At 39.8% G+C, this 70,192-nt stretch overlaps 3 protein-coding genes across 3 annotated transcripts; all 3 read right to left on the reverse strand.

Moving 5' to 3' along the window:
* Positions 1-5,615: 5,615 nt before the first annotated feature.
* Positions 5,616-19,197, reverse strand: LOC114101904 (keratin-associated protein 9-1-like). Its single transcript, XM_071603852.1, has 3 exons — positions 18,747-19,197; positions 11,183-11,352; positions 5,616-6,029 (listed from the first exon to the last, which is right to left on the reverse strand). Exons 1-3 carry the CDS (start codon positions 19,195-19,197, stop codon positions 5,616-5,618), a joined length of 1,035 nt encoding a protein of 344 aa, XP_071459953.1.
* A 23,075-nt stretch (positions 19,198-42,272) lies between these two features.
* LOC139702512 (keratin-associated protein 9-2-like) lies at positions 42,273-42,893 on the reverse strand. The gene has a single exon (XM_071603854.1). It carries the CDS (start codon positions 42,891-42,893, stop codon positions 42,273-42,275), a length of 621 nt encoding a protein of 206 aa, XP_071459955.1.
* Positions 42,894-47,871: 4,978 nt separating this feature from the next.
* Positions 47,872-53,597, reverse strand: LOC114101903 (keratin-associated protein 9-1-like). The gene is made up of 2 exons (XM_027947053.2): positions 52,883-53,597; positions 47,872-48,362 (listed from the first exon to the last, which is right to left on the reverse strand). The coding sequence occupies exons 1-2, from the start codon at positions 53,595-53,597 to the stop codon at positions 47,872-47,874; spliced, it is 1,206 nt and encodes a 401-aa protein (XP_027802854.2).
* Between the last annotated feature and the right edge of the window lie 16,595 nt (positions 53,598-70,192).

The following is a 70,192-nucleotide window of genomic DNA, read 5'->3' on the forward strand; positions in this document are numbered from 1 at the left end:
CCTTTGTGTGTGTGTGTGTGTGTATGACATTATATATGACCACAAGAAAGACATTGTCCCAGAATGCTACTCCTGACAACAGAGCATAAGTGTGTGTATGTGAGCTTCAGGTTTAAGTGCATAAAACCCTTTTATTAAGAAATTAATAAAAATATGGCAGCCGCATACTGGACATTGGTGAAGCCTGGTAATGGGGCTTATGGCTGAAACTAGAGAACTGGCAGTTTTGTTGTCAGGAGTTGGACTATGCCAACTGATTGTATGGTGACAGGATCAGCAACAGGAAGGTTGCCAGCAGCTGGGCACGCAGCAGTGACTGTGGAGGCAGCTGGGATGGCATCTGGTGGTGCTATACCAGGTGGTCTGACGCAGGCAGGGTGGCAACAAGGCTGGCAGCAGCTGGACCCACAGCAGCTGGGTGGACAGCAGGCTGGTTTCCAGCAGGTGGTCCTGCAGCCGGCAAGCTAGCAGCAAGGTGAGCAGCAGGAGCGGGCCATAGTGTCAGGTGTGGAGGGTGGGTCCTGTTCACAGGTGAGTTTTTCAGATTATGATGACTCGTCCCAATCTAGATCTTATGTGCATTGTACTTCCAAAGTATGGACCAGTCAGTAGGATTTTTCCTTGTTGTTGTTTATATTATTTTCCGTATTCATTTTGGGGTCGACGAGGAGGAAGTCTTTTTCTAAATGTTATGAATCTTTTGAAAATAAGTGTTGGATCTGTTTTTTTAAATTGTCAATAACTCATGAATTTTTTTTCCAGATAAAGGACAGGAAGGTCACATCATTGACATTTTTTCCTGCTCTGATCATCATCTGTCATCTGATGATTCCTTTGGACTGGAGAAACTCAAGACAGATGTCCATCCACAGCTTGTTCTTTTGGAACGTATCTCTGGGATGGGGCATGAGGATGATACATCACTGTGACAAATTGAATCTGTGCATGGTTTCAAGGTTGTTCATGCACAAACCTGGTTCAAAATTAACAGGCATTTGTCCACCAAAGATGCTTGGCACGAGAATGTTTGGCGCAATGTGTTCCTAATGGCAGAGCAGAATCAGAGCAGGTGATAGAGGAGTATACAGAGATTCAGAAAGCATTCATACAACATGTCCGGGGTGACCATTTATCAGGTTTGCATAGCATCCAGGGGTTTCCCAGGATGCGGGACTTGCGGTGATTAACAGGGAGAGTTATGCACAAACTGAGATGAGGCAGTCATTTTAGTGTAGCCTCGTTTAGCACTACTCAGAGATTTCAAGTCATTAAATAAAATTATTTTCTTTCCTGTATTTTATCAACAGCATATTGACAAATTTGTGGAGGGGAAAATTTACATGCATAGTCATATATCCATCAAAATAACGGTTTTATTCATCTCATAATAATCTTTTTATATTTAAAATTTTGGTTGCCACAATACACTCCTACGTCCTCCACTACAATGTTGCATGTGACCGAGAACTGGGTGTCCTTATATTCTTCATATAGTATATTTCACAGTTAAATATGACACTTTCAGTCTTTTCTTTGTAGCAATTTTTTCTTCCTCATTTGTTAAGGTTGTCTATCTTTAAAAATGTGTTGACTTTTGTAAAAGACTTTTTCTTCACAGATTGAGGCAGTTTAAAGATTATTTAACCCTGTAAAGTATATTTGAATAAAAGCATTTACTTAATATTGCAATTTTAGACCAACTTTGCATTTCTGAAAATAAGCCCATTTGGGTTATTATGGCACTGGATTTGACTCATTTATATATTATTTAGGATATATACTGAATTTGCATCCCACAAATTTATTTCCCCGTTTTCACTGTTTTTCTTTCCATCTTCTCTAATCAAGTCAATTTTAAATGAGCCCAAATTCCCTACTCTCCTATGATCCAATTTGGTCTTGATGTGGCTGTCTGTACTAATGTTCCCGAAGGCATACCCGTGCCCTAACATACACTAGCAGTGTTATTGCAGAGGGTGGTATGGAATTGTCCCAGTGATCTATTTCTGGTACACACCCATCATGGCAGAAATTCCAGGAAAATGATTTTGCCAAATTGCTGAGCTTTGTTATATACTTAAAAAAAAAGATAACAAACTCCAGAGCAATTTTCTCAAATTAATGCTTTGTTATTTCTAAACAATATCATGTTGCTCTGGAGAACATAGGTGAAGAAGTGACTTTAAACTCAAATGATAAGAGGAACTTCCTTGCAGGATAAGGGAGCATGGGCTCAGCCCACTGAAAAGCTGAGAGAAAAGTGTCATTGGGAAGCACAGTCAAGAAGATGGTGGTATCAAGTTGTCCCCAGATCAACTGAGACATAAAATAAAAGAGCCCCTGTGATTCTTTGAAGAAAGACATACTACTCTGGGTATCACAAACAGACAAATAGACTGGAGAAAATAAAGACCCTCAGTTACAAGAAAAATGATTATGCTTATGTGATATGTGATAACATAATTAGCTCTTAAATGTCATGTAAGGCAGGAAAAAAATGAAAGTTTACACTAGCAATTAAGAAATATCACATTTTTGGCAGTAAACTCAGTAGCCACAAGATAAGAACATAGGAGAGATTAGATTACCCTGAGAAAGAGGAAATTAAAGTGGTCAGGATTAGAAGAAATCACATTATCCTGGTTAAGGATTTTGTGATATTAAATGTGCATTTCTCAAAGGCAGTGGGATGGTCCCTCACAGAAGTCAGTCTTTGGGGGCACAATGGAATAGATGTTAGTGCCCTGTTAGCAAATCACAGACAAGAGTATGGTTCCTTGATATTCCAGTTCCTTAGGCAAAACCAAGAATTTTTTTTCTCATTGCCAAGATGTCAAAAACAGAAGAATACTATTCCAACATGGCAATAAATGCAATAATAAAATATTGTATTTGGATACTATTAAAACAGACTAAAGTCATTGACAAGGATGTGGAGAAATAGGAGTCCCACTATGCTGGAGGAAATGTAAAATGGTGCAGGAGAATGAGAAAACAGTATGGAGGGACTTCATAAAAGCAGGCACAGAGACACCATAAGATCCAGCAGCCCCGTTTCAGGGAGTTTAGGTAAAAAAAATGAAATCAGAATCTTGAAGACATTACATTCCAGTGTTCATGGCAGAACAATTAAAGACAGCCAAGCCATGGAAGGAACCCAAATGTCCTCTGAGTGACAGTGGATCTAGAAAATGTGTCACAAACATACAATGGAATACTAGTCATATATAAAAGAGAAGGAAATCCTCCCCCTTGTACTAATATGCATGACAAGAATTCTAATGATACCGTTGCAGACAAATTGCTGAGTTTCATTATGGAACTGGACCCATGTGAATAAAGTCCAGAGCAATATACTAAAAATTGATACTGGTTGCTTTTACACCACATGGTATTATCCTGGAGAACATGAGTGAAGTAGGGCCTTTAGCCCTTAACTCAAATGATAAAAAGAGGAGCTTACCTGCAGGTTAAGTAAGCATTACCTCAACCCACTTTGATGCTGGGAGAAAAGTTTCATTGGGAAACATGATCAAGAAGCAGGTGGTATCAGATTGTCACCCAATCAAATGACACATAAAACAGGAGAGTTCCTGTGACTTCTGGAACACAGAACTTTCAGCAGGATTATAACTCTGCCTGGAAGATTTAGAGGCTCAAAAGTATTGAATCAGAAGCCCGATGTGTCAAAAATATATTTGGACTTGTATGACATGTTAATATCTTAATAGTCTGCAAACATTACATCAAAGAGGAACTCAAGGAAAGTTCGCATGAACAAATCAGAAGCATCCCATTTGAGCTGAACACTCAGGTGCCACAAGACAGGAAAATAAGAAAGATGGGAAAGTATAATTTCAAAGTGACACTAGTAGGAGCACATTTATTGCAAAGGCACCTCAAGCAGAAAAAAGTAGCTTCCAGATTAGAAGCATTTACTCTAGCCTGGTTGGGGATTTTGTGAGAATAAATATATATATTTTTTGGAAAGCATTGGAGTGGTCCACTAAGGAGGTTTGGAGGCTTGGGGGCATTGGATTGGAAGAAATGGAAAAGATGGCAGTGTCCAGCATCTCATGGGACAGGGGAAAGACATTGCACCCTAATCTTGTAGTTTCATAGGCAAGACGAAGAATTTTGTCCTGCATGAGATGTTGGTAAACAATGCATGTCATCCTAAAATTGCAATTGTTGTGCATCAGAATATTGTGTCTGTCTATGCTAGAAAGTACCCAATGGAGTCAGGGTTTTTACAAGGATGTGAAGAAATTGAAAGCCTGTTATATTGGAGGGAATGTCAAATGGTGCAGGGACCATTGAAATTAGTATGGCATTTTCTCATAAAATCAAACACAGAAATGCCGTATGACCCAGCAACCCTACCTCCAGGTGCTTGTTTGAAAGAATGAAATCAGAAACTTAGGGAGGCGTCAGTACTCTCACGTTCATGGCAGTACTATGAATAATAGCCACATTGTGGAAGCCAGCACACCTGTCAGCTGATGGATGAATGGCTCAAGAGCTTTTGCCAGACACCTACAATGGAATAGTGCTCAGCCTTAGAGAAGAAGAAAATCCTCCCCCTTGTACTAACGTGATTGAAACCTAAGATTCTCTCCTAAATGAACTAAGCTGGTCACAGAAGGCTATACACTAAAATATTCCACCTTTATGAGGCATGTAAAAGAGTGAAACTCACATAAAGAAAGAATGGAGTTGTGGTTTCAGAGGGTGAAGGTAAGTTGAGGCAGGGAGCAGAAAAGCAATAGGTGTGACATTCAGATTTATTTTTTGGTTCTGAGGATCAAATCCAGGGATATCTTACCACTGAGCCACATCCTCAGTCATTTTTATTTTCATTTTGAGACAGGATCTTGCTACGTAGCTTAAGATCTCATTAAGTTGTGGAGGTTGGGCATGGACTTCCTGTCTCAACCTCCCAAGTCGCTGGATCACGGACACGTGTCACTACTCAGCTGTTTGTAGGCTATGTCAGTTACTCAAGAAAAAGAACTTCTATGAAGCTTCAGTAGAGAGTGTGATGAAATAACAACATGTTTTGCACCTAAAACGTATGAAACATAGGATTCTCATGTCAGACATTCTCAGCATAGGAGAATAAAGACAGACAATATGAATGAATAAAGTTCCAAAATTTTATTAATAATTTATAAAGGTTGTCTGTACCCAGGCCATTGAAGTTGATGTTGACAGGAGAAAGCAGCATTCAGGAATATAGAGAACAAGACAAAAAGAAACCATAACTGTAACGATGAAGGAGCAGTTGCATATACCTATGAAATTCTTCTGGAAAAATGTGTTCTTGTTTTCTTTAGATGAGAGGTAAACATCTTGGTCTCAGATTTTTCAGCCATGACAACACCTTGCCATCAAAGATATATTAAGCAGGCACAAGATGCACATGGCCTAAGGAAGAAGAGGACAGGAGTGGAGTGGTCTGCACTCCCTTGAGGTGATTCACATGCTGTTACAGGGGTGACTGTGAATTTCTGGTGACAGCTTGATGATCTTCAGCCAGGTAAGAAGAGAGTTCTTGCAGGAAAGGAAAGGCAGCTAACAGGAGTCTGTGCAAACCTTGGTCCTTAGGGGGTTGATCACGGGCAGCAAGGCTGGCAGCAGGTGTCCACACAGCAGCAGGGCTGGCAGCAGATGCTGCAGCAGCTGGGGCCACAGGTTGGTTTGCAGCAGGTAGTCCTGCAGCAGATGGTTTCACAGCAAGTTGGGGGACAGCAGGGCTGGCAGCAGGGAATGATGCAGCAGCTGGGGCAGCAGCAAGGCTCACAGCAGGGTGTGCTGCAGCAGCTGACCACAAAGGCTGGTTTGCAGCAGGTGGTTTTACAGCAAGCTGGGGGACAGCAGCTGTCACAGGTGGTTTTAATACAGCAGCTGGGTGCACAGCAGCTGGGTGGACAGCAGGGTGTGCTGCAGCAGCTGGTGACACAGGCTGGTTTCCAGCAGGTGGTCTTGCAGCAGGTGGTCCTGCAGCAGGTAGGCTGGCAGCAAGGGGAAAAGCAGGAGCCGGCCATGGTGTGAGGTGTGGAGGGTGGGATCCTGTTCACAGGTGAGTGGGTTTGCACAATATGGTGACTCCTTGCCATTGGGCTCTTTTATCCTAGGGGCCTCCAAAGTTTGGGCCAATCAGCAGCCATTCACCTTGTTGTTGTTTATGTTATTTTCCATATTCAGTTTATGTTTGTTAAGGAAGTTATACTGTAAATGTAATGAGTGTTGTGAAAGTGTTTAATCTGTTTCTTAAGAGGGCCTAACTCACAGGAACTGTTTCCAGATGAAAGGAAGACAGTCACCTCATTAGCATCTTTGGTGCTCTGAGCATCATTTGGGTCATGTGGTGGCTCCTGCTGCCCTGGGAGGGTCAGGGAAGTTGTTCCTCTGGAGATTTGTGTTTTGGGGCTGTATTCAGATTAGGGAGTGTCTATGGGAGGAGCTTCTGTATTCACAGAGATGAACAGAACACGTGTTTATCCAGAGCATCCTGACCAAAGACTCCTAGAGGCATCTGTCTCTGTCCCAGCTCTCCCACCTGTGTGTCCCAGGTGTATCCAAGGTACACCTTAAGAGGATGTTGGACACGTGGTTTTCCATAGCAGAGCAGAACCGGAATGTGAGAGCAGATGCAGCAGCAGTACATGGTGAAGAGCCAGGTATGATGGGTGTGTGGATGACCATCTGTCCTGTTATCCAGTCCTGAGGGCTCACCAGGATGAGCCTCTGGGACACTCTGCCACACTAGCCTTGCAGACTATGCCAGTCAGGATGAGCAGGTCACTGTGGTCCCCACCAGCATGCCAGCAGAGTCGGTGATTCTTGGGTCAGGGATCTTTCTGTTTTTCCTGTCTCTGCCTCTCTGTTTCTTTCTCCTCCCTTCTCATCTATCTATTGTTTTCTTGCCTTCTTTCTATTCCATGAGGAAATTATCTCAGGTGAGATGGTACCTAATTTTATCTGTGAGGAATCTTGTATTTAAAACGTTTTTACTTCTACCATTCCATCCAAAATAATGCATGTTATTACTTTCCCACTTGATATAATATCCTAATGTGAATGCATGCATGTCACTATTAGTGGGTTAGGAAACGGACATGAACTTTGTTCCCTACAAATCATATCCTCTCACTCATCCCCTAAGAGGGCAGATTCCTCTCTTGACTTGTCACCTTTTGGAGCAGTTTTGGCTTTCTTCAACTCTTAGGTTCTTCAGGATGGTAGAAGTATTGGATCTCCTTATGAGTGTGAGATTCATCAGTATAGTTATCTACAGTCTGTTCATTCTCAGTGCCGTAAAATTTCCACTGAGTGAAATTGACACAATTTATTTGTTGGTTGTCCTCTAGATGAGCATGTGGCTTTCTTTTAAAAATTTTCTTTATTGGTGTGTGGCTCATATAAATGTTTTTGCACAGAGCCTGTGGTCATGCAAATGATATTTCTGGTGGATGCAATCCTGGGCATAGAATTGTTCATACAATTCTCATATTGAAAGATTTATTCTTTTCTTTGTGGCTGAATTATCCATGTTCTCTCAATTTTTTTTTCTTCACCATTTTATTTTGGGGAGATTCACGCTGGTGGATTAGAGCTAGGCTACCTTTCCAGTTGCTTGCTGGGTCAAGATTCAAGCAGAGAACGTACTTCTTATTAGCCAGTTGGGTGGATGAAGGAATTCTTTGTAATTCACCACTGAACAGTCAGACTCAGAAATTCAGATGCATTGAACAATGAACTAGGAAGTGTGTAGCTGGTTGTGGTAACAGCACTGGTTTACTGCAGATAAAGTATGTGTGTGTGTGTGTGGGAGAGAGAGAGAGAGAGAGAGAGAGAGAGAGAGAGAGAGAGAGGAGAGAGAGAGAGAGAAGAGAAGAGAAGAGAAGAGAAGAGAGAGAGAGCAAGAGCGAGCAACATAGCAGGCAAATTTGGCACAGAAAAACAACATGATGTTAGCTGATCCAGAGGCTGCACAGCCAACTGTGTTTGGAAGGTGCTCTGTGTTTCATAACTAGTAAATGGAGAGCTGAGGAAGGAGTCATCTTGAGGAGGCCACGCCGCAGCTTGCTTGTGCAGTAGCTCGGAAGACCATTGCAAACCTTGTGGTACAGTCCAGCCAAGCACCTACCACCTCTTTCCCTGGAGTCTGGTGGCTCATGTGAGCAGCTGAAGCTGAAAGGTAGGAGTGATCACTTTCAGGAATTCAGTCTGGGAAGGCTTGGGCAGCGGAATGCGTGAGAATTGGGGATGGTTGGCTCCCCTGCTCTGTGAATATTGTTATCAGGGGCTCCTGATATCCAGGTTCCCAGCATCGATCAGCATCTGCCCAGTTCTAGGGGTGTGTTGATCTAATCTCTCCAGAACAGATGTCTCCAAAAAATTCTCTAAAGCTTAATTAGAGCTAAGCCCCAGCCACGGGACCTCCCCACTTAGAGCTCTGTAGCAGCCTTGATCAGCAATGCTCTGATCAATGTGATGAAAAGTCTGGAGAACGTTCCAATGTTAGAACAACCTTGAGTTTATGAAAACAATTTAATGTGGTCATGATCACATGCATATGAGACACTGGATTTCACTCAGTTCTATTCTCAGCAGGATCTATTCTGATTGGCATTCTACAAATTTATTCTTCCGTTTTCACTGTGTTTCCTCCACCTTCTCTCATGAAGTGAGTTTCAAAGGAGCTGAGATTGCTACTCTCTTGACATAATTTGGCCTCAATGCAACTCCATGTCCCGCACTTCTGAAAGCTCTCTCCTGCCAGTAGATTGCACTATGTCAGTGCTCTGACAATGCCTGGGCAAAGAGATCTACAGTGTTGTTTTCATTTGGTGCACTAGGAAACTCCAAGCCTTCTTTTCCGAAGCACACACCATGGGGAGGAATTCTCAGGAGTCTCTTGAATACAAACTGGTAGTTTCATATCACCTGAACAAAGTTCAATCCATTTATTAAAAATGATAATTGCCATTTCTAGACCAAGATTGTGTCATTCTGCAGAATACGAATGAGGAAGTGTTGTAAGCCCTCAACTCAAATGATTGAAAGAGTAATTTACTTGCAGATTAAGCGAGTATTGGCTCAACCCACTGAAGAGAAGCAGGGGAGGTTGTCACTGGGAAACATAATCAGGAAGCTGGTGATACCAGTTTGTCTCATGTGAACACAGACTTTTCACTGGGCTTATATCTCAGTTGTGAATTTGGAGGCTCGAAGTATTGAAGCAGATAACACTAATGAATCTGAAAATGTAGCTGGACTTGTAAGGCATGTCATATCCTAAATGACTCTAAATGTTATGTCAAGGGAAAGTTTGCACAAAGAAATTGGGGACATCACATTTTGAGGTGACCACTCAGATGCCACAGGACATGCCACCAAGGGAGAGGAGATCATTCTTGGAATGTGGAACTTCAAAGTGACATTAGCAGGAGCAGAGTCCATTCATTGAGGGCAAAGAGAAAGATTGGCTTAAAGATTAGTAGCATTTCCCTAGCTTGGTTGAGGATTTTGTGAAAATAAATATTTCTTTTTAAAGACAGTGGGGTGGTCCACCATGGATGTTTGGAGGCATGACCATGACAGAAAGGAGAGATGGAAACATTGGCAGTGTCTAATTGAACATAGCACAGGGCAGGTACATTATTCTTTGATTTTGTAGTCCATTAGGCAAGACAAAGTGTTTTATCCCAATTGCATAAGATGTCAGTAAACAGAGGCATATCATCCTAACATTGCAATCATTGTAGTATTGGAATATTGTTTCTGGATATTCTACAAAGTACCGAATGCAGTAAGGGTTTTGACAAGGTTGGAGAGAAATTAGAAACCTGCAACAGGGGAGAGAATTTCTCATGATGCAGAAGCCATGGAAATTAGTGCAGAGTTTCTTGAAAGAATCAGCCATAGAAATACCATTCAATCTAGCAATCCTGCCTCCAGGTACTTAGGGGATGATAAATGGGATGATCAACTTGAAATGATATCAGCACTCTCATGTTCAAGGCAGTATTGTGAACAACTGTAAGGTGGGTGTGGAAGAAATCCTAACATCTTTTGGTGAAGGAATGGATAAAGAAAATATGGCAGAAACACACACTGGAATAATATTCAGGCTTAAAAAAGAAGGCAATCGTTCCTCATGTACTAATGTGGATGAACTTTAGCTCTCTCTCCCTTCAATGAACTAGACCAAATATAGAAGGACAAACAACATGACTCTACCTATATGAGGTATGTAAAATAGGTCAACTTAGATAAGAAAAAAATGGAGTGGTGGATTCCAGAGGCTGGAGTCTGTGGAAGTAGGGAGATGCCTGTCAATAGGTATGCCATTTCAATTATGCAAGATGAGCAACTTCCAGGGATTTGTGGTACAGATTGTATATAGTGACAACTTATCTTTCAGTTAAAAATCTATTAAGCATGTGATTCTCACATCAGGGGTTCTTAGTGTAGGAAAATAAAGACAGACATAATGGAATGAATATTTAGTATTTATTAAGAATTTCTGAAGGATGGTTGTACCCAGGGAGGAATCTAAAGGTGACAATGACAGGAGAACATAGAATACAGGAATCTGGAGAAGAATACCAAAGAAATGATAACTGTAAAGTAAAGGGACAGTGGCACACAGCTATGGAATTCTGAATATGTGTATTCCTGTGTTTCTTAGATGGAGAGCTAAAGTTCTTGTGTTTCTTAGATGGAGAGGTAAAGTTCTTGGTTTTATAATTTTAACCAAGATCACACTTCCCCATCAAGGATCGTGAAGCAGGGTCAAGATGCACAAGGCATAAGGAAGGAGAGGAAGAGGTTAAAGAGTCTGCATTCTCTCAAGGTCATTCACAGGGTCTTATGTTGGAGCCAGTGAATAGAATTTCTGGTGCCAGTATGATAGTTTTCAGTGAAGGTTAAAAGAAACTTCCTGCAGGTTAGGAAGAGTTTATGCAGGCAAACTTTGTGGAGTTGATCATGGGCAGCAAGGCTGACAGAAGCTGCACATACAGCAGAAGGGCTGGCAGCAGGGTGTGCTGCAGCAGCGGGTCACGTGGGATTTTTTGGAGCAGGTGGTCCTGCAACAAATGGTTTGAGAGCAAGTAGGAGGGCAGCAGGGCTGGCAGCAGGGAAAGATGCAGCAACTGGAGCAGCAGCAAGGCTCACAGCAGCTAGGTTTACAGCAGGGTGTGCTGCAGCAGCTGACCACACAGGTTGGTTTGCAGCAGGTGGTCTTGCAGCAGGTAGTTTCACAGCAAGTTGGGGGACAGCAAGGCTGGCAGCAGGTGGTCTTGCAGCAGGTGGTCCTGCAGCAGGTAGGCTTGCAGCAAGAGGAGCGGGCCATGGTTTGAGCTGTGGAGGGTGGGATCCTGTTCACAGGTGAGTGAGTTTGCACAATATGAGGACTACTTGAAAATCCGGCTCTTTTATCCCAGGAGCCTCCAAATTTTGAACCAATCATCAGCCCATTTCCTTCTAGTTGTTATTGTTATTTTCCGTATTTGGCTTGTGTTTGTCTACAAAAATTTGCTATGCAAATGTGATGAGTATTGTAAACGTGTTTAATCTGTTTCTTAAGAGCTTGTAACTCACAAGAACTGTTTCCAGATGAAAGGAAGGCAGTCACTTCATTAGCATCCTTGGTGCTTTGAGCATCATTTTGGTCATGTGGTGGCTCCTGGTGCCCTGGGGGGTCAGCTCTTGTTCTAGAATATTTTTGCTTTGTCTGTATTCAGATTAGGAAGTGTCTATGGGAGGAGCGTGATGCTGCTATATTCACAGTGAGGAAGCACACATGTGTTCATCCAGAGGATCCTGCCCCAAGGCTGGTTGAGGCCTCTGTCTCTGTACCAGGTCTTCCACATGTGGAAGAGGATGGTTGGCATGTGGTCTTCCATAGCAGAACAGGACCAGAAAGTGAGGGTAGAAACAGAAGCTTCACATGGGATGAGACAGGTATGGATGGATGTGTGGGTGGCCATCGGTCCTGTTTTATCCAGTACTGGAGGGCTCCCCGGGATGAGCCTGTGGGACTTTCTTCCACATGAGCTTTGCAGACCCAGGAAAACCAGGATGATCAGGTGAATCTGTTTCTCATCTGGGCACCAGTGGACTCTGTGATCCTAGGTCAGGACTTTCCTCTGTCTTTCCCTCTTTCCTTTTATCCATGTCTCTTGTCTCTTTCTCTCCCCTCTTTTCTCATTTCCTGTGCTGCTTTTTTGCCTTCTAATCAATTTCATGAGGGAATTAAGATTAGGTGATATGGTTCCTGATTTATCTATGAAGACTAATGCATTTGAAAATATATTTAGATCTCCCATTCTATTCCAGAGGAAACAATTTATGAGTTTCCAGGTTGGTAATGTATTCTAAAGTGAATGTATTCCCTGCCGCTATCACCAGGTTAGGAAATAGAAATAATCCCATTGCCTACAAACCACATCCTCTCACTCATCCCCAAAGGGTGCTAGTTAATCATTCTGTTGACTTGTAATCTCAGTCAGTTTTTGCTTTTCTCCATTTTAGGATCATCAAAAGAATAGAGTAGGTAGGTCTCTATATTAGGAGTGTGACACTCATTATATGATTCTCTTCAGATTGTTCATTCTCAGTGTGTAATATTTACAATGAAGAACTTGACACAATTTGCTTGTTTGTTGTCCTCTAGATGAACATGTAGCTTGTCTGTAGCTTGGGACTACTCAAATTTGTGCTGTTATTAAGTGATTTTGCAGAGTCTGGGCTCACATGTATAAACATTTCTGGTGGATACACAACTAAGTATAGGATTGTTTATAGAATTCCCAGGGGGGAAGATTTATTCCCCTCTTTGTGGAGGCCTTCTCCACATTTCACTGGATTTCTCCTTAGATATATAATTATGTACACACGTTGCATGTTCCAATTCAAAGCTTAAATTTTCACTGCATCATTAGTATTGACAATGTTCCAATTTCTTATGTGTTCCTTATATTCGAACACTCTGATGATTTCTAGTACCACATTGTAGATTTTTTAGGGGAGGAGCAAATGGTCAGGCAGTCATGTCATGAACGAGAACATTCGTTTGGCTCACTTTAGCATAGTCTTTCTATTTTTCATTTTTCTTGCCTTGGCCCAGCGGTAGATCCTCTAGTACAATTGTGTAGCAGATGGGTACTTTTGTACAATCTCAGCATAGAAAGGAGAGCTCTCAACATTTCCCCATTACATGTGGTCCTCCTTGTCCTTTAAAGTTCTGGTAGAACTCAGTTGAGAATTGATCTGTTCCTGGACTATTCTTTGTTGAAAGGCTTTGAATTGCTGCTTTAATCTTAATGCTCAACATTGGCCTTCTTAGGTTTTCTATAGCCTTAGTTAAATTTGGGTAGATCATATGTGCCTAAACATGTTAACATCTTACATATTTTCCAGCTTATTGAAGTATTATTTTCAAAATAGGTCCTAATGAACATCTGTATTACAGAAATATCTGTGGTAATAACTCCTTTTCATCTCTCATTTTATTGATTTAGGTCTTCTCTTTCTTTTGGTGAGTTTGGTTAAGATTGTATCAATTTTATTTACGTTTTAAAAGAATTAATTCTTTGGTGCAGTGATCTTTGTAATTTTTTTAAATTATCAATTTTATTTCTCATCTTTATTATTTGCTGTCTTTTATAGTTTTTAGAATTTGTTTATTTGTGCTTTTCTAGTGTCTTGAGATGTAACATTAGATTCTGGGATCTCTCTCTCTTTTTTTTTAAATGTAAGCACTCAATGCTATAAACTTTCCCCTTAGAACTGCCTTCATACTATCCCAGAAATTTTGAAATGTTTTAATACTGTTCTCATTTGTTCCTAAGAACTGTTTGATTTCTCTCTGAATTTATTCTTTGACATATAACTGTTTCAAAAGTTCATCAATTAATCACCATGTGTTAAAATGGTTTATGTTTTATACTTTGCTATTGATTTCTAATTTCACTTCAGTATGACCTGACAGTATGGAAGAAATTATCTCAATTTACTTTTTGTCCTAAAATATGCTAAATTTTAAAAGTGATTCCATGTGTGGGTAAGAAGAAAGTCAGTGTGGTTGCTGATGGATGAAATATTCTAGAGTTGTTCATTAGGTCCATTTGATTGACAGTATGCCTAAATTCTGAAGATTCTTTCCTTGGTTTATTCTGTATGACCTGTCTATTGGTGAGAGAATTGTGTTGAAATCATCCACTATTATTGTATTGGGGTCTATTTGAGTAGGGGTGCACTGATATTTGGGTCATAAATATTTACAAATCTTATATCTTGTTGGATGATTCTCTTAACCAATAAGAAGTGCCCTTCTTTTTCTCTTCAGATTAATTTCAATTTGAAATCTACTTTGCCAGATATGAGCATAGCTACTTCTGCTTGCTTTCATTCTCCATTTGCTTGGTATATCTTTTTCATATTTTCACCTTCAGCTTATGGATGTCTATGACTGTAAGGTGAGTGTCTTGTAAGAAAAAAATAGTTGGGTCTTGGGTTTTAATCTTCTCTACCAATCTATGTCTTCTGATTGGAGAGCTGAGACTACTTACATTCAATGTTATAATAGAGAGATTAGTTTTATTTACTGCCATATTAATTTATTATGAATTTGCTTCAATCTTGATTCTCCTTTACTGAGTATTCTCCTAGTGAGATTCATCCATTTCCTGGCTCTGATATTTTATTTCATTGCTGCTTATAATGCATCATTATGTGTGTTCTGTAGTGCTGGTTTACTGTTATAAATTCTATTAGTTTCTTATTATCATGGAAGGTTTTATTTCATCTTTAATGCTGAAGAATAGCTTTTTCTGAATGTAGCAATCTTATTTAGCAACCATTATCTTCAGAACCTGGTAAATATTAATCTAAGCCCTCTCAACTTTTGGAGCCTGGGCTGTGAGCTTAGAAGAAGCTTATCTCAGAGTATAAACTGCTCTTTTTCTATTACTGCTTTTAAAATTCTATCCTTATTCTGTATATTCATTTTTAAGTATAATGTTCCTTGATGAGGATATGATTTGATCTTGTCTATTGGGGTTATAATGTCTCTTCTATTTGGATTTTCACCTTATTCCTAAGGTTTGGGAAATTATCTGATAGCTCCATGCTGAAAAGAGTTTGCATTCCTTTACTTTGTATCTTAATGTCTTATTTTATGCCAAGGATTCTTAGTTTTGTTCCCTTAATGTTGTCCCAGATTTCTTGTATGTTCTTGCTCATGGTCTCTAACTATTTTTCTTCATTGTTGACTTTGTTTTCAGGATTATACTCTTTGCCTGTGAGACCTGAAAATCTGTCCTCTATGTGGTCCAATGTACTGATGATCCTTTCTACTGAAAACAGAACAAAACAAAACAAAACATTTTTTGGTAGTAGAGATTGAGCCCAGGGGTGCTTAATCACTGAGCAACATTACCAGCCCTTTTAATTTTAATTTTTAAATTTTAAGACAAGGTTTTGCTAAGCTGCTTAGAGCCTTGCTTATTTGCAGAATCTAGCTTTTAATTTGTGATTCTCCTGCCTCAGCCTCCCAAATTCTAGGATGACAGGTGTGTGCCACCATGTCAGGCTGTATTTTCAATTTGATTTATTGAGTTTTTCACTTTCAGTGTTTCTATATGTTTATTTTTCTTTCATTATCTCTGTCTCTTTATTGAAATGATCTGCCACTTCCTATTTTTCCTCTTAGTTCATTCCTTAGATGTACTTTTAGTTCATTAAACATTGTAACTATCATCTTTTTCTGATCTTCCTCTACTGAGGTGTCAATGGGGTCAATTTTTCTCATGTTCTGAGCTATTTGAAGTAACATGCTCTCCTGTATTGTTAGTATTTCTACCCACCTGCTTGTATTACTTACTATTGCTTCTACATTTATATAAAGGGCTTTGGGTGAACTGCTTTCCCTTTACTATATTATGTGCCCTGGGTTAGATGAGAATCTTGTCAATATTGTCACTCAGTTTGACCGTGGTAATATGTTCAGGCTTTAGCACCACATTGAGAGGAGGTATCAATCCCATGATTATAAGTCCTTTGCAACCAAGCCATATACTAATAAACCTTAAAAAATTTATTGAGCATGTTCTTCTGCAGTCCACTGATATGATTGGAAATGGAAGTGAACTTTTTTTTTTCATAAGTTGAGAAATTAGGTAATAAGAAAAGTAAAATTGCTTTTAAACTATTTTTGGCTTTCTGGTCAGGTATTCTCTCGGTGCTTTGATTCTGGATTGTGAAAAAGTCAAGACATATTGCCTATTTCCACTCCCCCCATCTTCTGAGAGCCTATTTATTTATTTACTCATTTGTTTGTTTTGTGAGTTTTTTTTTTTTTAAATAAAGTTGGTTCTTTCTAAGTTTCAGACACTGTACAGTTTGTTTTTTTCTCAAGTCTGACCCAAAGTGATCCAACTTGTTAGGAGAGTCCGTATGCAGATTTTCACTCCCTTCTTGCCCTACTGGTTCTGATGCATCCCTCCTTTTGGTAGCCTCAGACCATGTGGAGAGGAGAGTAGGATGTGTCAGCCTTTCTCCAGCCCTTTTAAGGTTTGAAAGGAGTGACTCAGGGGTCACCAGATTTGGTGTGAATTTAATTGGTCTCAGTTTCCCAACCACCCCATTATTGGCCAGGCTCCTTTTCCCACAGCTCTGATTGCCCGTTTGAAGGGAAAGAGTCCTTGACTCTTCTCTGCTTAGTAGACTGTTTTTCAGGCTGTGTTGCTGTTTTGATTCACTCTTAAGGAGCTGCTATGATGATATAGATTCCACTGATCCACCTTATTCCATTCCCCAAAGGGATAAACTAAACAGATGAAAAGGATCTTAAAAATACAGTTCATTAAGAGTTTAGAAATTAGAGTATGAAGTCAAAAGGAAGAGAGAATATCCAAAGGGGAGAAAGTTAAAGAGAGGTAGCATGTGGGGCCATAAAGAGGGAGGAGAAGGAGGAGGAGAAGATGAAGAAGGAGGAGGAGAAACATTTACAAGGATGTGGAGAAATTCAAACCCTGCTATACTGGAGGGGATATTTAATGATGCAGGAGCCATAGAAATTGTTATATAGCTTTCTCACACAGACACAGATGTTCTGTATGATCCAGCAACCATACCCCTGGGTATTTAGGGGAAAGAATGAGATCAGAAGCTTCTAGATACATTAGCATTATCATGTTCAAGGGAGCCACTCGGAACAAAAACCTAGCTTGGAAACAACCCAAATATCTATTGATGGAAGAATGGGTCAAAAGAATATGGAAAAATCCTACACTAGAATGCTCTTCAGGCTTAAAAAAGAGGGAAATTCTCCCCTATGTGCATGGGCCATAGGCTTCTCTCCCAATGAATTAATGAAGGACAAATTCTACAGGGGTTCCACCTATATATGCAGTATGTAAAATGAATCAACTCAGATAAGAAAAGAACAGATTGGTGGTTTTCAGGGAGATCAAAGTGGGACTTGCATATAAATAGATATGCCATATCCATTATGGAAGATGAATAACTTCTAGGGATCTTTGGTATAGAGTAAGATAAAATGACAATGTATTTGCACTTAAAAATCTATTTAGCCCTCGATTTTCACCTCAGGGTCTCATAGCACAGGCAAATAAAAAGAGATAATATGTTGAAGGGTATCTAGATTGGTTCCATAGTTTAGCTATTGTGAATTGATCTGCTATAACCATTATGTGGCTGTGTCACTGTAATATGCTGATTTTAAGTCCTTTGGGTAGAAACTGAGGAGTGGGTTAGCTGGGAAAAGTTTTGTTCTATTCCATGTTTTCCAAGTGAATAAAAAATGTATATATACACAATGGAATATTACCTATTAAAGAAGAATGAAATTATGGCATTTGAAGGCAAATACATAGAGCTGGAGAATATCATGCTAGTAAAATAAGCCAATACCCAAACACCAAAGGTCAAATGTTTGCTCTGATATGTGGATGCTAATTCACAATAAGGGGGAAGCTAGAGAAGAATGGATTAGGTAGAGGGGAGTGAAGGGAGGGGAGGGGGATGGGATAAGAAGGATGGTAGAATGAATCAAACATTATTATCCTATATACATATATGATTACACAACGATGTGATTCTACACCATGTGCAGTCAGAAGAATGAGAAGTTATACTCCATCTATGTATGAGTCAAAATGCATTCTACTGTCATGTATAACTAATTATAACAAATAAAAAAGATAGACAATATGGAATGAATAAAGGTCCAGTTTTTATTAAGAATCTATGAAATTTTTGGCAGTACTTAGGCAGGCAACTGAAGGTGACTATGATAGAAGAAAGTAGCATACAGAAATATGGAAGAAAATGCAAAAGAAATCATGACTATAATGATGAAGGAACTGTTTTATACAGCTATGTAATTCTTCTAAAGAAGTGTCCTATTTTCTTTACATAGTGAGATAAAGATTTTGGCTCCAGAATTCCAACCAAGATCATAAGACCCCAACAAGGACCTATGAAGATGGTCCAAGTTCACAAGGTGTAAGGAACAAGATGAGAGTGGGGGTGATCTGCATTCTATCAAGGTGATTCACAAGGTCTTACATGAGGGATGATGAACATAATTTCTTATGACACTGTGATTGTTTTAAGCCAAGGTAGGAGGAGAATTGGTGCAAGTAAGGCAACAGGTTGAGAGGAGTTTGTAGACACTGGTGTTTGGGGAGTTGATCACGGGCAGCAAGGACGGCAGCAGCTGCACACACAGCAGCAGGGCTGGCAGCAGGGTTTGCTGCAGCAGCGGATCACATGAGATTTTTTGGAGCAGGTGGTCTTGCAGCAGGTGGTTCTAGAGCAAGAAGGAGGGCAGCAGGGCTGGCAGCAGGGGATGATGCAGCAGCTGGGGCAGCAGCAAGGCTCACAGCAGGGTGTGCTGCAGCAGCTGACCACACAGGTTGGTTTGCAGCAGGTGGTCTTGCAGGAGGTGGTTTCACAGGAAGTTGGAGGAAGGCATGGCTTGCAGCAGCTGGACTCACTGCTGGTTTTACCACTGCAGCTAGAACCACAACAGCTGGGTGGACAGCAGGATGTGCTGCAGCAGGTGTTCTCACAGGCTGGTTTCCAGCAGGTGGTCTTGCAACAGGTGGTCCTGCAGCAGGTAGGCTTGCAGCAAGAGGAGCAGCAGGAGCGGGCCATGGTGTGAGCTGTGGAGGGTGGGATCCTGTTCACAGGTGAGTGAGTTTGCACAATATGAGGACTCCTTGCAATTGGGCTCTTTTATCCTGGGGACCTCCAGCGTTTGGACCAATCAGCAGCTCTTGACCTTGTTGTTTTTTATGTTATTTTCCATACTTAGTTTGCGTTTTTCAGGAAGAATTTGCTATGCAAATGTGATGAGTATTGTGTATGTGTTTAATCTGTTTCTTAAGAGCGTGTAACTCACAAGAACTGTTTCCAGATGAAAGGAAGACAAGTCACTTCATTAGCATCCTTGGTGCTCTGAGCATCATTTTGGTCATGTGGTGGCTCCTACTGCCCTGGGAGGGTCAGCACTTGTTCTAGAATATTTTTGCTTTGTCTATATTCAGATTAGGAAGTGACTGTGGGAGGAGCATGATGCTGCTGTATTCACAGTGAGGAACCACTCACGTGTTCATCCAGAGGATCCTGACTCAGGGCTGGTTGAGGCCTCTGGCTCTGTACCAGGTCTTCCACGTGTGTGTCTCCAGGCATTTTGGAAGAGGATGGTTGGCATGTGGTCTTCCATAGCAGAACAGGACCAGAAAGTGAGGGTAAAAGCAGAAGCTGCACATGGGGATGAGACAGGTATGGATGGATGTGTGGGTGGCCATTGGTCCTGTTGTATCCAGTACTGAGGGCTCCCCAGGATGAGCCTGTGGGACTTTCTTCCACATGAGCTTTGAAGACCCAGTAAAACCAGGATGATCAGGTGAATCTGTTTCTCATCTGGGCACCAGTGGACTCTGTGATCCTAGGTCAGGACTTTCCTCTGTCTTTCCCTCTTTCCTTTTATCCATGTCTCTTGTCTCTTTCTCTCCCCTCTTTTCTCATTTCCTGTGCTGCTTTTTTGCCTTCTAATCAATTTCATGAGGGAATTAAGATTAGGTGATATGGTTCCTGATTTATCTATGAGGACTAATGCATTTGAAAATATGTTTAGATCTCCCATTCTATTCCAGAGGAAACAATTTATGAGTTTCCAGGTTGGTAATGTATTCTAAAGTGAATGTATTCCCTGCCGCTATCACCAGGTTAGGAAATAGAAATAATCCCATTGCCTACAAACCACATCCTCTCACTCATCCCCAAAGGGTGCTAGTTAATCATTCTGTTGACTTGTAATCTCAGTCAATTTTCGCTTTTCTCCATTTTAGGATCATCAAAAGAATAGAGTAGGTAGGTCTCTATATTAGGAGTGTGACACTCATTATATGATTCTCTTCAGATTGTTCATTCTCAGTGTGTAATATTTACAATGAAGAACTTGACACAATTTGCTTGTTTGTTGTCCTCTAGATGAACATGTAGCTTGTCTGTAGCTTGGGACTACTCAAATTTGTGCTGTTATTAAGTGATTTTGCAGAGTCTGGGCTCACATGTATAAACATTTCTGGTGGATACACAACTAAGTATAGGATTGTTTATAGAATTCCCAGGGGGGAAGATTTATTCCCCTCTTTGTGGAGGCCTTCTCCACATTTCACTGGATTTCTCCTTAGATATATAATTATGTACACACGTTGCATGTTCCAATTCAAAGCTTAAATTTTCACTGCATCATTAGTATTGACAATGTTCCAATTTCTTATGTGTTCCTTATATTCGAACACTCTGATGATTTCTAGTACCACATTGTAGATTTTTTAGGGGAGGAGCAAATGGTCAGGCAGTCATGTCATGAACGAGAACATTCGTTTGGCTCACTTTAGCATAGTCTTTCTATTTTTCATTTTTCTTGCCTTGGCCCAGCGGTAGATCCTCTAGTACAATTGTGTAGCAGATGGGTACTTTTGTACAATCTCAGCATAGAAAGGAGAGCTCTCAACATTTCCCCATTACATGTGGTCCTCCTTGTCCTTTAAAGTTCTGGTAGAACTCAGTTGAGAATTGATCTGTTCCTGGACTATTCTTTGTTGAAAGGCTTTGAATTGCTGCTTTAATCTTAATGCTCAACATTGGCCTTCTTAGGTTTTCTATAGCCTTAGTTAAATTTGGGTAGATCATATGTGCCTAAACATGTTAACATCTTACATATTTTCCAGCTTATTGAAGTATTATTTTCAAAATAGGTCCTAATGAACATCTGTATTACAGAAATATCTGTGGTAATAACTCCTTTTCATCTCTCATTTTATTGATTTAGGTCTTCTCTTTCTTTTGGTGAGTTTGGTTAAGATTGTATCAATTTTATTTACGTTTTAAAAGAATTAATTCTTTGGTGCAGTGATCTTTGTAATTTTTTTAAATTATCAATTTTATTTCTCATCTTTATTATTTGCTGTCTTTTATAGTTTTTAGAATTTGTTTATTTGTGCTTTTCTAGTGTCTTGAGATGTAACATTAGATTCTGGGATCTCTCTCTCTTTTTTTTTAAATGTAAGCACTCAATGCTATAAACTTTCCCCTTAGAACTGCCTTCATACTATCCCAGAAATTTTGAAATGTTTTAATACTGTTCTCATTTGTTCCTAAGAACTGTTTGATTTCTCTCTGAATTTATTCTTTGACATATAACTGTTTCAAAAGTTCATCAATTAATCACCATGTGTTAAAATGGTTTATGTTTTATACTTTGCTATTGATTTCTAATTTCACTTCAGTATGACCTGACAGTATGGAAGAAATTATCTCAATTTACTTTTTGTCCTAAAATATGCTAAATTTTAAAAGTGATTCCATGTGTGGGTAAGAAGAAAGTCAGTGTGGTTGCTGATGGATGAAATATTCTAGAGTTGTTCATTAGGTCCATTTGATTGACAGTATGCCTAAATTCTGAAGATTCTTTCCTTGGTTTATTCTGTATGACCTGTCTATTGGTGAGAGAATTGTGTTGAAATCATCCACTATTATTGTATTGGGGTCTATTTGAGTAGGGGTGCACTGATATTTGGGTCATAAATATTTACAAATCTTATATCTTGTTGGATGATTCTCTTAACCAATAAGAAGTGCCCTTCTTTTTCTCTTCAGATTAATTTCAATTTGAAATCTACTTTGCCAGATATGAGCATAGCTACTTCTGCTTGCTTTCATTCTCCATTTGCTTGGTATATCTTTTTCATATTTTCACCTTCAGCTTATGGATGTCTATGACTGTAAGGTGAGTGTCTTGTAAGAAAAAAATAGTTGGGTCTTGGGTTTTAATCTTCTCTACCAATCTATGTCTTCTGATTGGAGAGCTGAGACTACTTACATTCAATGTTATAATAGAGAGATTAGTTTTATTTACTGCCATATTAATTTATTATGAATTTGCTTCAATCTTGATTCTCCTTTACTGAGTATTCTCCTAGTGAGATTCATCCATTTCCTGGCTCTGATATTTTATTTCATTGCTGCTTATAATGCATCATTATGTGTGTTCTGTAGTGCTGGTTTACTGTTATAAATTCTATTAGTTTCTTATTATCATGGAAGGTTTTTATTTCATCTTTAATGCTGAAGAATAGCTTTTTCTGAATGTAGCAATCTTATTTAGCAACCATTATCTTCAGAACCTGGTAAATATTAATCTAAGCCCTCTCAACTTTTGGAGCCTGGGCTGTGAGCTTAGAAGAAGCTTATCTCAGAGTATAAACTGCTCTTTTTCTATTACTGCTTTTAAAATTCTATCCTTATTCTGTATATTCATTTTTAAGTATAATGTTCCTTGATGAGGATATGATTTGATCTTGTCTATTGGGGTTATAATGTCTCTTCTATTTGGATTTTCACCTTATTCCTAAGGTTTGGGAAATTATCTGATAGCTCCATGCTGAAAAGAGTTTGCATTCCTTTACTTTGTATCTTAATGTCTTATTTTATGCCAAGGATTCTTAGTTTTGTTCCCTTAATGTTGTCCCAGATTTCTTGTATGTTCTTGCTCATGGTCTCTAACTATTTTTCTTCATTGTTGACTTTGTTTTCAGGATTATACTCTTTGCCTGTGAGACCTGAAAATCTGTCCTCTATGTGGTTCAATGTACTGATGATCCTTTCTACTGAAAACAGAACAAAACAAAACAAAACATTTTTTGGTAGTAGAGATTGAGCCCAGGGGTGCTTAATCACTGAGCAACATTACCAGCCCTTTTAATTTTAATTTTTAAATTTTAAGACAAGGTTTTGCTAAGCTGCTTAGAGCCTTGCTTATTTGCAGAATCTAGCTTTTAATTTGTGATTCTCCTGCCTCAGCCTCCCAAATTCTAGGATGACAGGTGTGTGCCACCATGTCAGGCTGTATTTTCAATTTGATTTATTGAGTTTTTCACTTTCAGTGTTTCTATATGTTTATTTTTCTTTCATTATCTCTGTCTCTTTATTGAAATGATCTGCCACTTCCTATTTTTCCTCTTAGTTCATTCCTTAGATGTACTTTTAGTTCATTAAACATTGTAACTATCATCTTTTTCTGATCTTCCTCTACTGAGGTGTCAATGGGGTCAATTTTTCTCATGTTCTGAGCTATTTGAAGTAACATGCTCTCCTGTATTGTTAGTATTTCTACCCACCTGCTTGTATTACTTACTATTGCTTCTACATTTATATAAAGGGCTTTGGGTGAACTGCTTTCCCTTTACTATATTATGTGCCCTGGGTTAGATGAGAATCTTGTCAATATTGTCACTCAGTTTGACCGTGGTAATATGTTCAGGCTTTAGCACCACATTGAGAGGAGGTATCAATCCCATGATTATAAGTCCTTTGCAACCAAGCCATATACTAATAAACCTTAAAAAATTTATTGAGCATGTTCTTCTGCAGTCCACTGATATGATTGGAAATGGAAGTGAACTTTTTTTTTTCATAAGTTGAGAAATTAGGTAATAAGAAAAGTAAAATTGCTTTTAAACTATTTTTGGCTTTCTGGTCAGGTATTCTCTCGGTGCTTTGATTCTGGATTGTGAAAAAGTCAAGACATATTGCCTATTTCCACTCCCCCCATCTTCTGAGAGCCTATTTATTTATTTACTCATTTGTTTGTTTTGTGAGTTTTTTTTTTAAATAAAGTTGGTTCTTTCTAAGTTTCAGACACTGTACAGTTTGTTTTTTTCTCAAGTCTGACCCAAAGTGATCCAACTTGTTAGGAGAGTCCGTATGCAGATTTTCACTCCCTTCTTGCCCTACTGGTTCTGATGCATCCCTCCTTTTGGTAGCCTCAGACCATGTGGAGAGGAGAGTAGGATGTGTCAGCCTTTCTCCAGCCCTTTTAAGGTTTGAAAGGAGTGACTCAGGGGTCACCAGATTTGGTGTGAATTTAATTGGTCTCAGTTTCCCAACCACCCCATTATTGGCCAGGCTCCTTTTCCCACAGCTCTGATTGCCCGTTTGAAGGGAAAGAGTCCTTGACTCTTCTCTGCTTAGTAGACTGTTTTTCAGGCTGTGTTGCTGTTTTGATTCACTCTTAAGGAGCTGCTATGATGATATAGATTCCACTGATCCACCTTATTCCATTCCCCAAAGGGATAAACTAAACAGATGAAAAGGATCTTAAAAATACAGTTCATTAAGAGTTTAGAAATTAGAGTATGAAGTCAAAAGGAAGAGAGAATATCCAAAGGGGAGAAAGTTAAAGAGAGGTAGCATGTGGGGTCATAAAGAGGGAGGAGAAGGAGGAGGAGAAGATGAAGAAGGAGGAGGAGAAACATTTACAAGGATGTGGAGAAATTCAAACCCTGCTATACTGGAGGGGATATTTAATGATGCAGGAGCCATAGAAATTGTTATATAGCTTTCTCACACAGACACAGATGTTCTGTATGATCCAGCAACCATACCCCTGGGTATTTAGGGGAAAGAATGAGATCAGAAGCTTCTAGATACATTAGCATTATCATGTTCAAGGGAGCACTCGGAACAAAAATCTAGCTTGGAAACAACCCAAATATCTATTGATGGAAGAATGGGTCAAAAGAATATGGAAAAATCCTACACTAGAATGCTCTTCAGGCTTAAAAAAGAGGGAAATTCTCCCCTATGTGCATGGGCCATAGGCTTCTCTCCCAATGAATTAATGAAGGACAAATTCTACAGGGGTTCCACCTATATATGCAGTATGTAAAATGAATCAACTCAGATAAGAAAAGAACAGAGTGGTGGTTTTCAGGGAGATCAAAGTGGGACTTGCATATAAATAGATATGCCATATCCATTATGGAAGATGAATAACTTCTAGGGATCTTTGGTATAGAGTAAGATAAAATGACAATGTATTTGCACTTAAAAATCTATTTAGCCCTCGATTTTCACCTCAGGGTCTCATAGCACAGGCAAATAAAAAGAGATAATATGTTGAAGGGTATCTAGATTGGTTCCATAGTTTAGCTATTGTGAATTGAGCTGCTATAACCATTATGTGGCTGTGTCACTGTAATATGCTGATTTTAAGTCCTTTGGGTAGAAACTGAGGAGTGGGTTAGCTGGGAAAAGTTTTGTTCTATTCCATGTTTTCCAAGTGAATAAAAAATGTATATATACACAATGGAATATTACCTATTAAAGAAGAATGAAATTATGGCATTTGAAGGCAAATACATAGAGCTGGAGAATATCATGCTAGTAAAATAAGCCAATACCCAAACACCAAAGGTCAAATGTTTGCTCTGATATGTGGATGCTAATTCACAATAAGGGGGAAGCTAGAGAAGAATGGATTAGGTAGAGGGGAGTGAAGGGAGGGGAGGGGGATGGGATAGGAAGGATGGTAGAATGAATCAAACATTATTATCCTATATACATATATGATTACACAACGATGTGATTCTACACCATGTGCAGTCAGAAGAATGAGAAGTTATACTCCATCTATGTATGAGTCAAAATGCATTCTACTGTCATGTATAACTAATTATAACAAATAAAAAAGATAGACAATATGGAATGAATAAAGGTCCAGTTTTTATTAAGAATCTATGAAATTTTTGGCAGTACTTAGGCAGGCAACTGAAGGTGACTATGATAGAAGAAAGTAGCATACAGAAATATGGAAGAAAATGCAAAAGAAATCATGACTATAATGATGAAGGAACTGTTTTATACAGCTATGTAATTCTTCTAAAGAAGTGTCCTATTTTCTTTACATAGTGAGATAAAGATTTTGGCTCCAGAATTCCAACCAAGATCATAAGACCCCAACAAGGACCTATGAAGATGGTCCAAGTTCACAAGGTGTAAGGAACAAGATGAGAGTGGGGGTGATCTGCATTCTATCAAGGTGATTCACAAGGTCTTACATGAGGGATGATGAACATAATTTCTTATGACACTGTGATTGTTTTAAGCCAAGGTAGGAGGAGAATTGGTGCAAGTAAGGCAACAGGTTGAGAGGAGTTTGTAGACACTGGTGTTTGGGGAGTTGATCACGGGCAGCAAGGACGGCAGCAGCTGCACACACAGCAGCAGGGCTGGCAGCAGGGTTTGCTGCAGCAGCGGATCACATGAGATTTTTTGGAGCAGGTGGTCTTGCAGCAGGTGGTTCTAGAGCAAGAAGGAGGGCAGCAGGGCTGGCAGCAGGGGATGATGCAGCAGCTGGGGCAGCAGCAAGGCTCACAGCAGGGTGTGCTGCAGCAGCTGACCACACAGGTTGGTTTGCAGCAGGTGGTCTTGCAGGAGGTGGTTTCACAGGAAGTTGGAGGAAGGCATGGCTTGCAGCAGCTGGACTCACTGCTGGTTTTACCACTGCAGCTAGAACCACAACAGCTGGGTGGACAGCAGGATGTGCTGCAGCAGGTGTTCTCACAGGCTGGTTTCCAGCAGGTGGTCTTGCAACAGGTGGTCCTGCAGCAGGTAGGCTTGCAGCAAGAGGAGCAGCAGGAGCGGGCCATGGTGTGAGCTGTGGAGGGTGGGATCCTGTTCACAGGTGAGTGAGTTTGCACAATATGAGGACTCCTTGCAATTGGGCTCTTTTATCCTGGGGACCTCCAGCGTTTGGACCAATCAGCAGCTCTTGACCTTGTTGTTTTTTATGTTATTTTCCATACTTAGTTTGCGTTTTTCAGGAAGAATTTGCTATGCAAATGTGATGAGTATTGTGTATGTGTTTAATCTGTTTCTTAAGAGCGTGTAACTCACAAGAACTGTTTCCAGATGAAAGGAAGACAAGTCACTTCATTAGCATCCTTGGTGCTCTGAGCATCATTTTGGTCATGTGGTGGCTCCTACTGCCCTGGGAGGGTCAGCACTTGTTCTAGAATATTTTTGCTTTGTCTATATTCAGATTAGGAAGTGACTGTGGGAGGAGCATGATGCTGCTGTATTCACAGTGAGGAACCACTCACGTGTTCATCCAGAGGATCCTGACTCAGGGCTGGTTGAGGCCTCTGGCTCTGTACCAGGTCTTCCACGTGTGTGTCTCCAGGCATTTTGGAAGAGGATGGTTGGCATGTGGTCTTCCATAGCAGAACAGGACCAGAAAGTGAGGGTAAAAGCAGAAGCTGCACATGGGGATGAGACAGGTATGGATGGATGTGTGGGTGGCCATTGGTCCTGTTGTATCCAGTACTGAGGGCTCCCCAGGATGAGCCTGTGGGACTTTCTTCCACATGAGCTTTGAAGACCCAGTAAAACCAGGATGATCAGGTGAATCTGTTTCTCATCTGGGCACCAGTGGACTCTGTGATCCTAGGTCAGGACTTTCCTCTGTCTTTCCCTCTTTCCTTTTATCCATGTCTCTTGTCTCTTTCTCTCCCCTCTTTTCTCATTTCCTGTGCTGCTTTTTTGCCTTCTAATCAATTTCATGAGGGAATTAAGATTAGGTGATATGGTTCCTGATTTATCTATGAGGACTAATGCATTTGAAAATATGTTTAGATCTCCCATTCTATTCCAGAGGAAACAATTTATGAGTTTCCAGGTTGGTAATGTATTCTAAAGTGAATGTATTCCCTGCCGCTATCACCAGGTTAGGAAATAGAAATAATCCCATTGCCTACAAACCACATCCTCTCACTCATCCCCAAAGGGTGCTAGTTAATCATTCTGTTGACTTGTAATCTCAGTCAATTTTCGCTTTTCTCCATTTTAGGATCATCAAAAGAATAGAGTAGGTAGGTCTCTATATTAGGAGTGTGACACTCATTATATGATTCTCTTCAGATTGTTCATTCTCAGTGTGTAATATTTACAATGAAGAACTTGACACAATTTGCTTGTTTGTTGTCCTCTAGATGAACATGTAGCTTGTCTGTAGCTTGGGACTACTCAAATTTGTGCTGTTATTAAGTGATTTTGCAGAGTCTGGGCTCACATGTATAAACATTTCTGGTGGATACACAACTAAGTATAGGATTGTTTATAGAATTCCCAGGGGGGAAGATTTATTCCCCTCTTTGTGGAGGCCTTCTCCACATTTCACTGGATTTCTCCTTAGATATATAATTATGTACACACGTTGCATGTTCCAATTCAAAGCTTAAATTTTCACTGCATCATTAGTATTGACAATGTTCCAATTTCTTATGTGTTCCTTATATTCGAACACTCTGATGATTTCTAGTACCACATTGTAGATTTTTTAGGGGAGGAGCAAATGGTCAGGCAGTCATGTCATGAACGAGAACATTCGTTTGGCTCACTTTAGCATAGTCTTTCTATTTTTCATTTTTCTTGCCTTGGCCCAGCGGTAGATCCTCTAGTACAATTGTGTAGCAGATGGGTACTTTTGTACAATCTCAGCATAGAAAGGAGAGCTCTCAACATTTCCCCATTACATGTGGTCCTCCTTGTCCTTTAAAGTTCTGGTAGAACTCAGTTGAGAATTGATCTGTTCCTGGACTATTCTTTGTTGAAAGGCTTTGAATTGCTGCTTTAATCTTAATGCTCAACATTGGCCTTCTTAGGTTTTCTATAGCCTTAGTTAAATTTGGGTAGATCATATGTGCCTAAACATGTTAACATCTTACATATTTTCCAGCTTATTGAAGTATTATTTTCAAAATAGGTCCTAATGAACATCTGTATTACAGAAATATCTGTGGTAATAACTCCTTTTCATCTCTCATTTTATTGATTTAGGTCTTCTCTTTCTTTTGGTGAGTTTGGTTAAGATTGTATCAATTTTATTTACGTTTTAAAAGAATTAATTCTTTGGTGCAGTGATCTTTGTAATTTTTTTAAATTATCAATTTTATTTCTCATCTTTATTATTTGCTGTCTTTTATAGTTTTTAGAATTTGTTTATTTGTGCTTTTCTAGTGTCTTGAGATGTAACATTAGATTCTGGGATCTCTCTCTCTTTTTTTTTAAATGTAAGCACTCAATGCTATAAACTTTCCCCTTAGAACTGCCTTCATACTATCCCAGAAATTTTGAAATGTTTTAATACTGTTCTCATTTGTTCCTAAGAACTGTTTGATTTCTCTCTGAATTTATTCTTTGACATATAACTGTTTCAAAAGTTCATCAATTAATCACCATGTGTTAAAATGGTTTATGTTTTATACTTTGCTATTGATTTCTAATTTCACTTCAGTATGACCTGACAGTATGGAAGAAATTATCTCAATTTACTTTTTGTCCTAAAATATGCTAAATTTTAAAAGTGATTCCATGTGTGGGTAAGAAGAAAGTCAGTGTGGTTGCTGATGGATGAAATATTCTAGAGTTGTTCATTAGGTCCATTTGATTGACAGTATGCCTAAATTCTGAAGATTCTTTCCTTGGTTTATTCTGTATGACCTGTCTATTGGTGAGAGAATTGTGTTGAAATCATCCACTATTATTGTATTGGGGTCTATTTGAGTAGGGGTGCACTGATATTTGGGTCATAAATATTTACAAATCTTATATCTTGTTGGATGATTCTCTTAACCAATAAGAAGTGCCCTTCTTTTTCTCTTCAGATTAATTTCAATTTGAAATCTACTTTGCCAGATATGAGCATAGCTACTTCTGCTTGCTTTCATTCTCCATTTGCTTGGTATATCTTTTTCATATTTTCACCTTCAGCTTATGGATGTCTATGACTGTAAGGTGAGTGTCTTGTAAGAAAAAAATAGTTGGGTCTTGGGTTTTAATCTTCTCTACCAATCTATGTCTTCTGATTGGAGAGCTGAGACTACTTACATTCAATGTTATAATAGAGAGATTAGTTTTATTTACTGCCATATTAATTTATTATGAATTTGCTTCAATCTTGATTCTCCTTTACTGAGTATTCTCCTAGTGAGATTCATCCATTTCCTGGCTCTGATATTTTATTTCATTGCTGCTTATAATGCATCATTATGTGTGTTCTGTAGTGCTGGTTTACTGTTATAAATTCTATTAGTTTCTTATTATCATGGAAGGTTTTTATTTCATCTTTAATGCTGAAGAATAGCTTTTTCTGAATGTAGCAATCTTATTTAGCAACCATTATCTTCAGAACCTGGTAAATATTAATCTAAGCCCTCTCAACTTTTGGAGCCTGGGCTGTGAGCTTAGAAGAAGCTTATCTCAGAGTATAAACTGCTCTTTTTCTATTACTGCTTTTAAAATTCTATCCTTATTCTGTATATTCATTTTTAAGTATAATGTTCCTTGATGAGGATATGATTTGATCTTGTCTATTGGGGTTATAATGTCTCTTCTATTTGGATTTTCACCTTATTCCTAAGGTTTGGGAAATTATCTGATAGCTCCATGCTGAAAAGAGTTTGCATTCCTTTACTTTGTATCTTAATGTCTTATTTTATGCCAAGGATTCTTAGTTTTGTTCCCTTAATGTTGTCCCAGATTTCTTGTATGTTCTTGCTCATGGTCTCTAACTATTTTTCTTCATTGTTGACTTTGTTTTCAGGATTATACTCTTTGCCTGTGAGACCTGAAAATCTGTCCTCTATGTGGTTCAATGTACTGATGATCCTTTCTACTGAAAACAGAACAAAACAAAACAAAACATTTTTTGGTAGTAGAGATTGAGCCCAGGGGTGCTTAATCACTGAGCAACATTACCAGCCCTTTTAATTTTAATTTTTAAATTTTAAGACAAGGTTTTGCTAAGCTGCTTAGAGCCTTGCTTATTTGCAGAATCTAGCTTTTAATTTGTGATTCTCCTGCCTCAGCCTCCCAAATTCTAGGATGACAGGTGTGTGCCACCATGTCAGGCTGTATTTTCAATTTGATTTATTGAGTTTTTCACTTTCAGTGTTTCTATATGTTTATTTTTCTTTCATTATCTCTGTCTCTTTATTGAAATGATCTGCCACTTCCTATTTTTCCTCTTAGTTCATTCCTTAGATGTACTTTTAGTTCATTAAACATTGTAACTATCATCTTTTTCTGATCTTCCTCTACTGAGGTGTCAATGGGGTCAATTTTTCTCATGTTCTGAGCTATTTGAAGTAACATGCTCTCCTGTATTGTTAGTATTTCTACCCACCTGCTTGTATTACTTACTATTGCTTCTACATTTATATAAAGGGCTTTGGGTGAACTGCTTTCCCTTTACTATATTATGTGCCCTGGGTTAGATGAGAATCTTGTCAATATTGTCACTCAGTTTGACCGTGGTAATATGTTCAGGCTTTAGCACCACATTGAGAGGAGGTATCAATCCCATGATTATAAGTCCTTTGCAACCAAGCCATATACTAATAAACCTTAAAAAATTTATTGAGCATGTTCTTCTGCAGTCCACTGATATGATTGGAAATGGAAGTGAACTTTTTTTTTTCATAGTTGAGAAATTAGGTAATAAGAAAAGTAAAATTGCTTTTAAACTATTTTTGGCTTTCTGGTCAGGTATTCTCTCGGTGCTTTGATTCTGGATTGTGAAAAAGTCAAGACATATTGCCTATTTCCACTCCCCCCATCTTCTGAGAGCCTATTTATTTATTTACTCATTTGTTTGTTTTGTGAGTTTTTTTTTTAAATAAAGTTGGTTCTTTCTAAGTTTCAGACACTGTACAGTTTGTTTTTTTCTCAAGTCTGACCCAAAGTGATCCAACTTGTTAGGAGAGTCCGTATGCAGATTTTCACTCCCTTCTTGCCCTACTGGTTCTGATGCATCCCTCCTTTTGGTAGCCTCAGACCATGTGGAGAGGAGAGTAGGATGTGTCAGCCTTTCTCCAGCCCTTTTAAGGTTTGAAAGGAGTGACTCAGGGGTCACCAGATTTGGTGTGAATTTAATTGGTCTCAGTTTCCCAACCACCCCATTATTGGCCAGGCTCCTTTTCCCACAGCTCTGATTGCCCGTTTGAAGGGAAAGAGTCCTTGACTCTTCTCTGCTTAGTAGACTGTTTTTCAGGCTGTGTTGCTGTTTTGATTCACTCTTAAGGAGCTGCTATGATGATATAGATTCCACTGATCCACCTTATTCCATTCCCCAAAGGGATAAACTAAACAGATGAAAAGGATCTTAAAAATACAGTTCATTAAGAGTTTAGAAATTAGAGTATGAAGTCAAAAGGAAGAGAGAATATCCAAAGGGGAGAAAGTTAAAGAGAGGTAGCATGTGGGGTCATAAAGAGGGAGGAGAAGGAGGAGGAGAAGATGAAGAAGGAGGAGGAGAAACATTTACAAGGATGTGGAGAAATTCAAACCCTGCTATACTGGAGGGGATATTTAATGATGCAGGAGCCATAGAAATTGTTATATAGCTTTCTCACACAGACACAGATGTTCTGTATGATCCAGCAACCATACCCCTGGGTATTTAGGGGAAAGAATGAGATCAGAAGCTTCTAGATACATTAGCATTATCATGTTCAAGGGAGCACTCGGAACAAAAACCTAGCTTGGAAACAACCCAAATATCTATTGATGGAAGAATGGGTCAAAAGAATATGGAAAAATCCTACACTAGAATGCTCTTCAGGCTTAAAAAAGAGGGAAATTCTCCCCTATGTGCATGGGCCATAGGCTTCTCTCCCAATGAATTAATGAAGGACAAATTCTACAGGGGTTCCACCTATATATGCAGTATGTAAAATGAATCAACTCAGATAAGAAAAGAACAGAGTGGTGGTTTTCAGGGAGATCAAAGTGGGACTTGCATATAAATAGATATGCCATATCCATTATGGAAGATGAATAACTTCTAGGGATCTTTGGTATAGAGTAAGATAAAATGACAATGTATTTGCACTTAAAAATCTATTTAGCCCTCGATTTTCACCTCAGGGTCTCATAGCACAGGCAAATAAAAAGAGATAATATGTTGAAGGGTATCTAGATTGGTTCCATAGTTTAGCTATTGTGAATTGAGCTGCTATAACCATTATGTGGCTGTGTCACTGTAATATGCTGATTTTAAGTCCTTTGGGTAGAAACTGAGGAGTGGGTTAGCTGGGAAAAGTTTTGTTCTATTCCATGTTTTCCAAGTGAATAAAAAATGTATATATACACAATGGAATATTACCTATTAAAGAAGAATGAAATTATGGCATTTGAAGGCAAATACATAGAGCTGGAGAATATCATGCTAGTAAAATAAGCCAATACCCAAACACCAAAGGTCAAATGTTTGCTCTGATATGTGGATGCTAATTCACAATAAGGGGGAAGCTAGAGAAGAATGGATTAGGTAGAGGGGAGTGAAGGGAGGGGAGGGGGATGGGATAGGAAGGATGGTAGAATGAATCAAACATTATTATCCTATATACATATATGATTACACAACGATGTGATTCTACACCATGTGCAGTCAGAAGAATGAGAAGTTATACTCCATCTATGTATGAGTCAAAATGCATTCTACTGTCATGTATAACTAATTATAACAAATAAAAAAGATAGACAATATGGAATGAATAAAGGTCCAGTTTTTATTAAGAATCTATGAAATTTTTGGCAGTACTTAGGCAGGCAACTGAAGGTGACTATGATAGAAGAAAGTAGCATACAGAAATATGGAAGAAAATGCAAAAGAAATCATGACTATAATGATGAAGGAACTGTTTTATACAGCTATGTAATTCTTCTAAAGAAGTGTCCTATTTTCTTTACATAGTGAGATAAAGATTTTGGCTCCAGAATTCCAACCAAGATCATAAGACCCCAACAAGGACCTATGAAGATGGTCCAAGTTCACAAGGTGTAAGGAACAAGATGAGAGTGGGGGTGATCTGCATTCTATCAAGGTGATTCACAAGGTCTTACATGAGGGATGATGAACATAATTTCTTATGACACTGTGATTGTTTTAAGCCAAGGTAGGAGGAGAATTGGTGCAAGTAAGGCAACAGGTTGAGAGGAGTTTGTAGACACTGGTGTTTGGGGAGTTGATCACGGGCAGCAAGGACGGCAGCAGCTGCACACACAGCAGCAGGGCTGGCAGCAGGGTTTGCTGCAGCAGCGGATCACATGAGATTTTTTGGAGCAGGTGGTCTTGCAGCAGGTGGTTCTAGAGCAAGAAGGAGGGCAGCAGGGCTGGCAGCAGGGGATGATGCAGCAGCTGGGGCAGCAGCAAGGCTCACAGCAGGGTGTGCTGCAGCAGCTGACCACACAGGTTGGTTTGCAGCAGGTGGTCTTGCAGGAGGTGGTTTCACAGGAAGTTGGAGGAAGGCATGGCTTGCAGCAGCTGGACTCACTGCTGGTTTTACCACTGCAGCTAGAACCACAACAGCTGGGTGGACAGCAGGATGTGCTGCAGCAGGTGTTCTCACAGGCTGGTTTCCAGCAGGTGGTCTTGCAACAGGTGGTCCTGCAGCAGGTAGGCTTGCAGCAAGAGGAGCAGCAGGAGCGGGCCATGGTGTGAGCTGTGGAGGGTGGGATCCTGTTCACAGGTGAGTGAGTTTGCACAATATGAGGACTCCTTGCAATTGGGCTCTTTTATCCTGGGGACCTCCAGCGTTTGGACCAATCAGCAGCTCTTGACCTTGTTGTTTTTTATGTTATTTTCCATACTTAGTTTGCGTTTTTCAGGAAGAATTTGCTATGCAAATGTGATGAGTATTGTGTATGTGTTTAATCTGTTTCTTAAGAGCGTGTAACTCACAAGAACTGTTTCCAGATGAAAGGAAGACAAGTCACTTCATTAGCATCCTTGGTGCTCTGAGCATCATTTTGGTCATGTGGTGGCTCCTACTGCCCTGGGAGGGTCAGCACTTGTTCTAGAATATTTTTGCTTTGTCTATATTCAGATTAGGAAGTGACTGTGGGAGGAGCATGATGCTGCTGTATTCACAGTGAGGAACCACTCACGTGTTCATCCAGAGGATCCTGACTCAGGGCTGGTTGAGGCCTCTGGCTCTGTACCAGGTCTTCCACGTGTGTGTCTCCAGGCATTTTGGAAGAGGATGGTTGGCATGTGGTCTTCCATAGCAGAACAGGACCAGAAAGTGAGGGTAAAAGCAGAAGCTGCACATGGGGATGAGACAGGTATGGATGGATGTGTGGGTGGCCATTGGTCCTGTTGTATCCAGTACTGAGGGCTCCCCAGGATGAGCCTGTGGGACTTTCTTCCACATGAGCTTTGAAGACCCAGTAAAACCAGGATGATCAGGTGAATCTGTTTCTCATCTGGGCACCAGTGGACTCTGTGATCCTAGGTCAGGACTTTCCTCTGTCTTTCCCTCTTTCCTTTTATCCATGTCTCTTGTCTCTTTCTCTCCCCTCTTTTCTCATTTCCTGTGCTGCTTTTTTGCCTTCTAATCAATTTCATGAGGGAATTAAGATTAGGTGATATGGTTCCTGATTTATCTATGAGGACTAATGCATTTGAAAATATGTTTAGATCTCCCATTCTATTCCAGAGGAAACAATTTATGAGTTTCCAGGTTGGTAATGTATTCTAAAGTGAATGTATTCCCTGCCGCTATCACCAGGTTAGGAAATAGAAATAATCCCATTGCCTACAAACCACATCCTCTCACTCATCCCCAAAGGGTGCTAGTTAATCATTCTGTTGACTTGTAATCTCAGTCAATTTTCGCTTTTCTCCATTTTAGGATCATCAAAAGAATAGAGTAGGTAGGTCTCTATATTAGGAGTGTGACACTCATTATATGATTCTCTTCAGATTGTTCATTCTCAGTGTGTAATATTTACAATGAAGAACTTGACACAATTTGCTTGTTTGTTGTCCTCTAGATGAACATGTAGCTTGTCTGTAGCTTGGGACTACTCAAATTTGTGCTGTTATTAAGTGATTTTGCAGAGTCTGGGCTCACATGTATAAACATTTCTGGTGGATACACAACTAAGTATAGGATTGTTTATAGAATTCCCAGGGGGGAAGATTTATTCCCCTCTTTGTGGAGGCCTTCTCCACATTTCACTGGATTTCTCCTTAGATATATAATTATGTACACACGTTGCATGTTCCAATTCAAAGCTTAAATTTTCACTGCATCATTAGTATTGACAATGTTCCAATTTCTTATGTGTTCCTTATATTCGAACACTCTGATGATTTCTAGTACCACATTGTAGATTTTTTAGGGGAGGAGCAAATGGTCAGGCAGTCATGTCATGAACGAGAACATTCGTTTGGCTCACTTTAGCATAGTCTTTCTATTTTTCATTTTTCTTGCCTTGGCCCAGCGGTAGATCCTCTAGTACAATTGTGTAGCAGATGGGTACTTTTGTACAATCTCAGCATAGAAAGGAGAGCTCTCAACATTTCCCCATTACATGTGGTCCTCCTTGTCCTTTAAAGTTCTGGTAGAACTCAGTTGAGAATTGATCTGTTCCTGGACTATTCTTTGTTGAAAGGCTTTGAATTGCTGCTTTAATCTTAATGCTCAACATTGGCCTTCTTAGGTTTTCTATAGCCTTAGTTAAATTTGGGTAGATCATATGTGCCTAAACATGTTAACATCTTACATATTTTCCAGCTTATTGAAGTATTATTTTCAAAATAGGTCCTAATGAACATCTGTATTACAGAAATATCTGTGGTAATAACTCCTTTTCATCTCTCATTTTATTGATTTAGGTCTTCTCTTTCTTTTGGTGAGTTTGGTTAAGATTGTATCAATTTTATTTACGTTTTAAAAGAATTAATTCTTTGGTGCAGTGATCTTTGTAATTTTTTTAAATTATCAATTTTATTTCTCATCTTTATTATTTGCTGTCTTTTATAGTTTTTAGAATTTGTTTATTTGTGCTTTTCTAGTGTCTTGAGATGTAACATTAGATTCTGGGATCTCTCTCTCTTTTTTTTTAAATGTAAGCACTCAATGCTATAAACTTTCCCCTTAGAACTGCCTTCATACTATCCCAGAAATTTTGAAATGTTTTAATACTGTTCTCATTTGTTCCTAAGAACTGTTTGATTTCTCTCTGAATTTATTCTTTGACATATAACTGTTTCAAAAGTTCATCAATTAATCACCATGTGTTAAAATGGTTTATGTTTTATACTTTGCTATTGATTTCTAATTTCACTTCAGTATGACCTGACAGTATGGAAGAAATTATCTCAATTTACTTTTTGTCCTAAAATATGCTAAATTTTAAAAGTGATTCCATGTGTGGGTAAGAAGAAAGTCAGTGTGGTTGCTGATGGATGAAATATTCTAGAGTTGTTCATTAGGTCCATTTGATTGACAGTATGCCTAAATTCTGAAGATTCTTTCCTTGGTTTATTCTGTATGACCTGTCTATTGGTGAGAGAATTGTGTTGAAATCATCCACTATTATTGTATTGGGGTCTATTTGAGTAGGGGTGCACTGATATTTGGGTCATAAATATTTACAAATCTTATATCTTGTTGGATGATTCTCTTAACCAATAAGAAGTGCCCTTCTTTTTCTCTTCAGATTAATTTCAATTTGAAATCTACTTTGCCAGATATGAGCATAGCTACTTCTGCTTGCTTTCATTCTCCATTTGCTTGGTATATCTTTTTCATATTTTCACCTTCAGCTTATGGATGTCTATGACTGTAAGGTGAGTGTCTTGTAAGAAAAAAATAGTTGGGTCTTGGGTTTTAATCTTCTCTACCAATCTATGTCTTCTGATTGGAGAGCTGAGACTACTTACATTCAATGTTATAATAGAGAGATTAGTTTTATTTACTGCCATATTAATTTATTATGAATTTGCTTCAATCTTGATTCTCCTTTACTGAGTATTCTCCTAGTGAGATTCATCCATTTCCTGGCTCTGATATTTTATTTCATTGCTGCTTATAATGCATCATTATGTGTGTTCTGTAGTGCTGGTTTACTGTTATAAATTCTATTAGTTTCTTATTATCATGGAAGGTTTTTATTTCATCTTTAATGCTGAAGAATAGCTTTTTCTGAATGTAGCAATCTTATTTAGCAACCATTATCTTCAGAACCTGGTAAATATTAATCTAAGCCCTCTCAACTTTTGGAGCCTGGGCTGTGAGCTTAGAAGAAGCTTATCTCAGAGTATAAACTGCTCTTTTTCTATTACTGCTTTTAAAATTCTATCCTTATTCTGTATATTCATTTTTAAGTATAATGTTCCTTGATGAGGATATGATTTGATCTTGTCTATTGGGGTTATAATGTCTCTTCTATTTGGATTTTCACCTTATTCCTAAGGTTTGGGAAATTATCTGATAGCTCCATGCTGAAAAGAGTTTGCATTCCTTTACTTTGTATCTTAATGTCTTATTTTATGCCAAGGATTCTTAGTTTTGTTCCCTTAATGTTGTCCCAGATTTCTTGTATGTTCTTGCTCATGGTCTCTAACTATTTTTCTTCATTGTTGACTTTGTTTTCAGGATTATACTCTTTGCCTGTGAGACCTGAAAATCTGTCCTCTATGTGGTTCAATGTACTGATGATCCTTTCTACTGAAAACAGAACAAAACAAAACAAAACATTTTTTGGTAGTAGAGATTGAGCCCAGGGGTGCTTAATCACTGAGCAACATTACCAGCCCTTTTAATTTTAATTTTTAAATTTTAAGACAAGGTTTTGCTAAGCTGCTTAGAGCCTTGCTTATTTGCAGAATCTAGCTTTTAATTTGTGATTCTCCTGCCTCAGCCTCCCAAATTCTAGGATGACAGGTGTGTGCCACCATGTCAGGCTGTATTTTCAATTTGATTTATTGAGTTTTTCACTTTCAGTGTTTCTATATGTTTATTTTTCTTTCATTATCTCTGTCTCTTTATTGAAATGATCTGCCACTTCCTATTTTTCCTCTTAGTTCATTCCTTAGATGTACTTTTAGTTCATTAAACATTGTAACTATCATCTTTTTCTGATCTTCCTCTACTGAGGTGTCAATGGGGTCAATTTTTCTCATGTTCTGAGCTATTTGAAGTAACATGCTCTCCTGTATTGTTAGTATTTCTACCCACCTGCTTGTATTACTTACTATTGCTTCTACATTTATATAAAGGGCTTTGGGTGAACTGCTTTCCCTTTACTATATTATGTGCCCTGGGTTAGGTGAGAATCTTGTCAATATTGTCACTCAGTTTGACCGTGGTAATATGTTCAGGCTTTAGCACCACATTGAGAGGAGGTATCAATCCCATGATTATAAGTCCTTTGCAACCAAGCCATGTACTAATAAACCTTAAAAAATTTATTGAGCATGTTCTTCTGCAGTCCACTGATATGATTGGAAATGGAAGTGAACTTTTTTTTTTCATAAGTTGAGAAATTAGGTAATAAGAAAAGTAAAATTGCTTTTAAACTATTTTTGGCTTTCTGATCAGGTATTCTCTCGGTGCTTTGATTCTGGATTGTGAAAAAGTCAAGACATATTGCCTATTTCCACTCCCCCCATCTTCTGAGAGCCTATTTATTTATTTACTCATTTGTTTGTTTTGTGAGTTTTTTTTTAAAATAAAGTTGGTTCTTTCTGAGTTTCAGACACTGTACAGTTTGTTTTTTTCTCAAGTCTGACCCAAAGTGATCCAACTTGTTAGGAGAGTCCGTATGCAGATTTTCACTCCCTTCTTGCCCTACTGGTTCTGATGCATCCCTCCTTTTGGTAGCCTCAGACCATGTGGAGAGGAGAGTAGGATGTGTCAGCCTTTCTCCAGCCCTTTTAAGGTTTGAAAGGAGTGACTCAGGGGTCACCAGATTTGGTGTGAATTTAATTGGTCTCAGTTTCCCAACCACCCCATTATTGGCCAGGCTCCTTTTCCCACAGCTCTGATTGCCCGTTTGAAGGGAAAGAGTCCTTGACTCTTCTCTGCTTAGTAGACTGTTTTTCAGGCTGTGTTGCTGTTTTGATTCACTCTTAAGGAGCTGCTATGATGATATAGATTCCACTGATCCACCTTATTCCATTCCCCAAAGGGATAAACTAAACAGATGAAAAGGATCTTAAAAATACAGTTCATTAAGAGTTTAGAAATTAGAGTATGAAGTCAAAAGGAAGAGAGAATATCCAAAGGGGAGAAAGTTAAAGAGAGGTAGCATGTGGGGCCATAAAGAGGGAGGAGAAGGAGGAGGAGAAGATGAAGAAGGAGGAGGAGAAACATTTACAAGGATGTGGAGAAATTCAAACCCTGCTATACTGGAGGGGATATTTAATGATGCAGGAGCCATAGAAATTGTTATATAGCTTTCTCACACAGACACAGATGTTCTGTATGATCCAGCAACCATACCCCTGGGTATTTAGGGGAAAGAATGAGATCAGAAGCTTCTAGATACATTAGCATTATCATGTTCAAGGGAGCACTCGGAACAAAAACCTAGCTTGGAAACAACCCAAATATCTATTGATGGAAGAATGGGTCAAAAGAATATGGAAAAATCCTACACTAGAATGCTCTTCAGGCTTAAAAAAGAGGGAAATTCTCCCCTATGTGCATGGGCCATAGGCTTCTCTCCCAATGAATTAATGAAGGACAAATTCTACAGGGGTTCCACCTATATATGCAGTATGTAAAATGAATCAACTCAGATAAGAAAAGAACAGAGTGGTGGTTTTCAGGGAGATCAAAGTGGGACTTGCATATAAATAGATATGCCATATCCATTATGGAAGATGAATAACTTCTAGGGATCTTTGGTATAGAGTAAGATAAAATGACAATGTATTTGCACTTAAAAATCTATTTAGCCCTCGATTTTCACCTCAGGGTCTCATAGCACAGGCAAATAAAAAGAGATAATATGTTGAAGGGTATCTAGATTGGTTCCATAGTTTAGCTATTGTGAATTGAGCTGCTATAACCATTATGTGGCTGTGTCACTGTAATATGCTGATTTTAAGTCCTTTGGGTAGAAACTGAGGAGTGGGTTAGCTGGGAAAAGTTTTGTTCTATTCCATGTTTTCCAAGTGAATAAAAAATGTATATATACACAATGGAATATTACCTATTAAAGAAGAATGAAATTATGGCATTTGAAGGCAAATACATAGAGCTGGAGAATATCATGCTAGTAAAATAAGCCAATACCCAAACACCAAAGGTCAAATGTTTGCTCTGATATGTGGATGCTAATTCACAATAAGGGGGAAGCTAGAGAAGAATGGATTAGGTAGAGGGGAGTGAAGGGAGGGGAGGGGGATGGGATAGGAAGGATGGTAGAATGAATCAAACATTATTATCCTATATACATATATGATTACACAACGATGTGATTCTACACCATGTGCAGTCAGAAGAATGAGAAGTTATACTCCATCTATGTATGAGTCAAAATGCATTCTACTGTCATGTATAACTAATTATAACAAATAAAAAAGATAGACAATATGGAATGAATAAAGGTCCAGTTTTTATTAAGAATCTATGAAATTTTTGGCAGTACTTAGGCAGGCAACTGAAGGTGACTATGATAGAAGAAAGTAGCATACAGAAATATGGAAGAAAATGCAAAAGAAATCATGACTATAATGATGAAGGAACTGTTTTATACAGCTATGTAATTCTTCTAAAGAAGTGTCCTATTTTCTTTACATAGTGAGATAAAGATTTTGGCTCCAGAATTCCAACCAAGATCATAAGACCCCAACAAGGACCTATGAAGTTGGTCCAAGTTCACAAGGTGTAAGGAACAAGATGAGAGTGGGGGTGATCTGCATTCTATCAAGGTGATTCACAAGGTCTTACATGAGGGATGATGAACATAATTTCTTATGACACTGGGATTGTTTTAAGCCAAGGTAGGAGGAGAATTGGTGCAAGTAAGGCAACAGGTTGAGAGGAGTTTGTAGACACTGGTGTTTGGGGAGTTGATCACGGGCAGCAAGGACGGCAGCAGCTGCACACACAGCAGCAGGGCTGGCAGCAGGGTTTGCTGCAGCAGCGGATCACATGAGATTTTTTGGAGCAGGTGGTCTTGCAGCAGGTGGTTCTAGAGCAAGAAGGAGGGCAGCAGGGCTGGCAGCAGGGGATGATGCAGCAGCTGGGGCAGCAGCAAGGCTCACAGCAGGGTGTGCTGCAGCAGCTGACCACACAGGTTGGTTTGCAGTGGGTGGTCTTGCAGCAGGTGGTTTCACAGCAAGTTGGGGGACAGCAGGGTTGGCAGCAGGGAATGATGCAATAATTGGGGCAGCAGCAAGGCTCACAGCAGCTGTGCTTACAGCAGGGTGTGCTGCTACAGCTGACCACACAGGCTGGTTTGCAGCAAGTGGTCTTGCAGGAGGTGGTTTCACAGGAAGTTGGAGGATGGCATGGCTTGCAGCAGCTGGACTCACTGCTGGTTTTACCACTGCAGCTAGAACCACAACAGCTGGGTGGACAGCAGGATGTGCTGCAGCAGGTGTTCTCACAGGCTGGTTTCCAGCAGGTGGTCTTGCAACAGGTGGTCCTGCAGCAGGTAGGCTTGCAGCAAGAGGAGCAGCAGGAGCGGGCCATGGTGTGAGCTGTGGAGGGTGGGATCCTGTTCACAGGTGAGTGAGTTTGCACAATATGAGGACTCCTTGCAATTGGGCTCTTTTATCCTGGGGATCTCCAGCGTTTGGACCAATCAGCAGCTCTTGACCTTGTTGTTTTTTATGTTATTTTCCATACTTAGTTTGCGTTTTTCAGGAAGAATTTGCTATGCAAATGTGATGAGTATTGTGTATGTGTTTAATCTGTTTCTTAAGAGCGTGTAACTCACAAGAACTGTTTCCAGATGAAAGGAAGACAAGTCACTTCATTAGCATCCTTGGTGCTCTGAGCATCATTTTGGTCATGTGGTGGCTCCTACTGCCCTGGGAGGGTCAGCACTTGTTCTAGAATATTTTTGCTTTGTCTATATTCAGATTAGGAAGTGACTGTGGGAGGAGCATGATGCTGCTGTATTCACAGTGAGGAACCACTCACGTGTTCATCCAGAGGATCCTGACTCAGGGCTGGTTGAGGCCTCTGGCTCTGTACCAGGTCTTCCACGTGTGTGTCTCCAGGCATTTTGGAAGAGGATGGTTGGCATGTGGTCTTCCATAGCAGAACAGGACCAGAAAGTGAGGGTAAAAGCAGAAGCTGCACATGGGGATGAGACAGGTATGGATGGATGTGTGGGTGGCCATTGGTCCTGTTGTATCCAGTACTGAGGGCTCCCCAGGATGAGCCTGTGGGACTTTCTGCCATGGAAGCCCTGCAAACCCAGCCAAACCAGTATAAGCAGGTGACTCTATTCCCAACCTAGGTACCAGCACAGACAATGTCTTGGGTCATGATCTTTCTCTCTTTTTTTACATCTTTCCTTCTGTCTCAGGTTCTGCTTCTTTTTTTTCTCTCCTTTCTCACTTGGTTCCTTGCTTTCTTGCCTTCTTCTATTTCACGAGGGAAGTTAGATTAGGTGAGATGTACCTGATTTGTCTGCAAGAAATAACATATTGAGAATGTTTTTAGGTCTATCATTCCATCCACGATGGGGCAAGTAATTATTTTCCCACTTGATGAACTATTCTAATGTGAATTCTTCCTTCTACTGCTGTCGGGTAGGAAATAGAAATGAATTCCGTTCTCTATGAATCCTACCCTAGCATGCATCTCCTACAGGAGCTGATTACTTGGTTGACTTGTAACCCTGTAGGTTAATTTGGGCTGTTTTCAGTCTTTGGTTCAAAAGAACAGTAATGTTGGATGCCTTTCGGTTATGAGTGTGAGACTCATCAGCACAGTCATGTGTAGCACACTCATTCTAAGTGTTATACAATTTCCACTGAATGAAATTAACACCATGTACTTGATTGTTCTCCAGATGGTCATGCAGCTTGTTTGCAGACTGCAATTTACTCAAACTCATGCTGCTATGTTTTTGCACTGAGCCTGTGGCTGTAAACATTTATGGTGGATACACAAACAGGTCTAGGGTTATTCATACAATTCCCACATGGAAAGATTTCTTCTGTTATTAGTACAGTCTCATCCATTTTTCTCTACATTTTTTCCCTTAGATATTTTATTATGTACACATGCTGTATGTTAAAATTTAAAGCTTAAATTTTTACTGCTTAAGGAATATGGACAGTGATTCATATTTTGTATGTTTTTTAAATATCTGTATTTCTTGGTTATTTCTAATAGTGTATGTTAGATTTTGGGGGGAGATGGACAAATTTTCGTGTCATGAACAATGATACTTCTTTTCTTCATTTCAGCATAGTCTTTCTATTGTGTATTTTCCTTGCCTTGGTGGGCTCTCTGATCTGCTGGTAGTATACTGGCATCAGATGGGTATTTTTTGTAGAATCTCAGTATAGGAGGGAGAACTCTTTGCATTTCCCCATTATATGTAGTCCTCCTTGTCCTTTCTATAGATTCTTTTCATAAGAGCATGACATTCACATGTGTCTGAATAAATTCTCTGGACAGAATCCAGTTTACAGAAATCAAGTGACCTTTTCTAATGACATTAAAAACCACCAATTCTAAAATTAAGAATCAATAAATGGGATGGATTCAAACTAAAATGTTCTTTTCAGCAAAGGAAACAATCAATAACATGAAGAGAGAGCCTACAGAATGGGAGAAATTCTTTACTACGCACATCTCAGATAGAGCACCAACCTCCAGGATATATAAAGAATTCAGAAAACTTAACATCAAAAACCTCCCAAATAACCCAATCAATAAATGGGCCAAGGAACTGAATAGACACTTCACAAAAGAAGAAATATAATTGATTAACAAACATGAAAAAATGTTCACCATCTCTAGCAATTAGAGAAATGCAAATCAAAACCTCTCTAAGATTTCATCTCACTCCAGTCAGAATGGCAATTATCAAGATTACAAGCAATAATAAGTGTTGGCAAGGATGTGGGGCAAAAGGTACACTCATACATTGCTGGAGGGATTGCAAATTGGTTCAACCACTCGGGGAACCAGTATGGAGATTCCTCAGCAATCTTGGAATGGAACCACCATTTGACCCAGCTATCTCACTCCTCAGTTTATCCTCAAAGGAATTAAAATTGGCATACTACAGTGACACAGTCACATCAATGTATAGCAGCTCAATTCACAATAGCTAGACTATGGAGCCAACTTAGATACCCTTAAACAGATGACTGGATAAAGAAAATGTGGTACATACACATAATGGAATATGACGCAGACTTAAATAAGAAATAAATTAGGCCTTTCTCTAAACTTAAGTGCAGAAAGACAAACCCTGAGGGTCCTACCCATATGCAGTATATAAAATAGGTTAACTCAGGAAAAAATGAAGTGGTGAATCGCAGAGGCTGGGGTAGAAGGAAGTAGGGGCTTGCATTTCAATTTGTATGTCATTTCAATTATGGAAGATGAACAACTTCTTGGATCTGTGGTATAGAGTGGGATATGGTGACAATGTATTTTGCATTTAAAAATCTATTAAGCATCTATTTCACCTTAGGGTTTCTTAGCACAGGCAAATAAAGAGAGACAACATGGAATCAATAAAGGTCCAGGTTTTATGTAAATGGATGGAACTAGAGAATATCATGCTAAGTGAAATATGCCAATCCTCAAAACCCAAAGGCTGAATGTTTTCTCTGATAAGCAGATACTGATCCATAGCGGTGTGTTGGGGGGGCAGGTAGGGAAGAATGAAGGAACTTTGGATTGTGCAATAAGCTGTCCTAAAATAGGTTGAGAGCTGTCCTAAATCTTAATATCTGAAATAATTAACAAATAATAAAACACAAACACTCAGAAATATATTTACAAAAAAGAAGCCCCTGATAGATCTAGTCCACATGGGTTCTTGAACTAGACAAAGACAAAATGGCTCCCATGGTTTATTTAAGGGGGTACATCAAAGGCAGGGGTAAGGTTTAAGAGTGGAGCCTTGCTTTATGATATCTTGCAGTCTACAGGTTGATTGACATCTTGGCAGGTTACACCCATCTCAGGTGCTATGTGGGATCTGAGGCAGAGCTTGAGGGGAAGTTCACCTGCACCAAGCAGTCAATCCTTGTGGGGAGTGTCCCAGGGAGTCCCCGGTGCCAGACTTATCCCCTCAGGAGACTACTTATGCACAACATAGTCCACACACAGCCCACAGATGGCTCGTGACATTAATCCACCATGAAGTTTGGATGTTGGCAGTGCCCATCTGGATATGAGACAGGGGAGGGACATTTTCCTAAATATTCCAGTTCCTTAGGCAAGACCAAGCATTTTGTCCTGATTGGATGAGATGTCAGTAAACAATGGCATATCATTCTATCATCACCATCATTGCAGTATTGGATTATTGTGTCTGGCTATTCTAGAAAGTACCGAGTAAATGAAGGGTTTGTCAAGGATGGAGAGAAATTGGAACACTGCTTCCCTGGAGGGAATGTCAAGGGTTACATGAGCCATGGAAATCAGTAATGGAGTTTCTCCACAAAATCAGACATGGAAATACCCTATGATCCAGTACTGTGGGGTGTTTAGAGGAAATAATGGGATCAGAAACACGAAGAGCTATCAGCATTTTGGTGTTCAAGGCAGGACTATGAACAACAGTCCAGCTGTGGAAGCAAAATAAATATCCATTGATAAAGGAATGGATCTAGTGAATGTGGTGACAATCTACAATGGAATACTGTCCAAGATTAAAAGGGAAGGAAATACTCCCCTGTGTGCTTACATGGGAGAAATTTAGGCTTCTCTCTAACCCTAAGTGCAGAAAGACAAACACTGTGGGTTCTACCCATATGCAGTAGATAAAATAGGTCAACTCAGGTAGGAAAGAATAAAGTGGTGGATTCCAGAGGCTGGGGTAGAAGGAAGTAGGGACTTGCATTTAAGTTTGTATGTCATTTCAATTATGGAAGATGAACCACTTCTAGGATCTGTGGTATAGAGTGGGATATGGTAACAATGTATTTTGCATTTAAAAATCTATTAAGCATCTATTTCACTTCAGAGTTTCTTAGCACAGGCAAATAAAGAGAAACAACATGGAATGAATAAAGGTCCAGTTTTTATTAAGAATTTACAGAATTTGGCTGTACCTAGTGAGGCAACTGAAGGTGACTATGACAGGAGAAACCAGTATATAGAAGAATGAAAGACAATGCAAAAGAAATCATGACTCCAAAGATAAAGAAGCATTTGCATACACCTGTGAAACTCTGAAGCCCGTTCCTGTGTGCTTTAGATGGAGTGGTAAAGATATTGGCTTCATAATTTCAGCCAAGATCACACCTCGCCAACAAGGACCTATGCAGCAGGCATAAGGTGCACAAGGACGAAGGAAGAAGAAGACAGGTGTGGAGTGGTCCGCACTCCCTGGAGGTGATTCACAAATTTTTACATGGGTGACATCTTGATGATCTTCAGCCCAGGTAGGAAGAGAATTGGTGTAGATAAGGCAAATAGGTTGAGAGGAGTTTGTGCAGATAGATGCTGGTCTTTAGGGAGTTGATCACGAGCAGCAAGGTTTGCAGCAGCTGCACACACAGAAGCAGGGCTGGCAGCAGGGTGTGCTGCAGCAGCGGGTCACATGGGTTTTTTTAGAGCAGGTGGTTTTATAGCAGGTGGTTTGAGAGCAAGTAGGAGGGCAGCAGGGCTGGCAGCAGCCTGGCTGGCAGCAGGTGAACACATAGCAGCAGGGCTGGCAGCAGGGAATGATGCAGCAGCAAGGCTCACAGCAGCTGGGCTCACAGCAGGGTGTGCTGCAGCAGCTGACCACACAGGCTGGCTTACAGCAGGTGGTTTCATAGCAAGTTGGGGGACAGCTTGGCTGGCAGCAGCTGGACCCACTGCTGGTTTTCCCACAAGAGCTGGACCCACAGCTTCTAGGTGGACGGCAGGATGTGCTGCCACAGCTGGTCCCACAGGCTGGTTTCCAGCCGATGGTCTTGCAGCAGGTAGGCTTGCAGCAAGAGGAGCAGCAGGAGCGGGCCATGGTGTGAGCTGTGGAGGGTGGGATCCTGTTCACAGGTGAGTGAATTCGTGCAATATGAGGACTCCTTGCAGTTGGGCTCTTTTATCCTTGGGGCTTCCAACGTTTGCACCAATCAGCAGTCCTTTGCCATCTTGTGGTTCATGTTATTTTCCATATTCAGTTTGTGTTTGCCTAGGAAGAATTTGTTATGCAAATGTGATGAGTGTGGTGAATGTAAGTGTTTAATCTGTTTCTTAAGAGGGCATAACTCACAGGAACTATTTCCAGATGAAAGAAAGACAGTCACCTCATTAGTATCCTTGCTGCTCTGATCATCATTCTGATCATGTGGTGGCTACTGATGCCCTGGGAGGGTCAGGGCAGTTGGTCCTCTGGAGCTTTGTTCCTGTGTCTGTATTCAGATTAGGAAACATCTGTCGGAGGAGCATGATGCTGTTGTGTTCACAGGGAAGAAAAGCCCATGTTTACCCAGAGGATCCTGAGTCAGGAGTAGTAAACACATCTGTCTGTGTACCAAGGCTTCTACCTGGGTGTTTCAGGTTTACTCAAGGCACATTGTAAGAGGATGTTTGCCATGTGGTCTTCCACAGCAGAGCAAAACCAGAGAGTGAGGGTAGAAGCAGAAGCAGTACTTGGGAACGAGCCAGATATGGATGGATCTCTGGGTGGCCATATGTCCTGTTTTATCAAGTCCTGAGGGCTCATCATGATGAGCCTGTGGGACTTTCTGCCACAGGAGTCTTGCAGACTCAGGCAAACCAAGATGAGCAGATGACTCTAGTCCTAACCTGGGTAACCAGCACAGACAATGATCTTGGTCAGGGATCTTTCTCTGTCTTTCTTTCTTCCCTTCTGTCTCCATTTTGTTTTCTGTCTCCCCTCTTTTCTTTCTGTCCATTTCTTTCTTATCTTCTTTCCCCATTATCCTTGATCCTCCTCATCCTTTCTATAGGTTCTCTTCATGAGAGTAATGAAATTTGCATGAGTTTGAATACACCCTCTATAGTTATCCAGATGCACATCGTTCTAGTGACCTGCTTCTAATGACATTAACAATCCTTATCTCCAACTAACCGGGCTGGCGACCTATGCTGGGTTCACAAAATCTGGCTACCACAATAACTAAGAAAACAGTTAAAGAAGCACGCAACACACAAAAATACCTTTTGCTTGCAGGGATCAGGGATGGCTCTCCACCTTAAGGGTACGTTGGAAAGAGAGAGTGAGCCACCGGAAAATCCTCTATTTATTGGGGGAAAAAGACATTCCAGAAAGTTCAACCCAAATGAGGCAAGGGATTGGGTTTCAGGGGGGTGTAGCCCAGTCTCATTGGGTGATGCCCACTCCAAGAGCATCATTCCTCTGCCTAGCAGAGGTGGGATATACCTGCTCTCTGCTGTGAGCCAAAGCCAGTCCCACACACCTCTGTTGCTCAAGGCGAAGGGTCCGTGTTCATTCCTGTGTGGCAGCTCCCAATAAATCCCTTAAATGACTTGTCTGACATCATGGGCTTAACTGCTGGTGAACAGTAACTTTCTATTCGGAAAGCTTGTGTTTCAGGGATTGGCACCCTGCCTGGTGGGTAAGTTGGAACTGTATCAGCAGCAGTGTGGAGAATCTTTCATCCCTCATTTATTAAGGTGTTGGGTATTGAAAATTTGATGATATTCACAGAATGCTTTTTCTTTATCAGGTGAAGCAATATTATGATTATTCTCTCTTTTCCAGTTATGTGACATTACATTTTTGGAAATGCAAGGGTGCTACACCCACTCTTGCATTTTCAAAAATGGTCCAAAGTTGTCATGGCCAGACCCACGTGGGACTGGTCTTGACTCAATTCTACCCTTATCAAAATACATTCTGCTTTGCATTTTAAACCTTTATCCTTCTGTTCTCAGTGTATTTCCTTCACCTTCTCTAATCAAGTCAGCTCCAAAAAAGCTGAGATTTTCCATCCTCTTGTGACCCAGTTTCTCTTGACATGGCTCCATGTCCTGGACTTTCAAAAGCACTCTCCTGCCCTCAACATACACCAGCAGTGCTCTTACGGTGTTGCAGTATTCTTTTTTAGTTAGTACACTGGGAAACTCCAAGGGTTCCTTTCTGAAACATACAACATGGGTAAGAATTCTAAGGAGACCCTTGTACAATAGTTGTTGAGTTTCATTATGTAACTGGAAACATGTGAACAATGTCCAGTCCAATATATTAAAAATTGATATTACTCATTTCTACACCAATATTATATTTTTTCTGATGAATTCAAATGAAACAGAGCCTTTGGTCTTCAACTCAAATGATAAGAACAGAAACTTATTTGCAGGATATGCAAGCATCAATGCAACCTACTGAAAATCTGGGGGAAAGTGTCATTGGGAAATAGTCAAGAAGCTGGTGGCATCAGATTAACACCTGATAAAATAACACATGAAACATGAGAACCCTTTTGACTCTTTGAACACAGTTGTGAATTTAGAAGCTCAAAGGTATTGAAGTAGAAAGACCAACATGTCAATAAACATAATTAGACTTTTATGAGCTCCAATTATATCCTAATGGGCTCTAAATGTTATGTCAGGGAGGAACCCAATGAAAGTTTGCACAAACTGATTGAAGACATCCCACATGGAGTTGATCACTCAGCTTCCACATTCCAGATGGGATGTGGAATTTTCAAGGTGACATTAATAGAAGTAGAGTTCATTTATTGCAAAGGCACCTCAAAGAGAAAAATTGGCCACAAGACTAGCAGCATTTCTTCTAGCCTGGCTGAGGATTTAATGAAAACAAATTTGTATTTTTTTAAAGGTAGTGTTGTGGTGTGCCATGAAAGTTCAGAAGCCTGGGCAGGGGAGAACTGGAAATGTTGACCCTGTCCAGCTGAACATGGAACTGGGGAGAGACATTGTTCTTTGATCTTCCAGTTCTTTAGCCAAGACCAAGTATTCTGCCTGTTTGCATGAGATGCTGGTCAGCAATGTCATTATTCTCCCATTGCAATCATTGCACAGATGGAATAGTGTATCTGGCTATTATAGAACATTCCCAATACAGTAAGTGTATTAACAAGTATTGGAGAAATTGGAATCCTGCTATCCTGGAGGGAATGTCTAATGTTGTTGGACATTTTAGGAAACTCCTAAAATTAAACATAGAAATATTACTCTATTCAGCAACCCCATCTCCAGTGTTTAGGTAAAAGAATTAAATCAGATTCTTGAAGAACTATCAGCATTTCTTACATTTATGGCAGTACTACGAACAACAGCCATGCTGTGGAAGAAATCCAATGTCTGTTGGATGAATGCCTCATGGGAATTTGCCAGAAAACCTACAATGGAATAGTATTCAGAAAAGGAAATTCTGTCTCCTGTACCTACATCATTGAACCATAATCCTTTCTCCTAAATTAACTAAATAAGTCACAAAAGGAACAACACTAAATGATTTCATGTATATGAGGCATTTCAAACAGTGGAACTCAGGCAAAGAAAGAACAGAGAGATGGTTTCCAAAGACTGGAGGTAGGTGGAAGTAAGGAGTTGAAAATCAATAGGTATGCCTTTTAATGTTTTTAGTTTTTTGGTATTGATATTGATCTAGGGGTGTTTTATCACTGAGCCACATCTTCAGTCATTTTTATTTTTTTATTTGGAGATAGCGTCTTAACTAAGTTGTTTAAGGTCTTGCTAACTTGTTGAGGCTGGCCTTGAACTTGCAATCCACCTGCCTCAGTCTCCAAGTCACTGGAATTACTGATGTTACCACCACACCTGGCTTTTGGTATGCCATTTCAATTATTTAAGATGAAGAACTTCTAAGAGTTTGTATTTCAGAGGAGGATACCATGACAATGTATTTGCACTTAAAAACCTGTTAAGCATGTGATCTTCAAGTCAGGGGTTCTTAGCACAGGAAAATACAGACAGACAATATGGAATGAATTAAAGTCCAGAATTTATTAAGCATTTATGAAGGATGGCTGAACATAGGGAGGGAAATGAAGGTGACAGTGACAGGGAAAAATGGCAGATAAGAATCTGGAGGACAATGCAAAAGTAATCATGACTGTAAAGATGAAGGAGCATTTGCATATAGCTATGAAATTCTTCTGAAGAAGTGTGGTCCTACATTCATTAGACAGAAGGTAAAGATCTTAGTCTGAGAATTTCAGGCAAGACCATCCCTCCCCATCTAGAATCTCTGAAGATGGCACAAGATGCATGAAACCTAAGGAAGAAGAGGATGAGGGTGGAGTAGTCTGCACTCCTTGTAGGTGATTCACAGGGTCTTATATGGGGGATGATGCATAGAGTATCTAGTGGCAGCATGATGGTCTTCACAAAGGTAGGAAGAGAATTGTGCAATAAGTGGGGGCACATGTTAGGATTTTGTGCAGACGTCAGTTCTTTGAGGAGTGATCACGAGCAGCAAAGCTAGCAGCAATTGGACACACAGCAACAGGGCTTGCAGCAGGGTGTGCTGCAGCAGTGGGTCACACAGGTTTGCTTGGAGCAGGTCCTACAGCATGTGGTTTTAGAGCAAGCTGGAGGGCAGCAGGGCTGGCAGCAGGGGATGATGCAGCAACTGAGGCAGCAGCTGGGATCACAGCAGGGTGTGCTGCAGCAGCTGACCACACAGGTTGGTTTGCAGCAGGAGGTCCTGCAGCAGGTGGTTTCAGAACAAGTTGGGGGACAACGGGGCTGGCAGCAGCTAGACCCACAGCAGCTGGGTGGACAGCAGGGTGTGCTGCAGCAACTGATGACACAGGCTGGTTTCCAGCAGGTGGTCTTGCAGCAGGTGATTTCACAGCAAGTTGGAGAGCAGCAGGGTTGGCAGCAGGGTGTGCTGCAGCAGGGGGTCACATGGGACTTTTTGGAGCAGGTGGTCCTGCAGCAGGTGGTTTGAGAGCAAGTAGGAGGGCAGTAGGGCTGGCAGCAGGGCAAGATGCAGCAATTGGGGCAGCAGCAAGGCTCACAGCAGCTGGGCTTACAGCAGGGTGTGCTGCAGCAGCTGACCACACAGGTTGGTTTGCAGCAGCTGGTCTTGCAGCAAGTGGTTTCACAGCAAGTTGAGGGACAGCATGGCCAGCAGCAGCTGGACTCACAGGTGGTTTTGCCCCTGCAGCTGGACCCACAGCAGCTGGGTGGACAGCAGGATGGTTTCCAGCAGGTGGTCTTGTAACAGGTGGTCCTGCAGCAGGTAGGCTTGCTGCAAGGGGAGCAGCAGGAGCGAGCCATGGTGTGAGCTGTGGAGGGTGGGATCCTGTTCACAGGTGAGTGAGTTTGCACAATATGATGAGTCCTTCTAATTGGGCTCTTGTATCCATGTGGCCTCCAAAGTTTGGACCAATCAGTAGCCCTTTTCCTCATTTTTGTTTATATTATTTTCTACATTGGTTTGTATTTGTTAAGGAAGAAGTTGTTTTCAAAATATGATGTGTTTTGAATTTAAGTGTTTAATCTGTTTCTTTTTTGAATGCTTTCATTAGTGCATGATAGTTATTTATAATTGTGGGGTTCAGTTCGACATATTCATACACGCATGTAATGTAATTTGCTCCATTTCAATCCCCACCACTTCCACTTTTCATCCCTTACTCTTTTTCTCTACTTGTTTTCCTTCTATTTAATTACTGTTTTTTTTTTTTGATGAGTGTTCTATTTACATACATAAAGTAGAATTTTCTCTTAGTATTTTAATTCATGTGCATATTTTGGTCAACTTCATTCCCCAGTCCTTCCCCTTTTCCACTTCACCTCCATCTTCCCCAATGCCCTTCCTCTACTCCACTGATCTTCTTTTCTATTTCCGTAGGATCCCCCCTTTGATAAAATTCCTTATTTCTCTCTCACTTTCACATGTGAGATAAAACATTCAACCTTTGACTTTCTGGATGCAAATGTTTTTTTCCCATTTGCATCCATTTACCAGCAAATGGCATAATTTTTCTTTATTACACTGCACAATATTCCATGGTACATACATTTATTTGGTAATTCCATGGTACATACATTTATGACATTTTCTGTATCTGTTTGATTGTTGATGGGCATCTGGGATGGTTGTATAGCTTGGCAATTGTGAGTTTCACTGCTCTACATATTGATAGGCATGTATCAGTATAGTATGTTGATGTTAGTTCTTCTGGATAAATACCAAGGAGTGGGATAGCAGGAATAGTGGCTAGAGTGTGAAGAATTGTATTAAACAGGAGTGGTGAGAGTGGATATCCTTGCCTTGTTCCCGAGTTTAGAGGAAATGCTTTCAGGCTGTTCTCCATTCTTTATGATGTTAGAATTGGTTTAATCTATATAACCTGTGTGATAACAAAGAAAGTTTCTTCTATCGTTAGTTTCTTCAGCATTTTTAATATTCATGGGTGCTGGATATAGCAAGGATTTTTCTGCATCTATTGAGATGATTATGTCATTTTTGTCCTTAATTCTATTTATGTGATGTGTTACATTTATTGATTTTTATATGTTCAACCAAACTTGCAACCCTGAGATGAAACCCTGGTGATAATGGTAAGCAATTTTCTTAATTGCTTACTTCTTGTCCTAAATGTGGTCTATTTTAGAGATGGTGCCATGTGTGGTTGAAGGCAGATTGCTAATATTTTATTAATAAATTTTACACCTATGTTTATCTATGATATTGGTCTGTAGTTTTCTTTTCTTGATTTTTTTTTTCCTGGTTTGAGTATTGGGGTGATTCTGGCTTCATAGAACGAATTTGGGAATGTTATCTCCCTTTCTATTTCATGGAAAAATTTGAGAAAATTATTTTTTTTCTGTAGGATTGGTAGAACTCAGTTGAGAATCCATCTGGTACTGGGCTTTTCTTTGTTGGAAGACTTTTAATTGCTGCTTGCATCTCAGTACTCGGTATTGACCTGTTTAGGTTTTCTGTGTCCTGTTGCTTCAGTCTGGGTAGATCATATCTATATAGAAACAAGTCAGTAACTTCTAGATTTTCCAGTTTATTGGAGTATAATTTTTCAAAACAGTTTCTAATGATAACCTGGATTTCAGAAATGTCTGTGGTGATATTTCCTTTCTCATTTCTATTTTGTTGGTTTGGGTCTTCTCTCTTTTTGGTTAGCTTGGTTAATTAAGGGTTTATCAATTTTCCCTACCTTTTCAAAGAGACATTTTCTAGTTGCATTGATTTTTATATTGATTATTTTAATTCCCAATTTCATTTCTAATCTTAATTATATCCTGACTTTTACTGGTTTTGGATTAGCATTGTTTTTCTTCTTCTAGGGACTTGAGGTATAGTATTAGTTTTTTTTATTTGGGATCTTTCTGTCCCCCCCGCCCACCCCGGCTCAATGTAGGCCCTCAATGCTATAAACCTTCCTCTAAGAACTGCCCTAATATTATTCTGATGATTTTGAAATGTGTATCACTGTTCTCATTTGTTTTTAGTCATTGTTTGCTTTCTAACCTGATTTCTTCTATGATCTATGCTTGATTGGAAGCACATTTTCCAGTCTTCATGTGTTAAAATAGTTTCTATTTTTTGTCTTGATATTGATTCCTAATTATATTCAGGTATGATCTGATAGGATGGAAGGAATAATCTCTATTTCTTTTATTCACTAAGACTTACTTCTTGTCCCAAAATGTGGTCTATTTTAGAGATGGTGCCATGTGTGGTTGAGAAGAAAGTGAATGTGGTTGCTAACGGATGAAATAGTTTATAGATGTCTGTTAGCTCCCTTGGATTAATAGTTTTTTAAAATTTTATTTTCTGAAGAATCTTTACTTAGTTTATGTCTGTATGTTCTATTGGTGAGAGAAGGGTTTGAAACCACCCAGTATTCTTGTATTATGGTCTCAAAGAATCTATACATTGAGTAGCGTTTAATTTATGTACATAGGTGCATTGATATTTGGGGAATAAATATTTACACCCATTATATCTTGTTGTTGGAGAATTCTTTTACCCAATACAAATTGTGCTTCTTTGTTTCTTCAGGTTAATTTTGGCTTGAGGTCTACTTTGTCAGATTTGAGACAGTAGCTACTTCCTCTTCCTTTTGGACTTACGTCTTTTTCTGTCCTTTCAGCATCATCTTGTGGATATCTTTAAGGTGAGTCTCTAGTAAACAACATATGGATGGCTTTTCTTTTTTAATCTACTGTTCCAATCTATGTGCTTTTAATGAAGACTTTTTGTGTCTATGTCTTTTTAATGAGACCATTCAGTGGTGTTATAGAGAGATGATTTTTATTTCCTGACATGTTGATTTATTACTAATGTTTACTTTAGTCTTGATTCTCCTTTACTAGTATTATTCTAGTGAGAATCATCCATTTGTTGGCTCTGATATTTCTTTTTCATTGCTTCTATATATAATCTGTCATTATTATGTTCTGTAGTAGCTTAGTGGTAATGGATTCTTTTAGTTTCTGTTTATCATGGAAGGGTTTCTTTCTCTTTTTTTTTTTTTCTATCTTCAATGCTGAATGATATGGTTTGCTGGATATAACTATCTTGGTTGCCACTCATTATCTTTCAGAACTTGGTAAATATTCCAAGCCCTCTTGGATTTTGCAGTCTGGGCTGCCAAATGAGTGGAAAGTCTAATTGGCTTATCTTAAAATGTGAACTGCGGTTCTGCTGCTCTATCCTTGGTCTGTATATTAGACATTTTAATTACAGTGTGTCTTGGTGAGTATCTTTTTTGTTGTGTTGTTTTTTATTTTAATGTGTTATATGTGACAGTAGAATGCATTACAATTCATATCACATGTATAGAGCACAATTTTTCATATCTCTGGTTGTACACAAAGTAGAGTCACACCATTTGTGTGTTCATACATGTACTTAGGGTAATGATGTCCATCTCATTCCACCATCCTTCTTACCCCCATTCCCTCCTCCCTTCCCCTCCCTCTCCTTTGCCCTATCCAGAGTTCATTTAAACCTCCCATGACTCACACCCCAACCACATTATGAATTAGCCTCCTTAAATCAGAGAAAACATTTGGCTTTTGGGTTTTTTTTTTTTTTTTGGATTGGCTAACTTCACTTAGCATTATATTCTCCAACTGCATCCATTTACCTGCAAATGCTGAATAATATTCCATTGTGTATATATACCACATTTTTAAAATCCATTCATCTACTGAAGGACATCTAGGTTGATTCCATAGTTTAGCTGTTGTAAATTATGCTGCTATAAACATTGATGTGGTTGTGTCCTTGTAATATGCTGTTTTTAAGTCCTTTGGGTATAGATGGAGGAATGGGATAGCTGGGTCAAATGGTGGTTCCACTCCCAGTATTTCAAGGATTCTCCATAGTGCTTTCCATATTGGCTGCACCAATTTGCAGTCCCACCAACAATGTATGAGTGTGCCCTTTCCCCCACATCCTTGCCAACAATTATTGTTGTTTGGACTGGAGTGAGATGAAATCTTAGAGTGGTGATTTGCATTTCTCTGATTGCTAGAGATGTTGAACATTTTTTTTTTGTATATTTGTTGATTGATTGTATATCCTCTTCTGAGAAGTGTCTGTTCATTTCCTTGGCCCAGTGTGAAATTTCCTGAAAAAAATCAGACATAGAAATACCACACAATCCATCAATCCCACCTTTGGGTGGATAGGGGAAAGAATGGCATCAGAAACTTGAAGAGATATCAGCACTATCATGTTCAAGACAGCACTGGGAACAACAGCCAGGCTGTGGAAGCAAAACAAATATCCATGGATAGAGGAATGGATCTAGAGAATATGGCAGAAAACTGGAATACTATTTAGGTTTAAAAGAGAAGGAAATTCCCCTCTTTTGTACTAACTTGGATGACCCTTAGCCTTCTTTCTTCCATGAACTAAGCCAAGTTCAGAAGGATGAACACTGCAGGATTCTACCCATGTGAGGTATGTAAAATAGATCAACTATGATAAAAGAATAGATTCATGGATTCCAGAGGCTGGGGTGGGTGGAAGTAGGGAACTGCCAATCAATAGATATGCCAATTCAATTATGCAAGATGAGCATCTTCTAGAGATCTGTGGTACAAAATGTAAGTCAATAATAGCATATTTTGCATTTAAAAATTCATTACGCATGTGATTCTCGCATCAGGGGTTCTTAACACAGTAAAATAAACACAGAGAATACGAAGTGAATTAAGATTCAGCATTTATTAAGAATTTATGATGGACAGTTGTACCGAGGGAGGGAAATGAAGTTGATGATGACAGGAAAAAGTAGCATATAGGAATATGGAGAAAAAATGCAAAAGAAATCAAGACTATGAAGATGAAGGGACAGTTGTGTGCAGCTAGGAAATTTTTCTGAATAAATGTGTTCCTAAGTTCTTTAGATGGATAGGTTAAGAACTTTGTCTCAAAATTTCAGCCAAGAGCACACCTTCCCATAAGGAACTGTGAAACTGATCCAAGGTGCACAAGGTAAGGAAGAAGAGGATGAGAACAAAGTGTTCTGCACTCCCTTGAGGTGAGTCACAGGTCTTATATGGGGAAGGATGGACAGAATTTCTTGTGACAGTATGCTGGTTTTCAGGCAAGATAGGAAGAGAATTTGTACAGGTAAGGCAAGCAGATTGGAAGGAGTTTGTGCAGGCATTGGTTTTGGGTAGCTGATCATGAGCAGTAGGGCTGGCAGCAGCAGGGCTGGCAGCAGGGAATGATGCAGCAACTGGGGCAGCAGCAAGGCTCACAGCAGCTGGGCCCATAGGCTGGTTTGCAGCAGGTGGTCTTGCAGCAGGTGGTTTCACAGCAAGTTGGGGGACAATAGGGCTGGCAACAGCAGGGTTGGCAGCAGGGAGTGAGGCAGCAATTGGGGCAGCAGCAAGGCTTACAGCAGCTGGGCTCACAGCAGGGTGTGCTGCAGCAGCTGACCACACAGGTTGGATTGCAGCAGGTGGTTTCACAGCAAGTTGGGGGGCAGCAGGGCTGGCAGCAGCTGGACCCACAGCAGCTGGGTGGACAGCAGGGTGTGCTGCAGCAGCTGGTGACACAGGCTGGTTTCCAGCAGGTGGTCTTGCAGCAGGTGGTCCTGCAGCAGGTAGGCTGGCAGCAAGAGGAGCAGCTGGAGTGGGCCATGGTGTGAGGTGTGGAGGGTGGGATCCTGTTCACAGGTGAGTGGGTTTGCACAATATGAGGACTCCTTGCAATTGGGCTCTTTTATCCTAGGGGCCTCCAAAGTTTGAGCCAGTCAGCAGCCCTTCACCTTGTTGTTGTTTATGTTATTTTCCATATTCAGTTTATGTTTGTTAAGGAAGTTATACTGTAAATGGGAGGAGTGTTGTGAAAGCGTTTAATCTGTTTCTTAAGAGGGCCTAACTCACAGGCACTGTTTCCAGATGAAAGAAAGACAGTCACCTCATTAGCATCCTTGGTGCTCTGAGCATATTTGGATCATGCGGTGGCTCCTGCTGCCCTAGGAAGGCCAAGGAAATTTTTCCTCTGGAGATTTTTTTCTTTGCCTGTATTCAGATTAGGAAGTGCCTCTGGGAGGAGCATGATGTTGTGTATTCACCGTGATCAACCAATAACCTGGCACCAGGTCTGTTTCCCCACATACTACTCAAGATTAGTAGAGAAATCTTTCTCCGTATGAACTCTCCCACCTGTGTGTCCTAGGTGTTTCCAAGGCACTTGGGATGAGGATTTTTGGCATGTGGTTTTGCACAGCAGAACAGAACCAGAACCTAAGGATAGAAGTTGAAACATTACCTAGGGATGAACCAAGTATGGATGGATGTCAGGGTGACCATCAGTCATGTTTGATCCAGAGCTGGAGGCTCACCAGGAAGAACCTGTGGGACTTTCTGACACACAATCCCTGCAGATCCAGGAAAACCAGAATGAGCAGGTGAGTCTATTTCTCTTCTGGGTACCAGCAGAGCCTGTGATCTTAGGCCAGGGGTCTTCCTCGGTCTTTCCTTCTTTCCTCTTGTCTCTCTGTTTCTTTCTCTCTGCTCCTTTATCTTTCTGTCTATTGCTTTCTTGCTTTATTTCTATGTCATGAAAGAATTACGATTAGCTGAGATGATCCTTAACTTATTTATAGGGACTGTTGGATTTAAATCTCATTTATTTTAATTTATGTTCCATCTATTAACAGTTTAGTACTTCAGTGGAGAGGTTAATTTGCTTTAACAAAATCCTCATTGTTATTTACTGTCTCAGTACAATGTTTTGTACTTTCCCATTCTCTAAAATATAAGAACAAGACCCACAGATATAAATAATATGATTGAAGTCTAAGTTCAATATGTATTTAGACATTTAAATTACTTAACACAATATGTAGTGAAAATCCAGGTTATTGTAATTTGTTATCTAATGGATGTGAAGAGCTGTGGAAAGATTTTCTGGGTCATACAAATAAATAAGCAGAATTTTATCTATTTCTCCTTAAATGTTTAACGAATATGTAACAAAATAAGCTTGTCATTCATTTTTTAAGTCAATTCAATACAAATAGATATATTTAGGATAATGTGGGTGGTGGTTTTAAAAATGTTCACAAAATCTTTGGTACCTTTTCATTCAAGAGGTAGAGCCTAATTCCTCCTGTCCTTGAGTGCAGATTAAACTTAGTGGCTCACTTCCTACAAATAGTATATGGCAGAAATGACTGTGTACAACTTTTGAGATTAGATCGTAAAAGATAACCTGGCTTTATTGTGTGTCCACCCCCTCCCTGTCTCTCACACACACTTTGAGAAAATGGATGCTTTGTCATGTGGCTACTTAAGCATCCTACACAGAGGTCCATGTGGTGAGGAGCACCCAACATCCAGCAAGGAGCAGAGGCCTCCTGCCAAGAGCCATGTAGGAAGCAAATCTTCAGATCCCAGGCAAATCTCCAGATAACTAAAATCACTGTTGAAGTTTTCACTATAACTGATGATAACAGGAAAGACTCTGAATCAGAATCTTCTAGTTAAGCCTCTTCTGCATTTCTGATCCAAAGAACCTGTGAGAAAATAAATAACCTGTTGTTTTTCACTGCTGTGTTTGGGGATAATTTGTTATGTAGTAATAGATAACTCAGAAATGTGAATCTACTTGGCCATCATCATAACATTTTTGTGCATACATTGTTGCTCATTCACAGTATGCCATACTCATAATTTATAGTCACATATTTTTAAATCAAAATTGATTTATGTGTGTATCTATAGGCATAATACAATTTTAATATCTTAAAATATTTTTCTCATGTGAATATCATCCCAAGCCTCAGCCACAAAACTGCTTCTCAGTGTTCTGATGTACAGATTCCTGATAACAGCAGCAGAAGCTACTTTGAATCCACCTTAATCTTATTCCTTTTTTTTTTCAGTAGTGATGTTAAATCACATTTAAGTCTACCATTGTTTCCAAAAGAATACAAGTTATTACTTTTCAACGTGGTGAAATATTCTAAAGTGAACATATCCCTGCCACTACTCTCAGGTTTGAACATAGAAAGGAACCCAATTTCTTAGAAATCATACGTTGTCATTCATCCCCAAATGGGGTGGATCCCTTTGTTGGCCTGTAGCCTTCTAGGGCAATTTTGTCTTTGTTTCCCCTCTTAGGTTACTTAGGATAATAGAATTCCCAGGTTTCCTTATACTATGAGTGTGAGCTTCTTCACTATAGTTACCTAGAGTGTGTTCACCCTCACTGTAAAATTTCCACTGACACAATTAATCTGTAGATTGTCCTCTAGATGAACATGTGGCTTGTTTGTTGATTGGGACGATTTGCATTCATGCTGCTATAGATGTTTTAGCACAGAGCCTGTGGTCGTGTTTATAAACACTTCTGGTGAATATACAACTGGATATAGGCCTGATTATAGAACTCTGAGGTGGAAAGAGTTGTTCTTTTTTTTTGACAGTCTTGTCCATGGTTCTCCAGATAACTCAGAAATGTGAAATCTACTTGTATGTATTTTATTGTGTACACAGCTATGAGATAATTTAAAAGTTAATTTTTTACTGGTTCACTGATATAAAAAATGATACATTTTTGTATATTTACCTTGCATCCAAACTCCTTTCTCATATCTGATAGTGCGTGGTAGATCTTCTTGGAAGGGAGTGATTTTTCAAGCAGTCATATCATGAACAAATATACTTCTATTCATTTCAGCGTAGTCTTTTTTTTTTTTAAGAGAGAGTGAGAGAGAGAGAATTTTTTTAATATTTATTTTTTAGTTATTGGCGGACACAACATCTTTGTTTGTATGTGGTGCTGAGGATCGAACCCGGGCCGCACGCATGCCAGGAGAGCGCGCTACCGCTTGAGCCACATCCCCAGCCCTCAGCGTAGTCTTTTTACCTTGCATTTTTCTTGCCTTGGTCTATTGGTAAGCCCTCTAGTGCATTGTGCATCTGGTGGGTATTTTTGAATAATCTCAGCCTAGATCCTTGAAGGGAGAGCTTTGACATTTCCTTATTACCTATGATCCTCCTTTTTCTTTCTATAGATTCTTGTCATGAGTACAACGACATTTTCTCAAATCTGAATAATCCTTGTAGATTTAACCTGATCCATGTGGTTCTAGTGACCTTCTCCCAATAACATTAAAAAATCCCCACTAATAGAGGTTACGACGTGAGCAACATATTGTAAGATGCCCAGTAGCTTTGCCATAGATAACACCTCTCAAAGATGGGTCATGATGGAAAAAATTGTGAAAGTGGTTTTCCAGGCACTTGGAGGTGGCCTTTTCCTGCTCTATGTGATTGAATGACTCACTGACCCTTCCCTTGAGCTTGGGCAGTGGTCTGTTAGGTGATAAGTCTGACATCACAGGTGTGAGCACTCCACTCTGGAGACACACTTGAGACTTGCTCTCCCGTCTTGACTGGATGGTGAATAAAAACTTTTTCTTTTCTTTCTTTTCTTTTCTTTTTTTTGGACCTTTTCCTTTGACAGATGGTCTTTTCAGGAATTGTTACCCTGCATGATGGGTGAATGAGGACTGTTTCAGCAGTAGTCTGGAGGCTCTCGTAATCCTCGTTTCTTAAGGTGATGGAGGTTGAAAATGTGTTGGTGTTTATCCTACCTTTTTTAGTCAACGTGATGAAAACTGAGGCATGTTACAATGTTGGAATAACCTTGCATTTCCGAAAATAATACAATGTGCTCATGATCGGATGCATGTGACTCTGGCCTTGACTCACATCTATCCTAAACAGGATCTATTCTGTTTTGTATTCTACAAATTTATTCTCCCATGATCACTGTATTTCCTCCACCTTCTCTCATCAAGTCAGTTCAGAAGAAGCCAAGATTCTTCACCTTCTTGTGACACAAATTGACCTTGCTATAGTTCCACATCCTGGACTTCTGAAGGCACAGTCCTGCACTTAGAATTTATTAGTAGTGGTCAGACAGTGCCGGGGTAAAAGAATGTGTTCTTTTGTCTTGGTGCAATGGGAAACCCCAAGGCTTCATTTCTGAAACACACACTGTGGGGAGGAATTCTAAGGAGTCCCTGGTAGACAATTTGCTGAGTTCATTACCATATTTATTTAAAATGGATACTGATAGTTTCTATACCAAGAGTGTATTCTTCTGGAACACATGAATGAAGCAGTGCTTTTAACCCTCAGCACAGATGATAAGAAGAAGAATTTACTTGCAAGATAAATGAACATCAGCTCAACCTACTGAGAAGCTGGGGGAAATGTGGAATTGGAAAATTAATCAAGAAGCTGGTTATACCAGGTTGTTACCCCAGCAAATGACACGTAAAAAAGGAGAATGGCTGTGACTTTTGGAACATAGACCGTTTACCAGATTATAACTCTGTGTTGTGAATTTAGAGGCTCAAAGGTCTTAAAGCAGAAACCCACTGTGTCAAAAATATAATTGGACCTGTAGGACATGTAATTTTTTAGTGGAATGCAAATATTATGTCAAGGAGGAACCAACATCTCATTTCGGGTATACACTCAGGTCTCACAGGACAGAGACAAGTGAGATACGATTATTCTTGGATTGTGGACCTTAAAAGTGACATTAGCAGGAGCAGAGTCTATTTATTGCAAAAGCACCTCAAAGACAAAGATTGGCTTCAGAATTACAGCCATTTCCTTTAGTATGGTTGAAGATTTTGAGAAAATGTATGTAGATATAGATATATGGTAGAGTATAGTCTTCCATGGAAGTTTGGAGGTTTGGGTTGACAGATTGGGTAGTAGATGGGAATGTTGGCACTTACCCAGGTAAACATGGGATAGGGGAGGGGCATTATTTCTTGATTCTATAGTTCCTTAGGCAAGACACTCAATGCTTCGTCCCCACTGTCTGAGGATATTGATAAACAGAATCATATCATTCTAATATTATAGCCATTGCAGTAGTATAGTATTGTGTCTAGAAAGTACCCAATGCAGTAAGTGTACTAAAAAGTATATTTAGAATTTGGAACCTTCATACAGTGGAAGGATGTCTTATGTTTCAGGAACCCCCTGGAAATCAGTATCGAGTTTCCTTGTATAATCAGACGTAGAAATACCATAGGATCCAGCAACCTCCATTTCTGGGTGTTTAAGTTAAAGAATAGAATCATAATATTGAATATATCAGCACCCCCATGTTCATGGCAGCACTATGAACAATAGCCAAGGGGTTGAAGAAACCCAAATGTCTTCTGATGGAGGAATGACTCATGAGAATTTTCCAGAAACCTAAAATAGAATAGAATTCAGCCTTAAAAGAGAAGAAAATCCCCTCTTTTAAGGGGATGTTGTCACTGAGCCACATCCTCAGTACTTCTTGTTTTCTACTTTTTGACAGTGACTTGCCAAGTTGCCTGAAGTCTGCTAAGCTGCTGAGGCTGGCATATGGGAGTGTACCATAGCACCTGGCTTTCTTTATGACATGTTAATTGAGCATGATGAATAACGTCTAGGGATTTGATGTACAGTGTGATACAATAACAATGTGATTTTCACTTAAAAATCTACTAAGCAGATGATTCTCATGTCAAGGGTTCGTTGCATAGCAAAATAAAGACAGTCAATATGGAATGAATGAAGGTCCAGAATTTATTAAGAATTTACCAAAGATGACTGTATCTAGGAAAGGAAGAGAAGGTGACAATGAAAGGAGAAAGCAGTGCTCAGGAATATGGAGGACAATGCAAAATAAATCATGACCATAAAAATGAAGGGGAATTTGCATAGAGCTATGATATTCTTCTGAAGAAGGGTAGTTCTAAGTCCTTTAGACGAGAGGTAAATAACTTGGCTGTAGAATTTCATGCAAGATCACACGTCCTCACCAAGGATCTATGATGCTGGTACAAGGTACACAGGCCTAAGGAAGAAGAGGGTGATTGATAGTGGAGTAGTCTGCACTCCCTCCAGGTGATTCAGAAGGTCTTCTGTGGGGGACACTGAACAGAATTTTTGTGAGCATGACAGATTTCAGCTGAGGTAAGAAGAGAATTGATTCAGGAAGGGAAAGCAAGCAGGTTTTGCAGAGTTTGTGGACCCTGGTCTTTGGGAGTTGATCACGGGCAGCAAGGCTGGCAGCAGGTGCACACACAGCAGCAGGGTTGGCAGCAGGGTGTGCTGCAGCAGCGGGTCACATGGGATTTTTTGGAGCAGGTGGTCCTGCAGCAGGTGATTTGAGAGAAAGTAGGAGGGCAGCAGGGCTGGCAGCAGGGAATGATGCAGCAACTGGGGCAGCAGCAAGGCTCATAGCAGCTGGGCTCACAGCAGGGTGTGCTGCAGCAGCTGACCACACAGGTTGGCTTGCAGCAGGTGGTCTTGCAGCAGATGATATCCCAGCAAGCTGGGGGAGAGCAGGGCTGGCAGCAGCTGGATCCACTGCTGGTTTTATCACAGCAGCTGCACCCACAGCAGCTGAGTGGACAGCAGGGTGTGCAACAGCTGGTGGTCTTGCAGCAAGAGGAGCAGCAAGAGGAGCAGCAGCAGCGAGCCATGGTGTGAGGTGTGGAGGATGGGATCCTGTTCACAGATGAGTGAGTTTGTGGGATATGGTGACTCCTTGTAGCTGGGCTCTTTTATCCATGGGGCTCCAAAGTTGAAACCAATCAGCAGCCATTTTCCTTGTTGTTGTTTATGTTATTTTCCATATTCAGTTTGTGTTTGTCTATGAAGAATTTGTTATGCAAATGGGATGTGTATCCTGAAAGTGTTTAATCTGTTTCCTAAGTGGGCATAACTCAAAGAAACTGTTTCCAGAAGAAGGAAGACAGTCATACCTTATTAGTATCCTTGGTACTCTGAGCATCATTTTGGTCATGTGGTGGCTCCTGCTGCCCTGGGGCGGGTCAGGGCATTGTTTCTCTAGGGCTTTCTTCCTTTGTATTCAGATTAGGAAGTGTCTGTGGGAGGAGCATGATTCTGCTGTATTCTCAGTGAGGAACAATCCCAGGGGAGTCAGTGATCTTTGGTCAGGGATTTTTTTCTGTCTTTCCTTCTGTCTCTGTTTCTTTGTTCTCCCTTTTGTTTCTATTGCTTTTTTTTTTTTTTTTTGCCTCAATTCTGTTTCATGAGGGAATTAAGATTAGGTGAGATGGCACCTGGTTTACCTGTGAGGACTAACATATTTAAAATGTTTTCAGGTCTACCAATGTGTTCAGAAAGATGAAAATTATTAATTTCCAGCGTGGTGAAATATCCTAAAGTGAATGCATTCCTGTCAGTATATCACGTTAGGAAATAGAAACAAAACCTGTTCCGTTCAAACCCTACCCTGTCACTCATCCCCAAAGGAGGCATAAGCCTCTGTTGACATGGGAACCTCTAGGACAATTTTGAGTTTTTTCACTTTTAGTTTGCTTCAGATAATAAGTGAGTTTCCTTCTGTGGTGAGTGTGAGAGTCATACTCTAGTGTGTTCATTCTCATTGTTGTAAAACATCCACTGAATGAAATGACACAATCTGTTGCATGTCCCCTAGCTTGTCTGTAGCTTGGGACCATTCAAATTTGTGCTGCTATAAGTGTTTTTGCACAGAACCTGTGGTGATGTATAAAAGCATTTCTGGTGGATCTACAACCAAGTATAGGATTACTCATGAAATTCCCAGTTGGAAGGATTCATTCTTTCTCTGTGGCTATCTTGTCCGTGTTTCATTCTATTTCTTCATAGATATCCCATTATGTAAGTGTATAATATGTTATGATTTCTTATGTTATAATTTAAAAGTCAATTTTTTTTACTATGTTGGCTACACTAAAAATGTTCCATTTATATGTCTCTGTATGTAAACTCCCTGGTTATATCTAAGAGTGCATGGTAGATCTTTTAGAAAGGGAGTAATTTTGTAATGCAATTACATCACAAATAATGCTCCTCTTTTTGTTCATTTCAGCAGCGTATTTATATCTTGCATCTTTGTGCTATATTACACCTTTGACCCACAGGTCATGATGGCTTAAGAGGAACAGTTGGTCAGGAGATTTTCCAGGAAATTGCAAGGTGTCTTTTCTGCTGCACTTTGTTGAAACCACTCTCCCTTCCCTTGCTCCTGTGCCAGGGCATGTTGGGTGGTGTGTCATGTTTGATATCAAAGATCTAAACACTCCATTCTGAAGACTGATTTGAGACTTGCTCGCCCATCCCCCAGCTTGACTGATGAATGATCAGTTTCACTTTTGAAGCTCGATATTTCAAGGGTTGGCACCCCTGATCGTGGGTGAATCAGGACTCTTCAATCCTCACTCGTAAGATGTTGAATGATTTTTCTTCATGAACTAAAGCAATGTTATGATTATTCTGCACTTATTTAGTCTATGTGATGAAAACTTTGAATAATGTTCCAGTGTTGAAACCTTACATTTCTGAAAATAGCTAATTGGGGTCATGATCACATGCATGTGACTCAGGTCTTGTCCCACTTCTATCCAAATAGGATCTATACTATTTGCATTATCCTTTTATTCTAATTGTATTTCCTCTACCTTCTCTCATTAAATAAATTCTGAACAAGCCAAGATTCTCCACTTTCTTGTGACCCAATTTGGCCATGTTTCGGTTGCATGTCCTGGACTTCTTAAGGGGCTCTCCTCTCTATATGATGAACTCGCCGTTCTCTGACAGAGCCTGAGCAAAGGCATCTACAGTGTTCCTCTCAGATCATGCACTGGGAAACCCCAAGACTTTCTTTCTGAAGCACACATCATATGAAGGAATTCTAAGGAGTCTCTTGTAGACACATCACTGAGCTTCCTTACTGCATAAACAATGTCTTGACCTGTTTATTTATAATTGATACTGTTCATTTTTACATCAAGATTGTATTATTCTATAGGGCATGAATGAAGCAGTGCTTTTAGCCTACACTCAAATGAACATAAGAGGAAATTACTTGCAAGATAAATGAGTATTAGCTCAACCCATTGAGGAAAAGCTGGGGGGAAAGGCGTACTTGAGAAACAGTCAAGAAGCCAGTGATATCAATTTGTCACCCAACCAAATGCCACATAAAACACACAAGCCTTTGTGACTCTCTGAACACTGACCTTTCATTGGGATCATAACTCTATTTTGGGAATTTAGAAACTCATATTATAGATGAAGAAATACTGATGTGTCGAAAATTATAACTGGATTTATATGACATGACATATCCTAAAGCGCTCTAAATGTTATGTCAGGGAGGAGCCAAATGAAAATTTGTACAAAAAGTCAGAGACATCATATTTTGAGCTGGTCACCCAGATGCCATTGGACAAGAGACAGGAGATTGTTCTTTGAATGTGGAACTTGAAGCTGACATTAGCAAGAGCAGAGACCATTTATTGCATAGAACCCCAAAGAGAAAGATTGGCTTCAAGGTCAGCAGTATTTCCTCTAACCTGGTTGAGGATTTTCTGAAAATGAATATTGATTTTTTAAAGGCAATGGTGTGGTGTTCCCTAGTAGTGCAGGTATGTTGGTGGAGAGGAGGGAGAAATGGAAACATTTTCAGGGCCCAGCTGAACATGGCACAGGGGTGGGAGCATTGTTGTTTGATCTTGTAGTTCCTTAGGCAAGACCAGGTATTTTTTGTTATTGCATGCCATTTCAGTAAACAAGGCCATATCATTCGAACATTGCAATCATTGTGGTATTGGAATACCATTTGTGGCTCTTCCACAAAGTAATGAATGAATAAGGGTTTTGACAAGATGTGGAGAAACTGGAAATCAGCTTCACTAGAAGGAATGCCTAATGATGCAGGAATCTTGTAAATCAGCATGGAATTTTCTCAAAACTCCAGACTTAGACACACCATATGGTCCTGAAAGCCCACTTCTGGATTTGCAGGGGAAAGAATGGGATCAGAAACTTGAAAAGAAATCAACACTCATGTGTTCAAGGAAGCACCATGAATAAGAACAAAGCTGTGGGAAACCCAACTACCCATCGACAGACGAATGGATCAAGAGAATAGGATAGAAACCCACAGTACTGAAATACTATTCAGGCATGGAAGTGGTAAAATCCTTCCCCCTGTGCTAACAAGGGTGAAACTTGGCCCTCTCCCCTAAATGAACTAGGCCAAGTGCAGGGAAAACACTAGCATTAGCAGGTATGTAAAGTTGATCAACTCACATAGGGACATAATAGAGTGGTAGATTTCAGAGGCTGGGGTAAGTTGAAGCAGGGAGTTGACAGTCAATGGGTATGCCATTTCAATTTTGCAAGCTGAGCAACTTCTGGGTGTCTGTGCTACAGAGTGGGATACAATGACAATGTACATTGCACTTAAAATCGATCAAGAATGTGATTTCCATGTCAGGGTGTCTCAGCACGATAAGGTAAAGAAAGACAATACAGAATGAATAAAGGTTTATAGTTTATTAGGAATTTGTGAA

The sequence above is a fragment of the Marmota flaviventris genome, chromosome 17 (assembly GCF_047511675.1).
Source record: "Marmota flaviventris isolate mMarFla1 chromosome 17, mMarFla1.hap1, whole genome shotgun sequence".
NCBI classification, from domain to species: Eukaryota; Metazoa; Chordata; class Mammalia; order Rodentia; family Sciuridae; genus Marmota; species Marmota flaviventris.

Coding starts and splice junctions, on each gene's coding strand:
- LOC114101904 (XM_071603852.1), bottom strand. CDS start 19,197: ATGGCCCGCTCCTGCTGCTCCTCTTGCTGCAAGCCTACCTGCTGCAGG. Junction 11,353..18,746: donor TGTGTGCAGCTGCTGCCGTC/CTTGCTGCCCGT, acceptor TGGCCCGCTCCT/CTTGCTGCAAGCCTACCTGC. Junction 6,030..11,182: donor GTAAACCTAGCTGCTGTGAG/CCTTGCTGCTGC, acceptor GGCTCCTGCTTT/TCCCCTTGCTGCCAGCCTAC.
- LOC139702512 (XM_071603854.1), bottom strand. CDS start 42,893: ATGGCCCGCTCCTGCTGCTCCTCTTGCTGCAAGCCTACCTGCTGCAGG.
- LOC114101903 (XM_027947053.2), bottom strand. CDS start 53,597: ATGGCTCGCTCCTGCTGCTCCCCTTGCAGCAAGCCTACCTGCTGCAGG. Junction 48,363..52,882: donor TTGCTCTAAAACCACATGCT/GTAGGACCTGCT, acceptor CACCCTCCACAG/CTCACACCATGGCCCGCTCC.